Source organism: Leptosomus discolor, unplaced genomic scaffold (assembly GCF_034619465.1).
Source record: "Leptosomus discolor isolate bLepDis1 unplaced genomic scaffold, bLepDis1.hap2 HAP2_SCAFFOLD_81, whole genome shotgun sequence".
NCBI classification, from domain to species: domain Eukaryota; kingdom Metazoa; phylum Chordata; class Aves; order Leptosomiformes; family Leptosomidae; genus Leptosomus; species Leptosomus discolor.
This window is the reverse complement of record NW_028237808.1, coordinates 425258-496297: the sequence shown is the minus strand read 5'-3', so window position 1 is coordinate 496297 and position 71040 is coordinate 425258. Positions and strand designations below refer to the sequence as shown.

Sequence of the window (71040 nt, the reverse complement as noted above, 5' to 3'; positions counted from 1 at the left end):
TTGCCGTGGAATGCCATGGAACACTGCGGAACTCCTCGTTGCCATCAAAATGCCATAGAAATGCTCTGGAAATACTAGTTGGCATGGAATGCCATGGAACACTGCGGATCTTCTAGTTGCCATGGAATGTCATGGAAACACATTGCAAATAATAGTTGCCATGGAATGCCATAGAAATGCTCTGGAACTACTAGTTGCCATGGAATGCATGGGACACTGCGGAATTCCTAGTTGCCATGGAATGCCATAGAAACGCTCTGGAAATGCTAGTTGCCATGGAACCCCATAGAAATGCTCTGGAAATACTAGTTGCCATGGAATGCCAAATAAATCCTCTGAAAATATTAGTTGCCATGGAATGTCATAAAAATGCTCTGGAAATACTGGTTGCCATGGAATGACAAATAAATCCTCTGAAAATATTAGTTGCCATGGAATGTCATAAAAATGCTCTGGAAATACTGGTTGCCATGGAATGACAAATAAACCCTCTGAAAATATTAGTTGCCATGAACTGCCATAGAAATGCTCTGGAACTACCACTTGCCATGGAATGCTATCGAATGCTATAAAACTTCTAATTGCCATGGAATACCAAATAAAGGCTCTGGAACAACTAGTTGCCATGGAATTCTATAAAACGCTCTGGAACTTCTAATTGCCATGGAATGCCATGGAACGCTTCGGAACTTCTAGATGCTACGGAATGTCATGGAAACACATCGCAAACAATACCTGCTGTTAAACGCCATAGAAAGGCTCTCAAAATTCTAGTTGCCACAAAATACCATGGAACCCTCCAGAACTCATAGTTGAAATGGAATGACGTAGAAACACTCTGGAAATCCTATTTGCCAGGAATGCCATAGAAACGCTCTGTAAGTACTAGTTGCCATGGAATGGCATGGAACACTCTGGAACTTCTAGTTGCCATGGAATGCCATAGAAACGCTCTGGAACTACTAGTTGTCATGGAATGCCATGGAACGCTCTGGAAGTCCTAGTTTCCACGGAATGCCATAAAAACACTTTGGAACTACTAGTTTCCAGGTAGTGCCATAGAAACGCTTTGGCACTACTGGTTGATATGGAATGGAATGGAACGCTCTTGAACTTTTAGTTGCCATGGAATGCCAAATAAACCCTCTGAAACTATTAGTTCCCATGGAATGCCATAGAAACGCTCTAGATATACTAGTTGCCATGGAATGCCATGGAACACTCTGCAAATTCTAGTACCTATTGAATGCCAAATAAACCCTCTGAAAATACTAGTTTCCATGGAATGCCATGGAACGCTCTGGAACTTCTAATTGTCATGGAATGCCATTGAAACGCCCCTTAAATACTAGTTGTCATGGAATGCTGCGGAACGCTCCGGAACTAGTTACCATGGAATGCCATAGAAAGGCTCTGGAACTACTAGTTGCCATGGAATGGCTATGGAAACACATCACAAATAATAGTTGCCGATGAATGCCACAGAAACCCTCTCGAAATTGTAGTTGTCATGGAATGCCATGTAATGCTTTTGAAATTCTACTTACCATGGAATACAATGGAACGATCCAGAACTTCTAATTCTAATGGAATGTCATGGAAACACATTGCAAATAAGAGTTGCCATGGAATGCCATAGAAACTCCCTGGAACTACTAGTTGCCATGGAATGCCATGAAATGCTGCAGAAATTCTAGTTCCATGGAATGCCATAGAAACGCTCTGGAACTACTAGTTGCCATGGAATGGCTATGGAACGCTCTGGAACTTCTAGTTGATATGGAATGCAATCGAAAATTTCTGGAACTTCAAATTGCCACCTAATACCATAAAAACCTCTGGAACTACTACTTGCCATTGAATGGAATGGAACGCTTGGAATTTCTAGTTGCCATGGAACTCAATGGAACGCTCCGGAACTTCTAGTTGCCATGGTATGCAATAGAAATGCACTGGAACTCCTAGTAGCCATGGAATGCCATAGAAACTCCCTGGAACTACTAGTTGCCATGGAATGCCATCGGATGCTGCAGAAATTCTAGTTGCCATGGAATGCCATAGAAACACTCTGGAACTACAAGTTTGCACGGAACGCTATGGAAGACACTGGAACTTCTAGTTGCCATGGAAAGCAATGAAACGGTCCGAAAATTCTAGTTGCCATGGAAAGCCATAGAAATTCTCTGGAACTTCTAGTGGCCACCTAATACCATAAAAAACTCTGGAACTACTACTTGCCCTTGATTGGTATGAAACGCTCTGGAATTTCTAGTTGCCATGGAATGTAATGGAACGCTCCGGAACTTCTAGTTGCCATGGAATGCCATGGAACGCTCTGAAACTCCTAGTTGCCATGGAATGTCACGGAAACACATCCCAAATAATAGTGTCCATGGAATGGTATGGAACGCTCCAGTACTTATAATTGCCATGGTATACAATAGAAACGCACTGGAACTCCCGATTGCCATGGAATGCCATAGAAAAGCTCTGGAACTACTAGTTGCCATGGAATGCAATGGAACGCTCTGAGACTCCTAGTTGTCATGGAATGCCATGGAACCACATCCCAAATAAGAATTTCGATGGAATGCTATGGAATGCTATGGAAATGTTAGTTGCCATGGAATGCCATGGAAGGCTGTGGAACTCCTCGTTTCCATGTAATGTGATAGAAAAGAACTGGAACTTCTAGTTGCCATGGAATGCCATAGAAATGCTCTGGAAATATTAGTTGCCACCTAATACCATCAAAAGCTCTGGAACTACTACTTGCCCTTGATTGGTATGGAACGCTCTGGAATTTCTAGTTGCCATGGAAGGCAATGGAACGCTCTGGAACTTCTAGTTGCCATGGTATGCGATAGAAACACACTGGAACTCCCAGTTGCCATGGAATGTCATGGAAACACATCACAAATAATGGTTGCCATGGAAAGCCATAGAAACTCCCTGGAACTACTAGTTGCCATGGACTGCTATGGAATGTCTGAATCTCCTAGTTGCCATTGAATGTCATGAAAACACATCGCAAATAACAGTTGCCATGGAATGCATTAGAAACTCCCTGGAACTACTAGTTGCCAAGGAATGCTGTGGAACGCTCTCGAACTTCTAGTTGCCATGGAATGTCGTGGGAACACATCGCAAATAATACTTGCCATGATATGCCACAGAAACGCTCTGGAACTTCTAGGAATGCCATGGAACGCTGCAGAACTTCTAGTTGCCATGCAATGCCGTGGAACGCTCTGGAACTACTAGTTTCCACGGAAGGCCATTGAACACTCTGGAACTTCTAGTTGCCATGGAATGCTCCAGTACTTCTAGTTGCTACGGAATGCCAAATAAACCCTCTGGAACTACCAGTTGCCATTGAATGCAATAGAAAGGCTCTGGAACTTCTAGTAGCCACGGAATGCCATGAAAACACATCGCAAATAATAGTTGCCGATGAATGCCACAGAAACTTTCTCAAAATTCTATTTGCCATGGAATGCCATGTAATTCTTTGGAACTCCTACTTACCATGGAATGCAATGGAAGTATCCAGATCTTCTAATTCTAATGGAATGTCATGGAAACACATCGCAAATAAGAGTTGCCATGGAATGCCATAGAAACCCTCTCCAAATGGTAGTTGCCATGGAATGCCATGTAATGCTTTGGAACTCCTACTTACCATGGAATGCACTGGAACGATCCAGAACTTCTAATTATAATGGAATGTCATGGAAACACATAGCAAATAAGAGTTGCCATGGAATGCCATAGAAACGCTCTGGAACTCCTGGTTGCCATGGAATGCCATGGAACGCTCTGGAACTCCTGGTTGCCATGGAGTGCTATAGAAATGCTCTGGAACTATTAGTTTCCATCAAATGCCATGGTAACGCTCTGGAACTACAAGTTGCCATGAAACGCTATGGAATGCTCTGAACTTCTAGTTGCCATAAATGCCATAGGAATGCTCTGGAACTACTAGTTGCCATGGAATGCAATGGAACACTCCAGAACTACTAGTTGCCATGGAATGCCATGAAACGCTGTGGAATTCCTCATTGCCATCAAAATGCCACAGAAATGGTCTGGAATCACTCATCGGCATGGAATGTCAAGGAACTCTGCAGGTCTTCTAGTTGCCATGGAATGTCATGGAAACACATCGCAAATAAAAGTTGCCATGTAATGCAGTAGAAACGCTCTGTAATTACTAGTTGCCATGGAATGCCATGGAACGCTCTGGAACACCTGGTTTCCATGGAGTGCCATAGAAACTCTCTGGAACTTCTAGTTGCCACGTAATGCCATCACAAGCTCTGGAACTACTGCTTGCCCTGGATTGGTATGGAACGCTCTGGAATTTCTAGTTGCCATGGAATGCAATGGAACGCTCCAAAACTTCTACTTCCCATAGTATGCGATAGAAGTGCACTGGAACTCCTAGTTGCCATGGAATGCCATAGAAAGTCTCCGAACTACTATTTGCCATGGAATCAATGGAATGCTCCAGAACTTCTAGTTGTCATGGAATGCCATGGAACGCTCTGGAGCTCCTGGTTGCCATTGAGTGCCATAGAAACGCTCTGGAACTACTAGTTGCCAAGGAATGCTATGCAACACACTAGAACTTCTACTTGCCACGGAACCCTCTGGCATTTCTAGTAGCCATGGAATGCCATATAAACTGTCCAGAATTACTAGTTGCCATCCAATGCCATGGAACGCACCGAAACTTCTAGTTGCCATGAAATGCCATGGAACGCTCTGGAACTCCTGGTTGCCATTGAGTGCCATAGAAATGCACAGGAAATTCTAGTTGCCATGGAATGCTATGGAATACACTGGAACTTCTACTTGCCGCGGAACCCTCTGGAAATTCTAGTAGCCATGGAATGCCATATAAATTCTCTAGAACTACTAGTTACCATGGAATGCCACAAAAAGCATCGAAAATAATAGTTGCCGATGAATGACACAGAAACCCTCTCAAAATGGTAGTTGCCATGGAATGCCATGTAATGCTTTGGAACTCCTACTTACCATGGAATGCAAAGGAATGATCCAGAACTTCTAATTCTAATGGAATGTCATGGAAACACATCGCAAATAAGAGTTGCCACGGAATGCCATAGAAACGCTCTGGAACTACAAGTTGCCAGGAAACGCTGTGGAATTCTCTGCAAATTCTATTTACCATGGAATACTATAGAAACGCTCTGGAAATACAAGTTGCCATGGAACGCTATGGAAGACACTAGAACTTCTAGGTGCCATGGAATGCATTGGAACGCTCCGGAACTTCTAGTTGCCATGGAATGCCATAGAAACTCTCTGGAACTTCTAGTTGCCACCTAATATTATAAAAGGCTCTGGAACTACTACTTGCCCTTGATTGTTATTGAACGCTCTGGAATTTATAGTTGCCATGGAATGCAACGGAACGCTCTGAAATTCTAGTTACCATGGTATGCGTTAGAAACGCATTGAAAGTCCTACTTGCCATGGAATGCCATAGAAACGCTCTGGTACTACAAGTTGCCATGGAATGCAATGGAACGCTCCGGAACGTCTAGTTGCCATGAAATGCCATGGAATGCTGCAGAACTTCTAGTTGCCATGGAATGCCATAGAAATACTCTGGGTCTACTAGTTCCCATGGAATGCCATGGAAACACATCGCAGATAACAGTTGCCATGGAATGCCATAGAAACGCTCTGGAACTACTAATTGCCACGGAACGCTATGGAAGACACTGGAACTTCTACTTGCCATGGAATGCCATAGAAACGCTCAGGAACTAATATTTGCCATGAAATGCAATGGAACGCTCCAGAAATTCTAATGGCCATAGAATGCCATGGAACGCTCTGGAACTACTAGATGCCATGGAATGCTATGGAACACATTGGAACTTCTAATTGCCACGGAACCCTCTGGCATTTCTAGAAGCCATGGAATGCCATATAAATTGTCCATAACTACTAGTTGCCATGCAATGTCATGGAACGCTCTGGAACTTCTATTTCCCATGGAATGCCATAGAAACTCTCTGGAACTACTAGGTTCCATGGAAGGCTATCGAACTCTCTGGAAATTCTACTTGCCATGGAATGACATGAAACGCTGCGGAACTCCTCGTTGCCATCAAAATGCCATAGGAATGCTCTGGAAAACTAGTTGGCATGGAATGCCAAGGAACGCTGCGGATCTTCTAGTTCCCATAGTATGTCATGGAAACACTTCGCAAATAATAGTTGCCATGTAATGCCATAGAATCGCTCTGTAATTAGTAGTTCCTATGGAATGCTATGGAACGCTCCGGAACTCCTAGTTGCAATGGAATTCCATAGCAAGGCTCTGGAACTACTAGTTGCCACCTAATACCATAAAAAGCTCTGGAACTACTACTTGCCCTTGATTGGTATGGAACACTCTGGAATATCTAGTTGCCATGGAATGCAATGGAACGCTCCGGAAATTCTAGTTGCCATGGAATGCGATAGAAACACACTGGAACTCCTATTTGCCATGGAATGCTATAGAAACTCTCTGGAACTTCTAGTTCTGTGGAATGCAATGGAACGCTCTCGAATGTATGGTTGCCATCAAATGCCATAGAAAAGCTCTGGAGTTACAAGTTGCCACAAAACGCTATGAAATGCTCTGGAACGTCTAGTTGCCATGGAATGCCATAGAAACTCTCTGGAATATCTAGTTGCCACCTAATACCATAAAAAGCTCTTTAACTACTACTTGCTCTTGATTGGTATGGAACGCTCTGGAATTTCTAGTTTCCATGGAATGCCATGAAACGCTGCAGAACGCCTCGTTGCCATCAAAATGCCATAGAAATGGTCTAGATACACTAGTTTGCATGGAATGCCAAGGAACGCTGCGGATCTTCTAGTTCCCATGGAATGTCATGGAAACACATCGCAAATAAGAGGTGCCATGGAGTGCTATAGAAACACTCTGGAACTACTATTTCCCATGGAATGCCATGGAACGCTCTGGAACTGCAAGTTGCCACGGAAGGCTATGGAATGCTCCAGAACTTCTAGTTGCCATCAAATGCCATAGAAACGCTTTGGAACTACAAGTTGCCTTGAAACGCTATGGAATGCTTTGGAACTTCTACTTGCCATAGAACGCCATAGAAACTCTCTGGAACTTCTAGTTGCCACCTAATACCATCAAAAGCTCTGGAAATACTTCTTGCCCTTGATTGGTATGGAACACTCTGGAATTTCTGGTTGCCATGGAATACAATGGAACGCTCCAGAACTACTAGTTGCCATGGAATGCAATGGAATGCTCTGGAAATTTAAGTTGCCATGGAATGTCATAGAAACCCTTTGGAACTTGAAGTTGCCACCTAATACCATAAAAAGATCTGGAGTTACTCCTTGCCCTTGATTGGTATGGAACGCTCTGGAATTTCTAGTTGCCATGGAATGCAATGGAACGCTCCGGAAACTCTCGTTTCCGATGCTATTCGATAGAAGTGCACTGTAACTCCTAGTTGCCATGGAATGCCATAGAAATGCTCTGGAACTACTAGTTGCCATGGAATGCATGGAACACACTGGAACTTCTACTTGCCACGGAACCCTCTGGCATTTCTAGAAGCCATGGAATGCCATATAAACTGTCCAGAACTACTAGTTTCAATGGAAGACTATGGAACGCTCTGGAAATTCTCGTTGCCATAGAATGCCATGAAACGCTGCGGAACTCCTCGTTACCATAAAAATTCCATAGAAATGGTCTAGAAACACTAGTTGGCATGGAATGCCATGGAACGCTGCGGATCTTCTAAATGCCTTGGAATGTAATGGAAACACATCGCAAATAATAGTTACCATGTAATACCGTAGAAACGTTCTGTAACTACTAGTTGCCATTGAATGTCATAGAAAGTCTCTGGAACTACTAGTTGCCATGGAGTGCCATGAAACACATCGCAAATAATAGTTGCCGATGAATGACACAGAAACCCTCTCAAAATGGTAGTTGCCATGGTATGCCATGTAATGCTTTGGAACTCCTACTTACCATAGAATGCAAAGGAATGATCCAGAACTTCTAATTCTAATGGAATGTCATGGAAACACATCGCAAATAAGAGTTGCCACGGAATGCCATAGAAACGCTCTGGAACTACAAGTTGCCAGGAAACGCTGTGGAATTCTCTGCAAATTCTATTTACCATGGAATGCCATAGAAACGCTCTGGAAATACAAGTTGCCATGGAACGCTATGGAAGACACTAGAACTTCTAGGTGCCATGGAATGCATTGGAACGCTCCGGAACTTCTAGTTGCCATGGAATGCCATAGAAACTCTCTGGAACTTCTAGTTGCCACCTAATATTATAAAAGGCTCTGGAACTACTACTTGCCCTTGATTGTTATTGAACGCTCTGGAATTTATAGTTGCCATGGAATGCAATGGAACGCTCCAAAACTTCTACTTCCCATAGTATGCGATAGAAGTGCACTTTAACTCCTAGTTGCCATGGAATGCCATAGAAAGTCTCCGAACTACTATTTGCCATGGAATCAATGGAACGCTCCAGAACTTCTAGTTGTCATGGAATGCCATGGAACGCTCTGGAGCTCCTGGTTGCCATGGAGTGCCATAGAAACGCTCTGGAACTACTAGTTGCCAAGGAATGCTATGCAACACACTAGAACTTCTACTTGCCACGGAACCCTCTGGCATTTCTAGTAGCCATGGAATGCCATATAAACTGTCCAGAATTACTAGTTGCCATGCAATGCCGCGGAATGCACCGAAACTTCTAGTTGCCATGGAATGCCATAGAAACGCTCTGGAACTACTAGTTTCCATGGGAAGCTATGCAACGCTCTGGAACTTTTAGTTGCCAAGGAATGCCATGAAACGCTGCAGAACATTTCTTTACCATGAAAATGCCATAGAAATGCTCTGGAAATACTGGTTGGCATGGGATGCCACGGAACACTACAGATCTTGTAGTTGCTATGGAATGTCATGGAAACACATCGCAAATAAAAGTTGCCATGTAATGCAGTAGAAACGCTCTGTAATTACTAGTTGCCATGGAATGCCATAGAAAGGCTCTGGAACTACTAGTTGCCATGGAATGCCATGGGATGCTGCAGAAATTCCAGTTGCCATGGAATGCCATAGAAATGCTCTGAAACTAGAAATTGCCACGGAACGCTCTGGAAGACACTGGAACTTCTAGTTGCCATGGAATGCCATAGAAACGCTCTGGAACTTCTAGTTGCCGTGAAATGCCATGGAACGCTCTGGAACTCCTGGTTGCCATGGAGTGCCATAGAAACGCACTGAAACTTCTACTTGCCATGGAATGCTATGGAATGCTCAGGAACTCCTCGTTGCCATGGAATGCAATGGAACGCTCCGCAACTTCTACTTGCCATGAAATGCCATGGAACACTGCAAAACTTCTAGTTGCCATGGAATGTCATCGAAACACATCAGAAACAATCGTTGCCGATGAATGCCACAGAAATCCTCTCAAAATTCTACTTGCCATGTAATGCCATGTAATGTTTTGGAACTCCTACTTACCATGGAATGCAATGGAACGATCCAGAACTTCTAATTTTAACGGAATGTTATGGAAACACATCGGAAATAAGAGTTGCCATGGTATGCCACAGAAACGCTCTGGAATTTCTACTTGCCATGGAATGCCATGGAACGCTCTGGAAATACTGGTTGCCATGGAGTACCATAGAAACGCTCTGGAACTACAAGTTACCATGGAATTCTATGGAACACACTAGAACTTCTACTTGCCTCGGAACCCTCTGGAATTTCTAGTAGCCATGGAATGCCATATAAACTGTCTAGAACTAATAGTTGCCATGGAATGCTATGGAACACAATGGAACTTCTACTTGCCACGGAACACTCTGGCATTTCTAGAAGCCAAGGAATGCCATAAAAACTCTCCAGAACTACTAGTTGCCATAGAACGCCGTGGAACGCTCTGGAAATACTAGTTTCCGTGGAAGTCTATGGAACGCTCTGGAAATTCTAGTTGTCATGGAATGCCATGGAATGCTCTGGAACTCCTGGTTCCCATGGAGTGCCATAGGAACGCTCTGGAACTACAGGTTGCCACGAAACGATATGGAATGCTCTGGAATTTCTAGTTGCCATGGAATGCCATATAAACTCTCTGGAACTTCTAGTTGCCCACTTATACCATCAAAAGCTCTGGAACTACTACTTGCCCTTGATTGGTATGGAACACTCTGGAATTTCTAGTTGCCGTGGAATGCCATTGAACGCTCTGGAACTCCTGGTTGCCATGGAGTGCCATAGAAACTCTCCAGAACTACTAGTTGCCATGGATTGCTATGGAAAACATTGGAACTTTTACTTGCCACGGAAACCTCTGGAATTTCTAGTAGCCATGGAATGCCATATAGACTCTCCAGAACTATTAGTTGCCATGGAATGCCATGGAAACACATCGCAAAAAATAGTTGCCATGTAATGGCATAGAAACGCTCTGTAATACTAGTTGCCATGGAATGCCATGGAACGCTCTGGAACTTCTAGTTGCCATGGAATGCCATAAAAACGCTCTGGAACTACTAGTTTCCATGGAAGGCCATGCAACGCTCTGAAACTTTTAGATGCCATGGAATGCCGTGAAATGCTGCGGAACTCCTCGTTGCCATCAAAATGCCATAGAAATGCTCTGGAACGACTAGTTGCCATGGATTGCCATAGAAACGCTCTAGAACTTCTTGTAACCATGGAATGCCATGGAACGCTCTGGAACTCTTGGTTGCCATGGAGTGCCATAGAAACCCTCTGGAACGACTAGTTGCCATGGAATGCTATGGAACACACTGGAACTTCTACTTGCCATGGAACCCTCTGGATTTTCAAGTAGCCATGGAATGCAATATAAACTGTCTAGAACTAGTAGTTGCCATGGAATGCCATGAAACTCTGCGGAACAGCTCGTTGCCATCAAAATGCCATAGAAATGCCCTGGAAACACTAGATGGCATGGAATGGCACGGAACGCTGCGGATATTCTAGTTGCCATGGAATATCATGGAAGCACATGGCAAGTAATAGTTGCTGTGGAATGCCATAAAAACGCTCTGTAATTTCTAGTTACCATGCAATGTCATAGTAAGGCTCTGGAACTACTCGTTGCCATGTAATGCCATGAAGCACATCGAAAATAATAGTTGTCGATGAATGACACAGAAACGCTCTCAAAATTGTAGTTGCCATGGAATGACATGTAATTCTTTGAAACTCCTACTTACCATGGAATGCAATGGAACGATCCAGAACTTCTACTTCTAATGGAATGTCATGGAAACACATCACAAATAAGAGCTGACATGGAATGCCATAGGAACTCCCTCGAACTACTAGTTGCCATGGAATGCCATAGAAACGCTCTGGAACTACTATTTTCCATGGAAAGATATGCAATGTCTGGAACTACTATTTGCCATGGAATGCCATGGAACGCTCTGGAACTCCTGGTTTCCATGGAGTGCCATAAAAACGCTCTGGAACTAGTAGTTGCCATCAAATACCATAGAAACACTCTGGAACTACAAGTTTCCACGAAACAATATGGAATGCTCTGGAACTTCTAGTTGCCATGGAATGCCATAGAAACTCTCTGGAACTTCAAGTTGCTATCTAATTCCATCAAAAGCTCTGGAACTACTAGTTGCCCTTGATTGGTATGGAATGGTCTGGAATTTCTAGTTGCCATGGAATGCAATGGAACGCACCGGAAGTTCCAGTTCCCATGGTATGCGATCGAAATGCACTGGAACTCCTAGTTGCCATGGAGTGCCATAGAAACGCTCTGGAACTACTAGTTGCTATGGAATGCTGTGGAACACACTGAAACTTCTACTTGTCATAGAACCCTCTGGCATTTCTAGATGCCATGGAATGCCATATAAACTGTCCAGAACTACTAGTTACCATGGAATGCCATGGAACGCTCTGGAAATTCTAGTTGCCACGGAAGGCCATAGAAACTCTCTGGAACTCCTAGGTGCCATGGAATGCCATCAAACCCATCACAAATAATAATTGCCGATGAATGCCACAGAAACCCTCTCAAAATTGTAGTTGCCATGGAATGCCATGTAATGCTTTGGAACTCCTACTTACCATGGAATGCAATGGAACGATCCAGAACTTCTAATTCTAATGGAATGTCATGGAAACACAACGCAAATAAGTGTTGCCATGGAATGCCGTAGAAACTCTCTGGAACTTCTAGTTGCCATGGAATGCCATGGAATGCTCTGGAACTTCTGACTGCCGTCAAATGACATAGAAACTCTCTGGAAATTCTAGTTGCCATGGAATACCATAAAAAGCTCTGGAACTACTGCTTGCCATTGATTGGTATAGAACGGTCTGGAATTTCTAGTTGCTGTGCAATGCAACGGAACGCTCTGGAAATTCTAGATCCCATGGTATACGATAGAAATGCTCTGGAAATCCTAGTTGCCATGGAATGCAATTGAAAGCTCCAGAATTTCTGGATTCCATGGTATGCAATAGAAATGCTCTTGAAATACTAGTTGCCATGGAATGCCATAGAAATGCGCTCGAACTCCTAGTTGCCATTGAATGCAATGGAACACTCCAGAACTTCTAGTTGCCATGGAATGCCATGGAACACTCTGGAACTCCTAGTTGCCATGGAGTGTCATAGAAACCCTCTGGAACTACTAGTTGCCATGGTATGTTATGGAATACACTTGAACTTCTACTTGCCACGGAACCCTCTGGAATTTCAAGTAGCCATGGAATGCGATATAATCTGTCTAGAACTACTAGTTACCATGGAATGACATGAAACGCTGTGGAACTCCTCATTGCCATCAAAATGACATAGAAATGCTCTGGAAATACTCGTTGGCATGGAATCCCACGGAACGCTGTGGATCTTCTGGTTGCCATGGAATGTCATGGAAACGCTCTGTGATTACTAGTTGCCATGGAATGCTATGGAACGCTCCGGAACACCTAATTTCCATGGAATGCCATAAAAAGGTTCTGGAACTCTCTGGAACTTCTAGTTCCATGGAATGCCATGGAACACTCTGGAACTTCTGGTTGCCATCAAATGCCGTAGGAACGCTCTGTAACTACATGTTGCCACGAATCGCTGTGGAATGCTCTGGAATTTCTAGTAGCCATGGAATGCGATATAATCTGTCTAGAACTACTAGTTCCCATGGTATGACATGAAACGCTGCGGAACTCCTCGTTGCCATCAAAATGCCATAGAAATGCTCTGGAAATACTAGTTGGCATGGAATGCCACGGAACGCTGCGGATCTTCTGGTTGCCACGGAATGTCATGGAAACTCTCTGTAATTACTAGTTGCCATGGAATGCGATGGAACGCTCCGGAAGTCCTAATTTCCAGGGAATGCCATAGAAAGGTTCTGGAACTACTAGTTGCCATGGAATGCCATGGAAACACATCACAAATACAAGTTACCATGAAATGCCATAGAAACGCTCTGGAAATACAAGTTGCCACGGAACACTATGGAAGACACTGGAACTTCTAGTTGCCACGGAATGCCATAGAAACTCTCTGGAACTTCCAGTTGCCACCTAATACCATAAAAAGCTGTGTAACTACTACTTGCCCTTGATTGGTATGGAACGCTCTGGAATTTCTAGTTGTCATGGAAGGCAATGGGATGCTCTGGAATTCTAGTTACCATGGTATGCGTTAGATAAGCCTTGGAAGTCCTAGTTGCCATGGAATGCCATAGAAACGCTCTGGAACTACTAGTTGCTATAGAATGTCATGGAACGCTGCAGAAATCCTAGTTTCCAGGGAATTCCATTGAAACACATCACAAATAATAGTTGCCGAAGAATGCCACATAAACCCTCTCAAAATTGTTGTTGCCATGGAATGCCATGAAATGCTTTGGAACTCCTACTTCCCGTGGATTGCAATGGAACGATCCAGAACTTCTAATTCTAATGGAATGTCATGGAAACTTCAGAAATAACAGTTGTCATGGAATGCCATAGGAACTCCCTCGAACTACGATTTGCCATGGAATGCCAAAGAAATGCTCTGGAACTTCCAGTTGCCATGGAATGCCATGGAACACTCTGGAACTCTTGGTCGCCATCAAATGCCATAGAAACTTTCTGGAACTACAAGTTGTCACGAAACGCTATGGAATGCTCTGGAACTTCTAGTTGCCATGGAATGCAATGGAATGATCCGGAACTTCTAGTTGCCATCGAAAGCCATCGAAACTCTCTGGAAGTTCTAGTTGCCACCTAACACCATAAAAAGCTACGGAACTACTACTTGCCCTTGATTGGTATGGAGCGCTGTGGAATTTCTAGTTCCCGTGGAATGCAATGGAACGCTCTGGAACCTCTAATTGCCATGGTATGCGATAGAAATGCACTGGAACTCCTAGTTGCCATGGAATGCCATAGAAACACTCTGGAACTATTTGCTTCCATAGAATGCAATGGAACTCTCCGGAACTTCTAGTGCCATGATATGCCATGGAACGCTGCAAAACTATGAGTTGCCATGGAATGCCACGGAAACACATCGCAAACAATAGATGCCGATGAATGCCACAGAAAGCCTCTCAAAATTCTAGGTGCCATGGAATGCCACGTAATGCTTTGGTACTCCTACTTACCATGGAATGCAATGGAACGATCCAGAACTTCTAATTCTAACGGATTGTCAGGGAAACACATCGCAAATAACAGTTGCCATGAAATGCCATAGAAACGCTCTGGATCTTCTAGTTGCCATGGAATGCCATAGAAACGCTCTGGAACGACGAGTTGCCATGGAATGCTATGGAACGCTCAGGACCTTCTAGTTGACATGGAATGCCATGGAACGCTGCGGACCTCTTCATTGCCATCAAAATGCTATAGAAATACTCTGGAAATACTAGTTGGCATGGAATGCCACGGAACGCTGAGGACTTCCTCGTTTCCATCAAAATGCCAAAGAAATGATCTGGAAATACTAGTTGGCATGGAATGCCATGGAACGCTGCGGATCTTCTAGTTTGCATGGAATGTCATGGAAACACATTGCAAATAACAGTTGCCGATGAATGCCACAGAAACCCTCTCAAAATTGTAGTTGCCATGGAATGCAATGGAACGATCCAGAACTTCTAATTCTAATGGAATGCCATGGAGATACATCGCAAATAATATTTGTCATGGAATGCCATTAGATGCTGCAGAAAGTCTAGTTGACATGGAATGCCATACAAACGCTCTGCAACTTCTAGTTGCCATGGAATGCCATGGAACACTCTGGAACTCCTGGTTGCCATGGAGTGTCATAGAAACACTCTGGAACTACTAGTTGCCATGGAATGTTATGTTACACACTGAAACTTCTACTTGCCACGGAACCCTCTGGAATTTCTAGTAGCCATAGAATGCCATATAAACTGTATAGTACTACTAATTGCCATGGAATGCCATGAAACGCTGCGGAACTCCTCGTTGACATCAAAATGCCATAGAAATGCTCTGGAAATACTAGTTGGTATGGAATGCCACGGAACGCTGCGAATCTTCTGGTTGCAATGGAATGTCATGGAAACACATATCAAATAATAGTTGCCATGTAATGGCATAGAAACGCTCTGGAAATACAAGTTGCCACGGAACGCTATGAAAGACTTCTAATTGCCATGGAATGCATTGGAATGCTCCGGAAATTCTAATTGCCATGCAATGCCATAAAACTCTCTGGAACTTCTAGTTGCTATCTAATACCATAAAAAGCTCTGGAACTACGACTTGCCCTTGATTGGTATTAAACGCTCTGGAATTTCTAGTTGCCATGGAATGCAATGGAACGCCCTGGATCGTCTAGCTGTCATGAAATGCCAGGGAATGCGGCAGAACTTCCAGTAGCCATGGAATGCCATAGAAACTCCCTGGAACTTCTAGTTTACCACCTAATACTGTATAAAGATTAGGAACTACTACTTGCCATTCAATGGTGTGGAACGCTCTGGAATTTCTAGTTGCCATGGAATGCAATGGAATGCTCCGAAACTTCTAGTTACCATGGTATGCGATAGAAACGGTCTGGAACTCTTAGTTGCCATGGAACGCCATAGAAACTCTCTGGAACTACTAGTTGCCATGGAATACCATGGAATGCTCTGCTACTTCTAGTTGCAATGCAATGCCAAATAAACCCTCTGGAACTACCAGAGGCCATCGAATGCCGTAGAAACGCTCTGGAACTTCTAGTTGCCACGGAATGAAATGGAACACTCTTGAACTTCGTGTTTTCATGGAATGCATTGCAAGGCTGCAGAAATTCTAGTTGCCATGGAATGCCATAGAAACACATCACAAATAATAGTTGCTGATGAGTGCCAGAGAAACCCTCTCACAATTCTAGCTGCCATGGAATGACATAGAAATGCTCTGGCACTACTAGTTGCCATGGAATGCCATGGGATGCTGAAGAAATTCTGTTTACCATTTAATGCCATAGAAATGCTCTGGAACTACAAGTTGCCACGGAATGCTATGGAAGACACTGGAACTTCTAGTTGCCATGGAATGCCATAGAAACTCTCTGGAACTTCTAGTTGCAACCTAATACTATAAAAAGCTCTGTAACTACTACTTTCCATTGAATGGTACGGAACGGTCTGGAATTTCTAGTTGCCATGGAATTGAAAGGAACACTTCGGAACTTCTAGTTGCCATGGTATGTGATAGAAATGCACTGGAACTCCTAGGTTCCATGGAATGCCATAGAAACCCTGTGGAACTACTAGTTGCCATGGAATGCTGCAGAAATTCTACTTGCCTTAGAATGCCATGGAAACACATCAAAAACAACAGTTGCCGATGAATGCCACAGAAACTCTCTCAAAATTCTAGTTGCCATGGAATGCCATGTAATGCTTTGGAACTCCTCATTGCCACGGAATGCAATGGAATGATCCAGAACTTCTAATTCTAATGGAATGTCATGGAAACACATTGCAAATGAGAGTTGCGGGAGCTGCGTGAGGACACTGACACGATCAATGTGATCTAACAAGTGAACCTTTATTTCCGTGTTTCCAGTGCAATTTATAACCCTCGACCACACCCAATAAATACTGATTGGCTTCATCGCAAATAACAGCCCATAGTCCAACCTGATTGGCCACATTGCGAGTCATGTTCAAGTCATGTTCACAAATGTTCACACCCATCTTCTTCAGGAATTAAAACTGCGTCATTAATGGCGGCTGTCTCTTCTCCTGCACCTGTAAGATGTTCATGCCCCCTGCACCGGAAGTTGTTTATGCTTTCCGCAGTTCTGGTACGTCCCAGCTCGGATTCTCTGGAAAGGCTGGATTGTTCACATGTCCCTTATTTCATAAATGTCCTCCCACACATCCCCCTTCTTTTTTTTTTGCACAATCCAGACTTGTTTTACAGCCTGCTCGATCATTGAGCTTATGTACTGTAGGATACAAGGTAGCATCAGCAGTACAATTCATATCATGATAACAATAAGGATACCATACTTTACCCAGTGTAGTAACCATTCACTTATACCCCAAGAACTCAACCCCACGTCCAGGGGAGAATGATCAATGCCAATCTTTTTAATATTCTTTTGCAGATTTTGTATATGCTTGTGAAATGATCAGAAAGAATCATGTAACACAATCCCTCAAAATCTTCACACCCATGACCTAATACCAATAACAAAAAAACTATAGCAGCTCTATTCTGTAATACTGCACGTCTAACACTATCTACATCTTCCAGCAATTCTGTTAGTATGCTTGAAGTCAGATTAATTTTCTTAGCAGTCCAGCATGCTAAATGCGATAGTTCACGCAAGGCATTGCCCCCAACAGCTCCTGGCAAAAATAATGATAAAGCAATTCTAGAAGCCCTTCCCAGAATGAACCCATTCCTTTGCTGTGTATTAAAATTGGTGGCTCCTCACTGTTACCTGCTAGACTTAAAAAATTCAAAACATACAATGCTTTCATCAGTTGATCATTAGGCAACCAACCCTGGGTTCCCCCTTTTTATTTTAACAATGTTGCTTTCAGTGTCTGGTGAGAGCGCTCAACAATTGCCTGACAGTAGGAGAGTGAGGTGTACCTGTACGATGGTTAATACCCCAAAGATTGCAAAAACGTGCAAAGCAAAGCGAAGCATAAGCAGGTGCGTTGTTTGTCTTAATTTCAAGTGGAATGCCTAAAACAGCAAAGCATGCATAAAGCTGTCGCTCAACATGTCGTGTAGTTTCACCAGTCTGTGCGGTACCTGTCCCACGTGTCTTTTTTTTTTTTTTTTTTTTTTTTTTGTGAAAAGCGGCAAAGTGCGGTTAACAAAATATCTTCTATATAATGATAACAATAACACTGTGTCTCACTCACTCACACATTCAAATATTGATAACCAGTTTTACACTATCACACAAGGAGCTCCTTTACACCATTCACACAAAAGACATCAGAAGACGCTTGCAAATATGATTACTACAATAGCAACTATAGCATTAAGCAGACTAACCCCATTCACGTAGTTAAATATCAGTGCGAGGGGTGAAAATACACGTTGACATCAATGCTGATCAGTGCACAGTGTGAACATTTAGCAAATTACAGAAACAGACCAGAAAGAATACCTTTTTCCGTAGATGGACCGTGTCTGCCCCTGCAGCGAGCCAGATGAGTCAGGGAGCCCCTCCGAGAAAGGGTCCCGGGGCGCGCCTAGGGAGTCCCGGTCCTCAGCGGCTCCTGCAGCCGGACAGAGATTGTCACCTCTGGGTTGTCAACTGAATCTGAGAAAACTCAATAACAACTACGTGTTATCAAGCAGGTATTTTCCATTCTCCATTGCACTTCAAGAAATCTGTCAAAGGCTTTTATATGTTTTATGCAGATCCCCCTTTTTCCATCATCTTTTTTAATTAGATTATCTTTACAAGCAACTTGAGCTCTTTCATAATGAACACTGCTTTTCAAATTACACAACTTTATAGGCAACCTGTAAATGAATCCTGAATTTCTTTGCCTGCTTTAGATAAAATGTCTCATATTTTACAGCCAGTTAACATCATGAATAAAAATAGCATTATGAAGCTTTCTCTTTGACCAGACACATACAGATCATAAGACAGTTCAAAAAAAATAGTTTTAAAACAAGGACCTGCTTTGACCCTATCGCAATGACTGAAAAATTAAGCACTTTTTAAACCTGCCTGGCAAGCACAAACCTACAGTGCGATTAGAATTTGGTACGCCGTGTAACTGCGGAAGTTTGATTTACAGAGGGACTGAAATGAGTTTACATTGGCTCATAAGGTGACCCATTGTCCCGTAATTGAAGCATCTCTTTTGCTTGCCTCCCTGCTTTCTATCTATGAGGGGTCGAACAGCACTGTATAAGCAGCAGCAAGTAAGGACGCGGTACCATTGGTGCGTTCTATAACTTTAAGCATATCAGCTACATGTGCATCTCTGGGTAGGGTACTTAAAGCTCTTTTTGTTGTATCATTAGCATTCTCAAAGGCAAACATTTTAAAAACCTTTTTCTTCATTCCCTCATCCAAATCTGGATGACTTTTAATAACCTGATCTAAATGATCAATAAAAGAAGGAAAACTTTCTTGTGGACCCTGCTTAATATTGGCAAAGGAACATATCTTTCCTGGTTCCCTGATTGAAATCATTGCTTGGTAAGCTAACTGCTGTGACAATTGTAATACCTCTCCTATAAAACCGTGTTGTAAGCCTGTATTTGCAAAAGGACCTTGGCCCATTAACATTTGGGCTTGTATACCATACAATGGATCTCCCTGCTGCCGAGGTCGTGCAGCTTCGCGGTCACAGAGCTGTTGCCATGCCTTGGTAAACATAAGCTGTTGAGAAGGGGACAAAAGAATGTTAGCAACCTGTTGTGAATCATATGGTAACAGAACACCTGCTGTAAAAATAAATTGTAATAATTGTTGAGTATAACTAGATTGAAGCCCATATTGTGATACTGCTGAATGTTTCAAGGATTTTCCAATCAAACGGTTCCCATTTTCCACCTCCTGCCTGATCTGTAACGATAGGAAAGGCAGAAGGAAGAAAATTTCCTTCAATTAGGGCATCACGAATAACTCCTTTCCATCTTCGTCCTGCTTCTTGTTCACTTAATAGCGTATTTGACAATGAAGTAGTTGGCACAGGCATTTGCGACAAAGGCACTGGTAGTGATGACGGTACAGCAAAAGGATTATGAGTCGCAGCGTTTTCTGGAGTCTTCTTGTTGCTGTCCGCTGCCGTATTGAGTGCCGATAGTTTGTTTATGAGTTGCTGTAGGACTTCATCAAGCAGTTCCTTTTTCTGCTTTTGTTTCAACATGATCCCTGGAGAAAGAGAGTCTTCCTGTAGGCGGGTCGTTGTGACGTTGCCATAAGGGCGGGATGTTGGGTGGGTCGCTGTGTATTCAGGATAGGGGTGGGATTTGGGTGGGTCTGCTGGTTCACGTACTTCCCCCTTTTCTTTGCCCACACCCCCTTGTAGTTTTTCCGCATTCTCTTCCGAGTCCCTTCTTACTGCGATCGGGTCGGCACCATTATGGCGCACCTCCTCCTCCGAGGGTGCGGTCCCCGCGGTGGCCCCACCAGCCCCCGAACTCGTGGTCTGTGTCTGATTAGAAGGGGTAAAGGGAGGTGGAACAGGAACAGAAATTTACGTAGAAAAAATAGAAGTAGTAGTTGTTGGCGAGGAATCGCCAGAGGAGGGGGTAAAGGCAGCAAAGGCAGAAGCTGCAGCAGCTCTTTCAGCATTCATACTATGCAACATCTCCATAAGCAATTTCCATAACGTGGCGTACTTGCCTGCTTCTTTTGCTCTCGCTCCCCCCGAGCTTATATCTTCCAATAACTCTTTATCTATGGCCTCCCACGTAGCGAGTTCAAAAGCAACTCCCACGGAAGAGATTAAACTTCTATTCCATGCCCATAATAACAGCCCTTTAAGAGCCGAGGATTCATACTTGAGTCCTCTCACTGAGAGTATGTGTTGGAGCAGATTTAGGACAGCCTCCTGTTGCTTGTCCAACCCCATCTGTCTCCCCGACCGCTCACCTGATCAGGGTGAGATTCCGTAATCGTTTCACGATGAGGTGCGCACCTTCCTTTTCTCTCCTCCTTCCTGGTAACTATGTGAGTCACCGCTTAGCGACTGGGTGGATCGCTGATACTCTTTTTATCTCTTTTTTCTTTATTACTCCGCCGGGGCAGCGGATCTCTTTCGGTCGGCCTTCCACCCTCTTCCTCTCCAAGTCTTGCAACTTTGTTCTGAGGAATCTGAGGGTCCCTGTTCGGGCGCCACTTGCGGGAGCTGCGTGAGGACACTGACACGATCAATGTGATCTAACAAGTGAACCTTTATTTCCGTGTTTCCAGTGCAATTTATAAACCTCGACCACACCCAATAAATACTGATTGGCTTCATCACAAATAACAGCCCATAGTCCAACCTGATTGGCTACATTGTGAGTCATGTTCAAGTCACGTTCACAGATGTTCACACCCATCTTCTTCAAGAATTAAAACTGCGTCATTAATGGCGGTTGTCTCTTCTCCTGCACCTGTAAGATGTTCATGCTCCCTGCACCGGAAGTTGTTTATGCTTTCAGCAGTTCCGGTACGTCCCAGCCCAGGCTCTCTGAAAAGGCTGGATTGTTCACATGTCCCTTATTTCATAAATGTCCTCCCACAAATTTGGTTTACAGTTTTAGAAGTAAAAGATGCCTTCTTTTGCCTTCCTCTCTATGAAGCCAGTCAGAAAAGTTTTGCATTCAAGTGGGAAATCCTTAAGAGTGGTTTGAAGACCCAGCTCACAGGGACGGTGTTGCCACAAGGTTTCAAGAACAGCCCTACCATCTTTGGGAACCAACTAGCGAAAGATTTGGAATTACGGGAACCACCATTGGAAGAAGGAAAAATACTACAATACGTGGATGACATCCTCATTGCAACTAAACCCAGAGAAGCCTGTGTCACCTGGACTGTAAGTTTATTAACTTTTCTTGGGCTTCAGGCGTACTGAGTGTCCCGAAACAAGGCACAAGTGACTTTGCAGCAGGTTACATACTTAGGGTATGAGATCAGTGCAGGGCAACGGTCCTTGGGGCAAGCCCGGAAAGAAGCCCTATGCCAGACCCCTCGGCCACAGACTGTAAAAGAACTGCGGACCTTCCTGGGAATGACGGCGTGGTGCCGGCTCTGGATACATGACTATGGCCTGCTGGCCAAACCACTGTATTCCCTGATAAAATCCAGTCAAAGTCACCTCCAATGGGATGCTGAGTCAGATCGGGCATTCCATCAGCTGAAGAAGGCCCTGATGTCAGCACCAGCACTGGGACTCCCTGATGTGAGTAGACCATTTCTCCTATTTTTCCCATGAAAAGCAGGGAATAGCGTTAGGAGTACTGGCACAAGACCTGGGACCATACAGACAAGCTGTGGCGTACTTCTCCAAACAATTGGACGCTGCTGCCAAAGGGTGGCCTGGCTGCCTAAGGGCGGTAGCAGCAGTCATCCTGAATGTTCAGGAACCTCAGAAGTCTACCCTGGGTCAGAAAATGACTGGTTTCCTATCTCACACAGTGTCTACAGTCCTTGAAGTGAAAGGGGGACATTGGCTCTCCCCACAGAGATTTCTGAAATATCAAGCTATCATGGTCGAGCAGGATGATGTTGAGATTGTGACCACTAACATTGTCAACCCAGCTTCATTTCTTAGTGGGAAGGCTGGAGAACCAGTGGACCAAGACAGCTTCACGACAATTGAGGCCAGGTACTCTAGCCGCATGGACCTAAAGGATACCCCCATGGATGGGGCAGAGCACTGGTTCACAGATGGGAGCAGCTATATCCTGGGCGGAAAACGACATTCTGGGTACGCCATCACCACTGCTGAAAAGGTAATAGAATCTGGACCACTACCGGCTGACACCTCAGCACAAAAGACTGAGATCATAGCCCTCACTTGAGCCCTGGAGAGGGCCGAAGGAAAGGCTGTGAATATTTGGACTGATTCTAAATATGCCTTTGGAGTGGTACATGCCCACGGAGCAATTTGGAAGGAGTGAGGACTGTTGAACTCCCAAGGAAAGACTATCAAGCATGCAAAGGAAATTTTAAGACTTTTGAATGCAATCCAACTTCCTGAAAAAGTGGCAATTATGCACATCAGGGCACACCAGAAAGCGAGCACTGAATTGGAAAGAGGAAACGAACTGGCGGACAGAGCGGCAGAACAGGCAGCTAAAGAAACAGTAAAGGTAGAGGGAGCACTAGTCCCAGACGGACAGATAACCCTAGAAGGTAAGCCAGAATACACTAAGGAGGATCAAAAGTTAATCACAGATTTGGAAGGAACAGACAATGAGGATGGGTGGGCTGTAACATCACATGGGAAACTCATAGTCCCCTCTTATACGGTTTGGCCATTGGTCCGGGAGGAACACAAGAAGGGACACTGGGGGGCGGAGGCATTACACAAATACCTTATCAGACACGGGACAGCTCGATATTTATACATCACTCTCAGACAAGTGACTCAGCAATGTGACCTTTGCCTCCAGACTAATCCAAAAATTGTCCCCAAACCAGAAATGGGCCAAATTGGGAAAGGGAATTGTCCGGGACAACATTGGCAAATTGATTTCTCAGAACTTCCTAGAAAAGGGGGGTATAAATACTTGCTTGTACCAACTGATACCTTTTCAGGCTGGCCAGAAGCCTTCCCATGCAGAACAGCCAAAGCTCGAGAGGTGACCAAGGTGTTGCTACAAGAAATCATACCCAGGTTTGGAGTCCTAGCGGTGATGTCCTCAGATAGAGGGCCGCACTTCATCTCCAAAGTTGTGCCAAAAATAAACCACCATCTAGGGACAGATTGGCAACTACACATTCCATACCGGCCACAATCCAGTGGCCAGGTGGAGAAAATGAATCACTTGATTAAACAACAGATTGTTACATTAGGACAAGAAACCAATTGGGCCTGGCCACAATCTCTACCCCTAGCAATGCTATGGATACGAACTAGACCCCGAGCTAAGGAAGGGCTAAGCCCATTTGAAATCCTATATGGGCGACCCTATGGGGTACAAAAGGGAACCTCTTCACAAATTGGTGAAGAATTGATGACTTCCTATATGGTGCCATTAGGGAAACAGCTTCGTAAATTTGAAAAACAGGTGTTTGGAACCCGATGCAGGGGTTTGGATGGGCCAGTGCATAACATACAACCTGGAGACTAGGTGTATGTTAAGTTTCTTACAGAGAAAACTGTGGAGCCACAGTGGGAAGGACCATACCAAGTGCTTCTTACCTCTTTCACGGCAATCAAGATCAGGGAACAAAGCGCCTGGATTCACCACTCCTGAGTGAAGAAAGCTCCGAAAACTCCTTGGAAAGTAACACAGGGTGAGGATGAACTGAAACTAAAGCTTTGCCGAGCGAAATGAGTATATTGCACCCAGAAGTGTTTAGTAACTCGTCCTGCCAAGATTTAGTCAGGAAAATTGTTGTATTTGTAGTTATCGTAACCCAAGGGTTGAACAGTAACACCCCAGAATGGCCATGGACCCAAGCTCATATTGAATATACTGGGGATATGGGACCGCTCTCTGATAGAAAAAGCTTAAGCCTTGCCGCCGTGGTTGTGCATAAAAATGAAGTGTAGCCCAAAAATTATTGGAGCACAGACCTTCAGAGAATGATGCCTCAACTGCAGGGAATGCTGGGTCAAAACATAAGCGTAGGATGCCGAGGAATTAACGGAACTTCCTACAAAAGGGCAAACAAGATAGCTGTATCCAATATAATAACAAACACAACAAATAGAAAGCCATGCAGTATCTTGGATTGTTGGCATAATTTTACTCTAACACAACCTGTCTTTGTAACCTGGGTCTGGGCACGTGGTGAAATAGGATTACCATTGAAATTGAAGATAGATGCTGTACCGTCTACGACAGCGGGGCCCCGCACAACCTATACAGCTGATACTAGCACTCAATCAGTCCGAACCCAAACTAAACTTGAATCTAAGATTTATGAGATTGGTCCGTATGTCATCAGAAATACAGGTCAGCTACAAGTATTATTTAACCCAGAGTGGTCTCTGAAAAGGGTGGAACTGATGACGCAAATTAAGGTTTCAGAAATACAACCATTGTGTTCCCCTTTCTTACGGACTTCCTATGAAGGGTGGACCACTTGGCTATGCAGGAGAACGGGTATTTTTCAAAGGCGAATACCGAGGGATGTAACTGGGGTGTTAGGGACAGGACTTGGGGTTCTATATACCACAGATTCAGAAGTGATAATGAACAAATTAGCTGCCTCTACCGCTGATCTGTCCAAATTACAACAGCCATCACAATCCTCCCTATTAGCTCTAGGAGCTCACCAATGGTTGGTGTCGGAAGTTCTACCCGACTGGGAACGGACAAACATAAGGGATCATAATATCATTATAGCTGCAATTGGAGGGCTCCAAAGGAATATCTCATTGGCCCTGAGCTGTATCCAGGCCCAGCTGTGGATGCAATCAATAACTGCACCTATTGTAAGGGAAGGAGAGGAAGGGGTCTTCCCCACGGAGATACGGAAGATAGTTTGGGATAGTGCCACTGATAGGGAAAGAGAGCTCCAGTCCTGGTGGGAAATGGTAAACTTTACCTATAACCCCACCACACACACAGTCACTGCCCTCGTGTTAACTATCCACAATGCATCAGTGACTGTAATACATCCCATAATAGCCATGGGAATAAATCACGGTCAAAATTTGCTTTATCCTTTGGAACATAGGACATGGGCCCGAAAGAGAGAGAACAAACGGCAAACAGTTGACTTAGAATCCTGCGTTGTACGAGAGCAACAGGGATTTCTCTGCGAAAGCAATACCATGAGTGCACAAGACATTTGCTGGATACTGACCAAAAGGTCTGTCACCTTGAAACTCGCCCGAATGCCAGTCCAAAACCGGTTGTCATCTATGCAGGAAAAGGTTGTGCTTGTTTAAGAACAACATGTCGCTTTGTGTCTGTAGGAGGAGTAGAAACAGACACCAGGAATCACTCAAATTTCTGTATTTGTAATTTTACCACCATCACAGGATGTGACTTTAGCTACTTTGCTCCTGTGGTTTCTCATCAAATCCTGAGATCAAACTATACGTTGATTTCTGAACTAGAACCCACAACTACAGGGACAGACTTAGCAGTGAGAAAAAGGTTGTTGAAACACCCAGACTTAATACGGATATTAGAGGAAGCCAAGAATAATGGACAGGAAACTCTAATAACTGTTCATCATGAGGCAAATGAGGTAAGTAGGGTCTTGAAAAGGGTCAAAAAGGACGGAGAACACAAATGGTGGGATACACTTTTGGGGTGGTCACCTTCAGACACCGGACTTTTTCAACGTCCTAATGCATCCAATAGTAGTGTTGTTGATAGCTACCGCTATTTTATTATTTCTAGTAGGGACCCTATATATGTGGCTTTGGTGTATAGTTAGAAGAATAACTTCAATGTACGAAGCATTGTACCGATCAGATAGAACAGCCAAGTAAAAGAATTCACTTAACTCAATAGAAAAGGGGGGAATTGATAGAGGGACATATGGAAAATATATTTTATAAGCGAAGATATATAGCAAATATTAATAGGGAGCTACATAGAAAAACAAAGCTAAAACTATTAAAACTTGCTTCCCAGACCTAACATGCATGCAAGTAGGCAATTAGTCACTAACCCCCGCAAATTGCTTGAGAAAGAAGCTGATAAGGGAAACAGAAAAGACAGAAACAAGGACATAATTCATGACTCAAAGGCGTCAAAGGCAGGAGGAGATAAGAGCTAAGGAGGGCTCGCTAACATCCATCTCTAACCAAGAACAAAGAGGAGATAGCCAGGTGTGCACACAGGGACAGACCAGGCTGAAACCGGTCTGGGACTGCAAGCTCAGCCAAATTAGAGATTCCAGGGGAGAGGGGAGGAGTACAGAGCGAGGAAGACCTACGGCCTTCATCCCTGAAGACCCCTGCCCAGGACCACCAGGAGGAACTGCGCAAGCGCCCCGAGGAGGAGCCCGAGGCGGAGATTATGGAAATGGAGTGACAGGAAGGAATGGCCTTTTTGGGGACAGATCATGAATATGTCTAGGCATTTCGAAATAGGTGATGTTTTAACTGGGTAAATCCTGGACAAGCGGCCACGGTGGGGATGCACGTTTGTGGTGGAGCGATCCCCCGTGCATCTGCGCGCAATAAACACACCTACTGTGTAACCTTTCGGGTTGTAAAGTCTTTTCCGCACGTCAGGGTGTCACAGGCCTGGGGGACACAGGATCACCCCGGGGGTGGGGGTGGTGGTGTGTGTGACAGGGCCTGGGGACACAGGATCACCCTGGGGGGGGGCAGCAGGTGGCAGGGCGAGCATGAGGGGCACAACAACCGAGCTGGGGGTGCCCCCCCACCACACACCACTGTCCCAGTTGTGGGACCCCACGGTCACCCCACCATCCCCACCCCTCCTCCTGCCCCACACACAGCCCTGAGGGGGTCGGTCCAGCTGTGACCCCAGCCCCACAGGGCAGCCATCACCCCTTTAAACAGCTCTCCTCTTCCCCCAAGCGCCCCAACCCCACCCTCAAAGCAGGGGGTGACCCCCCGACCCCCCTCAGATTCGCAGCGCAGTCACAGACCAGAGCCAAGGCTTTCCCTCCTCACAGAGTTATCAAACAGAAATGTTTAAAAAAACAATAAAAACAGACAAGACATGGGGGCACAGGGGCCATTCCCCCCTCCCCAGCACGTGGTGCTTTGGCAGCAGCCACTCTGGGGTGGGGGTGAAGCCCCTCCTGCCCCCCCAAAGTTAACCAACGGGGTGGCAAAACACCACAACAACAAGGAACTCCCCAAATAGTGACCGGTACAAGGGGCACCCCCCAGCCCCACCCCCTGCAGCACCCCCTGGCTGCAAAGGAGGTTTAAGCGCTTTTCTGTAACAGTTCTGCCAATTAAGCTTTGCTGACAGGGGGGTCGCAGCCCTCAGGGACGGGGGTCCCCACCTTCCCTGTGGACACCCAGCCTCCCAGAGAGGGTCTGCCCAGCTCCATGGCACCCCCCAGGGCTCGGGGGGGTGGTGGGGGGGACGTGCTGCAGCCCCGTGGCTTGCCCAAAGCTGGCAAAGCCACCCCCCACCCAGCCCAGGGTGCAAGGGGAAGGGGGGCACTGGCTTGGGGGGCTGCCCCACAGCCCCCGAGCCCCATCCCTGATGCTGGGGAGGGGAGGTAGCCTGACCCCCACTCCCAGAGGAAGATTCAACCTGGCAGGGATTGAGCCCCCCTAGGCATTCCCCACCCACATGCTACAGCCCCCAGCCACCATTTGGGGTAAAACCTAAACACCTTTTAGGGTAAAAAAGGGGTAAAACCCCACAACCATGGCCCCCTGCCCCGCGCTGCTGAGGGGGGCGATGCTGGGCAGGGCACCCAGCACAGAGCTGGGAGGGCTGGGGGGTGGGGGGGGGGTGGGGCGGGGTGGTGACCAGGTTTTGGGCTGGGCAACCGTGAGCGCCGGCAGCCCTGGGTAGGGGGTGGGCAGGGGGCTGCGGGGGTCCCTCAGAAGTTCTTGAGGCGGCTGTAGAGCTCCCGCTTGCTGCGCTCGCCCACCCAGCTGCGGCTCTTCTGGCGGAACTTGCGCAGGTCCTCCTTGAAGTCCTCGTGGTCCATCGGCCGGTAGTCCTGGGGCTCGCAGTGCATCTGGGCACCCACAGCTCTGTCAGCACCCGCAGGCCCCCCTCCCCACCCCCTGGGGCAAACCCAGCACCCCCCAGGACCCCCAGCACAACCCCCTTCCCCTGGAGGTACCAACCTCATGGAGGATGCTCAGAGCCAGACCCTTTCCCCTCACAGGGCAGGGTTTTGGGGAGCGGAGAGGGGGATTTCCCCCCACCCAGCACTCTCACCCTCCTGCCAGGGACCGCCCCCCCTCCCACACAGGGGGTGAAAGGTAGGGGGGCTTACCTGGTACTGGGGGAAGAACTCCCGGTACCCCCCCTTCAGGACATAGAGCTCGGGGTAGTGGAGGTGGGGGTACTCGTTACAGGCTCGGTCCTTCTCCCTGATGAACCGGCACCTGCGGAACAGGGGACAGGATTGGCATCCAGATAGGATCCTGCCATGTCCAGGGGGTCCAGCAGAACCCAGCGCCCACCCCACCCCCCCCAAACCCCCAAACTCACATCCTGGGCCCCCTCTCGGAGGAGAACTCGCAGTGGAAGATGACGATCACCCTCTTGCTGGCGTCGAAGGGCACGATGGGCTTCTTCAGCAGGAACTCCTCCACGTCCTGCTCCAGCGGCAGGTTGACGGCGCCCTGGCGAGGGAGAGGGGCCCCTTTCAGCCCCCCCATCCTCCCATTTCATCTCGGTGGGGGGGGGGGGGTGGGGTGGCCCTCCATACCCTGCCCCCCTTCTGCCCCATCTGTTGGGAATGCCTTCACCCCCCTCCTCCTTCCAGCTGGGGCTCAGCACCTCCGGGGGTGCTCAGCACCTTTGGGGAGGCTCTCAACCCCTCCAGGGGGTTCAGCACCTTTTGGGGGGGGGCATCAGTCCCTCTGAGGTTTGACAGGTTTGTGTCTCCCCCACCCATGACCACCCTGTCCCCAGCCCCGAGGGGCGCAGCGGCGGTTCTGACCTTGATGTGGCCTCCCTCGTACTCGTAGGGGTACCTGCAGTCCACGATCACGCAGCTCTCGATGAGGCTGCTGAACTGCCCCGTCAGCACTGCCACCATCTGTGGGGGGAGCCCGTCATCGAGGGGGGGGGGGGGGGGGGGAGGGGTGTGGAGCAGGGAGGCAGCCCTGTGGGGGTGTTTTTTTTGGGGAAGAGGTCACTGCTCCCTTACCATTTCGGGAGAAATGTACTTCAGGTCTGGGTGCTTCCCCTCTACCGTCTGCAGAAGGTAAGGCTGGAGGAGAGGCGGGTGCTGGGTCAGGATCTGTCCCTGGGGAGACGTCCTGGCTGCCACCCGCTCCCCCCAGCCCAGAAGACCCCCCGCCTGCGAGGTTTGCTCCCTCCCAAGAGGGACGGCGCTGCGGCACTGGAAGAGCAGCGGGTCAGGCTCTTCAGGCTGGAAAGTCTCAGCCCCAAGTCCCCTTGGTCCCAAACAAGGGCCACCAGCTGTATTGGGGCTCTGGCACCAGCGCAGGGCTCCACTGATGGTCCCCCTTTGTTTCAGGAGAGGGGGGCAGGCGGCACCCCCAAGCCTGCAGCACCCCCAGCAGCCCTACCTTGGAGAAGTCCCCGATGAGCTCCTGATGGTCGTTAGCCAGCAGGTTCTCCATCTCCTCGTGGCAGAAAGACCTGGAGCACAGCAGCCGCGCTTTCTGCGGGGACATGAACCAGAGACACCCCCCTCGGCGTTAGCGAGGGCGCCGGCAGAGCCGTGGCACTGGGCAGTCCCACCCGGGATGGGCAAGGACGCCTCACCCCGAGGATTCCCCATCACCCACCGGCTCCGCCGCTGCCGCCTCCTCGCCAGGGCTACCGGCCACGCTCCTCCGTCGCTTGGTCTTGACGGGGGTGTCCCGGTCCTGGGGTTGGTCTGTCCGCTTCAGGATGGGCCTGATGACGCTGCTGGGCATCGAGGGCGAGCGGAAGAGCTGCCGGCACTTGCCGCGCTTCACCGGACACTGTGTGGGGAGAGAGCCCGTGTCGCTGCCCAAGGGTCCGGCATTCCCCCCACATACCCCCCCCCCCCAGCACCACGAGAACAAAGGCAAAAGGGTCCCTCTCTAGTGCCTGCACACCACCCAGGACAAGCCCAAAGCCCTGGGGGGTGTGTGCTGCTCGCCAACCAGTGACCCTCACCCCCAGACCCCACCTTGGAGACCCAAGGAAGGGGGAGCCTGAGGCCCCATCCACCCCCCAAGACACCCAACGTACCGGCTCGGCCTCCTCCTTCCTCACCAGGGGCGCAGTCAGTAGGTTCTCCATCCCCTGTGGCCCGTCGGTATTGCTCTTCTGGGGGGGCACCTGGGGGGGCCACAGGGGAGAGACAGAGGAGAGCATGAAGGGAACGAGACCCACTGCTGCTTCGCACCCCCCTGGGCAGGGACGGAGCCCCTGCCCAGGGTCCATCCAGCTGCGCAGATGGAGAAGCCCTCCCTACTTTCATCTCCTCCTCATCCAGGATCTCCACGAAGTCATCATCTTCCTCTTCAGACATGGAGGAGGTCAAGGAGCACCGGCGCAGGATGATGGGGCTCTCGCCCTGGGCGGCGTTTTCCTTCTCGGGGGTGTCGAACTGGGGAGGGGACACGACACAGCCCATGGCTCAGGAGTGGGGCCAGCCCCACACCAGCCCTGTTTGCAGACACAGTGACCCCAATCCCCCCAGCTCCCACACCCACAGGTCTCCAGTGCAAACAGGGAGGCTGGAGCAGCAGGTCCCGGCTCAGCAGCCCCTGCAGCAGGACCACCCACCCCCGGTGCCCCCCTCTCAGCGCCCCCAGCCCCTCTCACCAGCAGGCCGGGTGCAGAGCCGAGTCTCTGGCTGAGGGGGTCCCTCCCCGCAGCCCCATCGCCGGCGGGCAGCCGGCTGCGCTGACTTGGCCTCTGCAGCTTCTTGAAGACAAACCCCTCCTGCAGCAGTGGGGGAGGGGGGGGTGGGCATGGCATCCCCCTGCCCCTTCCCCGGTCCTGCCTCCCTCTCCCCAGCCTTGCTGCCCCCCCTCACCTTGTCCTCAGGCTTCCTTGGGCCCCTCTGCTCCCTGGCCCCGTGGCTGTTGAACTCCCGGCAGTGGGTGATGTTCTTCAGGACCGGGCTGACCCCCAGGAGCTGTGGCTGCGGGGCGGGTTGGGAGGGGTGAGAGGTGCTGCACAGCCCCTGCGCTCCCCAGCTCCATCCTCCTCCTTCTCCTCCTCCTCCTCCCAGCTCAGCCAGGCGCACAGCAGGATCCAGCCGCCCTCAGCTCAGCCCTGCAGAGCCCCCGGGACTTACCGGCAGTGAGTGGATCCTCCGGATAAGGAGCTTATTGCTGCAAAAAGAAAAGGATTGAATGAGGAGAGAAGATGCCCTGGACCAGCAGCATCCCACCCCCCCCACCGCCCCGAAGCTGGCATGGACCCCCTTGTCCCCTGGGTCCCCACAGTGGGGTGAGACCTCCCCGGACAGGACCCCAGGGCAGCAATTCCTCCAGCCACTGAGCAACACCGACAGCTTGATCCAAACCCCAGGGAAGGGCAGACGCACAGCCTGGCTTTCGGGTCTGGGCACAGGGACAGAGCCCCTTCACTTACTCTTTGAGAGCTCTCCTGGACTCTAGGATCGCTGTCTCAAAGCTGCGGGAAGAGAGGAGCCAGGGTTAGGGGGGATGGCACCCCGTGCCCCAGCCTGAGCAGCCCAGGAGCCCCGGGGATGGGCAGCCGCAGCCCTTACAGGGACCCCACCCCACGCAGGAGTCATCAGCCCCCCCAAGGGGAGAGCAGCTGAGCGGCTTTCAGCCCCACAAAGGGTTAAAACCCCATCTGGAAATCACTGGTTTCAGACGGGGGGACCCCAATCTGGGCTGGGGGGTTAAGCAGCACGCTGAGGTGGTCCAGGGCACCCCGCTGACCCCACTCGGGGCCCAGATGTAGCTGGTGGCAGTGGCGCCCGCTCTCCACCTGTATGTAAATCCGGCAGCGGGGATGCTGGGGATGCTGGCCGTCGGCCATATGGCCATGCAGCTGCACACTGCGACAGGACGAAGGGGGCACTGGTGTGTCCCCTGCAGCCCAGCCCACCCAGCCCCAAGGCTGCCCCAGCATCACCATCTGCCCCCAGTTACTCAGTCACCCGACATCTGCCAGAGAGGGGCTCTGCCAACGGCCCCGGGAGTGGGCGAAGCTACCGGCGTGGCACAGGCGTGGCACCCAGAGCCCCTCAGCCCCGCAGAGCTCGGCTCTCAGCTGATCCCTGAACCCCAAATCTGCGAGGCCTGGGCAGCAGCACCCCAAGGAGGCTGAGGCGGGGGTGCTGGGAGCCCAGGGAGGTGCTCAGCACCCTCACCCCGCTGCGTGGTGAGGCAGCGAGCCGTCTGCCGGCCGTCCCTGCCAGAGGAGGACTTGGCACGGCAGCACCGCAGAGGCTTCCTGCCTGCACCCGCTGCCAGACCCCTGCCTGCAGCAGGGCTGGGCCGAGCACCAGCACTGACACCCCCACTAGAGGTGGTTTCTCACACCACCCCCCACCAAAAATTAATTTTGGGGTGGAGGGCACAGCTGGAAGCACAGCCCCCCAGCAAGGCTGGGACAGGTTGAGCGTGGGCACTGCAGGCAGCCTGGGGAGGGTGAGCAGGGGGGACACAGTGGGCAAGGGTGGAGACCTCCTGGAGTGGGGGGACGCGGGGCGAGGGACACTCACACTTCCTCCAGTGCCGCGGGGTCCTCCTGCGTGGGGGAGTCCAGCCCCACTCCTGCGGGAACAAGGGGCAGGGGTAGCATCGGGGGGGGCGGGTGGGAGGCACGCCGTGCCCCCGGGACCCTGCTCCAGCACAGGTCCCCCCCCGCTCCTGTGGGGTGCTGGCAGGGTGCAGGGGAGCCCCCCCACCCCAGCTGTGTTCCCTTCTAGTGCTGGGGAGGGGGCCACAGGGTGGGATCTGCTGTGTGCTCAGGTGGGACCCTCACCCAAAGCTTCTCCCGTCCCCCAGCATGGCAAAGGGACAACCCTGGGACCACCCATCCTGGCCAACATGTCCCACATCACCCTGCCCAGGGACCCCCACTGGGGTGGTCCACAGCCGAGCCCCCCCCGGGGTGCAGGCCTGGGTGGGTGGGTGGGTGGGGGGGCTCCCACCCATCATCCAGCACAGGGAAGGAAGCGGTGGGGAGGAAATCCCCGTTTAAAATCCCAGTTTGATTCAGAGCATGGCCAGGAGCTGAGACAGAGCGGGGGCCCCGGCTCTCACGTGCACCCCCAGAAAGACCCTTCCCCACCCTCAAACCCCTCCCCTGCCTTCCCAGCCCCTTCCCTGCATGCAGTGACCCCCTGCCCAACGCCCACCCCCTCGGCACAGCTCCCCCTGCACACCCCCAGCCCCGGGGAGGAGGGGGGTCGGGGCAGGGGCGGGTGTGGCAACAGCACCCATCGCTCACCCGCGTCCGAGGACTCGGAGGAGACGGAGCTGCGGGGGGAGCCCAAGGCTGCCGACCCCCGGCACGGGCTGGCCCGGCGCCTCTGCAAGGACAGCCCCGCCACCCGCCGCTTCGGGGTGTCCCAGTGGCTGCGGGCAGGGCGGGGGCGGCGATCAGCCCGTGGGGACCCACCGGTACCCCTCGGGGTGCCCCCCTCGGGTGGGGCGGTGGGGGGTGTCCCCCCCCTCCGCGCTCAGCACTGCCCTGAGCCGGCAGCATTCACGCGTGGGGGGGAGGGGGGTGCGGTGCGGTGCGGGGCAGCCCCCCCGTCTCCACTCACCTTCCCAGTCCCACCAGCTTGTCCATATCCAGCGTCAGCGGGGTGACCGGCGACATGCCCGCTCGCCTCCTGGCTACTCCGGCTAGCCCACGGCCACCGGGGCCGCCCTGCGCCGCCATGGCGAGTGCAGGAAAGGAAGGGAGGCGTTAATTACACCCGTTGGAGCGACCGTTCCCGGCCCCGGCGGAGCGGAGCGGGGCCGCGCCGATGCTCCGCCGTCCGGTGCGCGAGGGGGGGGGGGCGCGCGCCCGCGGCCGCCCCTATTTATATTCGAAAACTAACAGGGGAGCGGCGCGGCGGGAGCCAATGGGGAGGGGCGGGGGGCGGGGCCACGGCCGGGTCGGGGGCGCGCGGGCAGGGGAGCGGAGCCCGGGGGTGCGGGCAAAGCACGGGGGGAGGGGCCAGCAGGGGTGCAGGGGCATGGCTGGAGGGGCTCAGGGGGCATCGCCCAAAATGGGGGGGGGCATGGCTGGGTGGGGGGACATGGCTGGGGAGCACAGGAGAGCTCGGCCCAAAGTGGCTGAAGGGCATGGGGGGGGCACGGCTGAGGGGGTAAATGGGAATGGAGGGGTGCGTAGTTGGGGTCTTGGGGGGCATACGGCTGGGGGGGCACGGAATGGTGCGTGGGTGGGGAGACATCGCTGGGGGGCTGCACGTCGGGCGTGCGGCTGGGCAGGATGAGGGGTGGGTGTCCGTCAGTGATTGTGCAGCCCAGGGGGGAGCCCAGTGTTCGGACACTGCCCCCACCCCCAGCCACAAGCCCCCAGCCATGTGGAAGTCTTTGCAGTAAAGATCTCCTGGCGATCCGAAAGCCCATCCGCTGTTCGCACCAGGGGGGAAAGCGCTGAACCCCTGCCAAATCTGCTGGGGCTGCTGACACCTACCTCTTGTCCCGTGCTGATGTCGAGTGCTGTATAGACAGTTCCAGATGCCCTAGAAACAAAAGAGCAGCAAAGACATGAGAAGTGGTTTAGACCCTGGAAGTGAAAGCCCTGACAGGAGCTCTCTGCTGCCTGTAGTGTTTCTAAAACACCTTGGTTCCTCCACTCCTTCAGCCAGCAGCGCACAGCGCAGCAGCCCAGAAGCCCCCTGCCATGCAGGCTATCCAAGTGAAAACTTAGGTCCAAGAGGAAGAAAAAGGGCTGGTGCAAATCTCCAGAGTTCATACTAAATTCTTTCAGTCCAAAACTGAAGGGCAGGGTGCCTACAGAGACTGGAAAATAATAGATTTCATTCTTTTCCCCTTTTCTCCAGTTTTGCTCTGTTGGGGTTTAGTTTTTTCCTTTTTTTTTTTTTTTTTTTTTTTCCTTGCAGGGGGTGTGTGTGGATTTTTTTCCAGAGAATGTAACACACGCACAGTCTAGCTGTGCCTTCTTAGACCTCTTCTTTGGATCTATCTGCAAAACTCCGGCAACACCATGCAGTCATTCTGAGAGCCCTGAACACACGTGCCAGACAACTGAGGAAAGGACAGTGCATTGACACTGCATGTATTACTGAATGGTTGGTTTTCACTACCTCTGCCAGAAAAGAAAGCTGAATATTTAACCTCTGGTTGCAGTTTCTAAACTATACCATTATAATCCTGATCACTAAATACTTTTTTAAAGCAAAAGAGTGGAAAGAAGTGTTCTTGAGAAGTGTTATTTATCTGACAGCTATCAGGTTCTAAGTTGCTCTTTCAGGCAATAAAGATTTTTCTCCTTTCTTTAGCGTGGCCGTATTATTTTGAGACACACAAAAATGATTTCCCCTAAGAAAACAAGCAAACGGGTGCCACAAACTTGAGGGACAGTAGATCTTCCAGGTCCTGCCCCTCGCTGCAGACAAGACGTTGCCAGCATCAAGTGCTCTTTGACGATGCCTTCTGACCACAGGCACCAATTCTGATCAGTACTGAGAGACAGCAGAATCTAAGCCCAGGGTCTGAACACGTTTGGAGCTTGCCCGACTTCACGCTTGATATCACACCAGCAAAATACCTGGCCCGTGATTTTGTGTAAGTAGCTGTGACTGGACTTACCCTTGCCCGACTTGTTCAAATCGAGTGTATTTCTGCTTAGGATCTGCCACGCTCACAGTGCTCCCTGAAAGAAACAACATTAAAAATGGAGACACCCCCTTCCAGCAGATCAGAAATGCCGCCCCACTGTCTGGGGTTGGGAGCCGTTTGTAGGCAGCTGGGTGACAACAACGATACAGGCAGCTCCGCAGCACAGAGAGTCTCCACAAAGACTGATTTTTACAGTCCTCTGGAGAGTCACCCGGACAGGAAACCAAGAACTTGGAGAAACATTCACAGGAGCCGCAGATCAGAAAAGAACAAGTACCAGTGCAAGTGCTTGTTGTCTCGAAACACTAAGGACAGCTGGAACAACAGAGCCTTCATCTTCTTAGCAAGAAATAGTCCGTGCGATTCCACAGAAGGTTTAAGACTTCTGGAGGTTAACTGCCCCTTGGGTTCTGGAATCCATTCTGATGAACAGGTGCCACTTGCAGACAGGAAGAATATTGCAGAGTGTTCCCAGGAGGGGATCTTCTCAATGTTTCAGCGGCTTGCCAAAAGAATGCCGTTATGTTTTTAGAGAACAGCGTCTCCTGTTACAAACAAGAGAGAAAAAGCATCTCAGGCAAGAAGCCAGAGAGATTGGGAACATCAAGGAGGAATGCAGATTGGGACAAAGAGGCAGTGAATGAAAAACCAGCCATGCGCTGCAGGACAGAGACAGAGGAAGGAAAAAAGAGGGGCAGGGAGCAGGACAGAGGGAGAGCAAGGAAAACCAAAGGGGCAGGTAGAATAGCAGAACAAGAGAGGGGCTTGGAAACCAGAGAGGGACGAAGAGGGAGCAGGGTATGAGAACAGACAGAAGAAAGGGACAGGGAAGCAAAAGAGTGACGCCAGTGATGGAAGGTGGGAGGGCACAGGCACAGGGAGGCACCCGGAGCACAAGAGGGGTGACACGGCCCCAAGTGTGGACGGAGGGTCGCAATCACGACAAATTTATCTACACACTTGCAGATAAGCTGGCACGTCTTTATTGCAGCGCTGGGAAGCACAGGGACAGCTCCACCCGATGGGCTTCAAAGTTACATCAAAAATTCAACATCTTATACCCTTTTTCTGCAAAGTCAGGATCTTTAACAGATTTTAACATAAGCATGCATCTTATGCCCGCTATTAATTTTGACAGTTACAATGATTGGTCCACCCTATTCTATAACTTTCTTAATAGTCCTATCCTAATCTAATAATTGGTTATTTTACTGATCAAAATCTCTGATATACAAATTAGGATGGGGAGGACGGGAGAGTCTTCACAGCAACATTCCTTTGTTTCGATGGATTCATCACATAAGAGAACTAGCTGAGAACGTACAATTTCACCCCTTGTACCTGCCTCCCTCCCTCCTCGTTCTGTGTTCTGTACAGTTTCCCAATCCACAGCAGCTTCAGCTTTGGCCATCTTCCTAAGGCCTGCATCTGCTGTCTCTTAGCATAAGTGAGGTTTTGTCTACTCCTTACCATAATGTAAATTAATTGAATCAGGAAATAATTAACTATAAGAAATTAGTTGTTTATTCAAAACAATTAATTATCAATGAAATTCAAAATTCAGATCTGATTATAACACAAGGGCCCAGGACTCACTGCCGCTCCTGCTCTTGGTGCTGCTGGGAGCATTTTATTGTTGAGACACTTCTGTCTCTGCCTCTCTCAGCTCTTACAATCTGAGGCTTCCTACATACACAGCCTCACGTGCGCACACACACACACACACTACATGGCTGTACCGTGCTTTGGTTACGCACACAGGCCCCGCGGTGCATGTTGGTGACCAGCTCTGCTGAGGACTACTCACAGGGACCCTTCCTCACGCGGAGAGGCCGGCTGTCTCTTGTCTGCAGCTGGGGGCAGCTCGCAGCCGGATCCCCTTCGTGTCCTTCTCCAGCCACTTTTCCTTTTGCCCATCTCCTCAGCTTCAGCCTGAGCTGGATGCAGCTGACGACATCCCCAGGGCAGGAACAGACCACCGAGCCCCTGGCACGGCCTCTGGCAGAGGGAAAGAACCCTGACTGTCACAGCCAGCCCCAGGCCGGAGCCCCTCCTGCTGCAGCCGCTCCTGCAGACCCCGCTCCTTCCCCGCACTGCTGCTGAAGGCCCCTGGGTTAACAGAGCCCTGGGCCTGCCCGAGGCCCCGCTCGCCGCTGCCAGGACAGGCCGTGGGGCAGCCTGGGGCTGCGGGACAGGCCTCAGGGGAGGGGCTGGGGACGGGGCAGCTGCAGGGGGGGAGCGGGGCTGGGGGGGATCAGGGGGGCTCTGGAAGTCGGGGTGCCCAGTGCCTGTGATGGGGGGTCTGTCTCCTTCTCCTTCCCCTGCCCAGCCCTCAGGTCACCCCCGGGGATGCCCCAGCCGGCCCGGCTCCGGCTTGGAGCTCCCACCCACCACCCCCGGGCAGCCAGCAGGCAGAAGACACCCCGTCACCCACCCAAGGGCCTCGCTCACCTCAGGGGCAGCCCCAGCCCTCACCTCAGACGGGCCACGCAGCATCCCGGCAGAGCCATCCCAGGAGCACCCGTGCCCCCCGCCCGCGGCTCGGCCCTACCGATGACGTCCAGGTACTGCCGCACCACGCTCTTGGGGTCAGGGCCCAGGAAGACGTAGAAGTCCAGGATCCCGCCCGTCGTGCGCCAGGTCAGGGCCGGGCTGGGCTGCAGGAGCACATCTGGCGAAGCACGAGCGCCGGAGGAACAAGCTGAGGATGGGGACGTGGGCCAAGCCCATGCCCAGCACCTCCATGGGACTCACCCATCGCGTTGCTGTTCAGCAGAAAGACGCCGTGAGCCGAACCGCTGTCCTCCATCACCAGGTAGAAAGGGTGGGAGCCGTAGAGGTTGACCTGGGGCTGGAGTAGAGCACAGCGCAGTGCGGGTGAGGCTCCGTTGGAGGCCCCAGCACAGCACCCACCCACCCACCTGCCTGCCACTGGCCAGAAGCACCGTCACGGCTCGGGGTGCAAAGCCAGGGCTTGCAGCCCCAGACACTGCCTGAGTCAGCAGAGCTCTGCCCCAAACAAGAGCCCTGGACCGTGTCAGGGAAAGCGGCTTCTGAGCCAAACAAGAGCCCCAGGGGGGACAAAGCCTGACTTGGGGACAACGGTCCCACGGGCTTGCCCAGGGCTGAGGCCAGGTCCCAGAGCTCCACAGCCACCGATGCCTTTCCCCAGCCCCAAACAAGATGTCAGAGGTTGCAGGGCCACCCCCACAGGCGCAGATGAGCCACCTCCCTCTCCCTCAGCCCCGCTCCGTACCACAGGCGCCATATCCCGATTCCAGAGGGTGACCCTGGTCCATGCCGTGTCGAGGACCAGCGGCGTCTGGTGCTCCCCCAGCCCAGAAATGAAATGGGAGGGCAAAGAGGTGGAGATCTGCAGGAACTGGTCTGCGAAGAAGAGGGGCGCGACGGTGGTGTTCGGCCTGTTGGAGAGAAAGGGAGACTCCGGCAAACAGCCCCAGCGGTGCCCAGCAGCCCGGTTTCGACTGATCTCTGGGACTCCTGCTTCCCTTCCCAGGCACCGAACCGCAGAGGGGCTCAAAGCAAAGCCCCCGCAGCCGCTGACCGCCACCCCACTGCTGTCACCGCCATCCCCTGCCGCATCCCTGCTCCGTCCCACGCACCGCTGGGGTTGGGGCCAGGACCCGCTTCCAGACCGAATCCCTTCGGGAAGGCTCGGGGCAGGACGGGCACTTACAGGACCTGCCCGTCGCGCTGCCGGCAGACGACGAGGCCGAAGGGATCCTGGTTGATCTGCAGCCCGTAGAGCGGGGAGGCGGCTCGGCCGCTCGCCCGCGGTGTGGCCAGGGGCACCTCGTACCGCTGCCGGGCCGGGTCCCGCAGCTGCGGGGACAGAAGGGAGGGGGGGGGTGTCAGCGGGGGGGTCCGGAGCACCGGGGCACCGGGCCCGGGGCCGGCTCGCACCGTGAAGCGGAGGCGGGTGGGGGTCTCCAGCGCCACGTCCAGCCGCAAGCTGCCCACGGCCCCCGGCAGGAAGCTGGCGGCGACGCGGCGGAGCCGGGTGGCGGAGCCGGTGGCGGTGGCCGTCAGGTTCTCCGCCCGGTAGCTCCGGTAGCCGCTGGGGAAGAAGCACCAGGGCGGGCCGGGGCTGGAGCCGGGGCTGGAGCCGGAGCCGGCGGGTGCGTAGCAGCAGCCCCGCTCCTCGCAGTCCGCCCGCGACAGCAGCCGCTCGGGGCCGCAGTCGAAGCGTTCGCCCGGGGGCACCTGGCAGCCGGCGGCCCCGGGGCTGCCCGCCGCGGCGGAGCCCAGCAGCGCCAGCAGCAGCAGCGCGGCCGGGAGCCCCGGCCCCGCCATGGCCCCGCCGGCCCGGCCCGGCCTCCCAGCAGGCGCGGCGGGACCGGCCCCACGGCACGGAGGCGTCTGCGGGGCGGGACCGGCCCCGGGAGCGGGCGGGCGCCTTCTCCCGCCGGGGCCGGGGCCTTCCGCCTCCCGGAGCTGCAGGGAAAGGCGGTGAGAGAGGGGGGGCCCGGAGGGGAAGGGGGCGGCTGCCCCCAGCGCCCCAGGCCAGGGGGAGGGATGAAGCCACCCTTGTGCAGCCAAGGAAACAAAAATCAGTTGCACTGCTACAGCTTTGGTGACCACTACCTGCTACACAGACTTAGTTTTTAGATATTTGTTTATTTACAAAGCCTGCAGGCTCCAGCAGAACAAGAGCTGAGGGTTACATGGACGGGGTTGGTGGCAGTCAGGCTTCCTGCGAGCCCAGCCTGGAGCCCAAGCACTGTCTGAGCCACTGGAGAGTCCGGTAGTGCTGGGGATGGTCCTGCTGGATCTGCTGGACGATGGCATCGATGGTCTGGAGCCGGTGGCGCAGTTTCTGGTGCTCATTTCTCCAGGCTTGCTCCGTGCGGCACAGGGGAGTGTACGTCCCTTCCTTCAGCGCCTGCAGGTGCTTCCGGCGAGTCTGGTAGGACACGATCTCCAAAAGGTTCTGAGGAAAGCAACAACAGAAATTGCTTTGACAGCAGGCCGCAGAGAGAAAAGCACTAAGAAAGGCAGGTGACTTTTGTCACCGGTACTGGAACCATCACATTCTGAAAGGGAAGGGCTTCTGAAGAGGGACAGGGCTATGAAGTCCCCCTTGTACCGGCAGAACAGCTGCTAACGGGTACAGCCAGAGAAGTGGTTAGGTTGGAAGAGACCTTTAAGATCATTGAGTCCAACCATGAACCTAACGCTGCCAAGTCCACCATTAAACCGTGTCCCTAAGCACCACATCTACACGTCAGCTAATAGAAAAAAAAAAAAAAAATTAAATGTTCATCACAGAATTCCATAAACCAGAGAAATACCTGCATGCACAGGGCAACCCTCGCCAGGACAGAGTTTGACCAACTTACAACCTTTGCAGGAGGGCATTCAAGACCTTCAGCTGGCTCTCAAATCTGTGACATATGAGCAGCCAGAAAGCACTCACAGAGGAGAGCTGTGACCGGGTATTTTCAAGACACAAACCATGTCCTTCAGGCTGATGTCTCCAGGTGAATGCTGCCTCGCTAAGAGTACAACTGCAGCCCAAATTCAGGACCCCCATGAGCCCTCAAGGTGTGCTCAGTTAACTTAAAGTGCCGCTAAAATGCCAAGCACACTCAGTTCAGGATGGTGGCGAGACAGGGAGATGGGGAGCTGGCACCAGGAGAAAGCAGCCGGTCCCGTCGGGCTCGCGAGCTCCAGGGAGCGGAGCCGCTCACCCGTCGCTTCCTGTTCCGACGAGCTTCTGCGTCTGCATCGAGGCCGTCGCACTCAGGCTCCAGCCTGCGCAGTTCTCGCTGCTTTTCCAAGAAGGCGGCACCGAGGGACGCCTGGGCGCTCTCCAGCTCCAGGAGGGTTGCGTTGCAGTCCTGAATGTTCTGGCAAACGGAAGAGAAGGAAAGGGCAGAGTGTGGTTCTTCGTCCAGCTGCACTCCCAGCCATCTCCCCAGAACTCTCCTGTGGGGTTTTTTAAGGAGCCTCCAAAGCCTGTCCCGTCTGTGTCCCGACACCCCGCGTGTCTGCGCTCAGCCCACCCTGGTGCTCCTTACAGCCCCGGTGAACTCCTGCAGCCCTGCTCTGCTCGCTCACCTTCTGGGCTTTGCTGATCTTCTTTCTCAGCTCCTGTTTCTTGCAGTGGAAGACGCTCTTGGGGACAAGCTTCTTGTCTCTTTTGTTCTGACCCTCTCCACGAAGCGCTATCACCTCTCTGCGAGAAACAGATGCCTCCATATCACGAATCATCTTCTCCTGCTGCTTCATCAGCTGGCCATAGCGGACCTGCCGTGTGTCAAGATATGAAATAGGCTGAAAGTAACCAATGTTCACAAACGGCACCGAACCGATTCTGTGCGGCACATCCCCTCCACATAAACCAGACATACGTGACACGTGAGCGTTGGCAAGCCAAATTTGCTCTAAACCCAAACCCGGTTTGCCCTGTGTGGATCTAGAAAGCAAAGGGCTGGATTATCAACTCGTCTAAAGTAATCTTCAAAAGGTTTCACTGGAACTCCTTAGCAATAGGAAAAGCAGAAGAGTAAAGTAACCTGGGAACAAAAGGGAAGAGTTGCTTTGCCAGAAGACAGAAGGCTTCCCTAACCAGTGATTAAGATGATGCAATATTTAGTCATCAACATTCCTTTGCTTATAAATTGGGGTCACGGCATAAGGTGGCAAACATATTATGTTTTAAATAGATTTCTCAGGTGTCTCTAGACTCTGCTGCAGCCCATTACACGGCAGGCGCAAGGAAGGCACGAAGAGCACGCACGCTGGATGTATTTCATTCAGCCCAGCTGGAGGGTGTACGATTTCCAACATTGCTGTGGCCTGGCAATGCTGCTTCCCCAGCCCGTTTCTCATCTCCTGCCTTCAGCAACGCCGAAGCTGAATCCATCGTGTGCAGCTTCCCCTCCCCAGTGCTCCTCCCCCGGGGCTCACCTGCATCCTGTGAATCTCTGTTCTCATGGCGTGGAGCTCGCCGTGCCCTGACTCAGACTCCACCGCCGCACGCATCTCTCTCGTCAGCTGGATCCTCTTCTCCCACAGCAGGATTTGATGCCTTCAGTGACAGAAAGGGAAAGCGGCACCTTTGTCAGCGCCCGAGAGGACGCTCGCTCCCTGTGCACGCGTGGCAGCACGCTCCCGAGCTCAGTCCTGAACATGGAGCTGAAGGTTCAGCAGAACCTGAGGGTTTGCATGTGGGACACGTAAAAGGGCAGCCAGGAGCAGCGTGGAACCAGACAGGGAGCTCCGCCATCCACAACGTGGCACGGTGGTGGCACGGTGACTAACAACAAGCGTGCCCAGGCTGCCGGGGGCTGGTGGACCCCAGTGAGCTGCCCAGCGCAGCACGCTCGCTCCGAGTTACTGGCGGAGGAGAGCGCAGGCAGAGTCACCCCATACAGATCTCAGCAACGTCCAGCACGAGCCTGCTGGAACTGTTAAAGCCGACATCCTCACGGCTCTCGCTGCTTGCAGAGACAGCTAAAGCACCTTTCAGCTTCTGCGCCCCAAAATCCATGAAACTCCTTTCATCTTCTCCGAGAAGGACAGAAGCACATTTGCTGTTGCTGGTTCAGTTCGACGAGCAGAGAGGAAAGGTGACATGGACACCTACATTCAAAGAGGGTGGCACAAAGCAAGAACCTCTCTGGTACCTACTCTGCTTCCACCAGGCTGTTTAGGAGTCTTTCCTTCTCCTCAGTCAGCTGACTGTGCTTCTCCTGCATCTCAACCGACTCTTTTTCTGCTGCCTAGGTTTGGGAAGCATAACATTGTCAGACAACACAACGTGGTCAGACTAAGAAAGATTTACACGGTCACTGTCTGCCTCCGATCTGCACGGGAGGCTGAGACCTGGAAATGAGATGTCTGTACCTTGAGAGAGCGCACAAACTCGTTCTCGGTGATCGTGTTGCCATATTGCAGCTCCTCGAAGCTGCTGCTGTTCTTGTTGATCAACACATTCAGCTTTATCAAGTCATTGGACATGTTCCTCATGTGACGTTCGATGTCTTTCTGCTCTTTTGTTTCCTGCTGAATTTCATCTACAGGTGAACAGAAAAAAAAAAAAAAAAAAAGTCTTAAAATTCCCACAAGCAGCAGGTGGAACACAGGCAAGGCGTGACAGACTGCCATCAGACCAGACAACGCTGCCTGCAGAGCCACCTGCGTCCCACGTACCCAGCCAAACCGTTTTTCCACAAGCCCAAAACCCAAATACGGTTTTGAAGGAGACTGCTGTGGAAAAGAGCTGGTTTGAGCCAAGGGAAGCGCCATCGTGGTGGGGACATTTACCCACCAACTACTTGCAAACGTTATTTAAGAAGTGTAGCACGTGACACGGCCACTTCGGTTCGGTTGTGCCCGTTAAGGCAGCGGGATCAGTCGGGACAGGGAATAACGCCAGGCAGAGCAGCAGAGGTGCCTGGCTCGTAGCCCCAGAGCAGCACTGGGGCCGCCTGCGTTACTGCTCACATGGACGTAGGAGCACGGCGCATTCTCTGGTGAAGGTCTGGCTCACCCGTCCGTAAGCCCTCGCTCCCTTTTTCCTCCATTCACAGCTGAACGTTTTAAAAAGAGTTGGGGAATGACCTACTTTCCCTGCGCACTTTCTTCTGCTGCATTACTGTGATCCGTTTCTTTAACGTATCCAGGGAGGCTACTTGTTCCTCCCGTTGGTGTGTTAACTTGACCAGCTCTTGCTGCTGATTGAGCCAGTGCTTTTGTAGCGTCATCACCTCAGAGTGATATTCTTCTATCTGCTTGGACAGCTTGTTGATCTCCATTTCCAGTGGCCCCAGTTCTTGACCCTGGATGAGGGCAAGGTTGGGGATTAATCAGGCAGAAGCTGCTGAAGCACTTTTTGCAGAAGGCCGGTCCAGCTGCTGAGATGCCTACCGAATACTTCCGCTATACTATTACTTCCTTTGTGCCTCTATTTCCCAGGAGCTGGATGGGACCAATCATTCCTGACCTCACGGGAACAAATGCAAGGGAAGCCCGAACAGCTCTCAGGCTCTGGGGCGAGAGGGGCCTCCTAAGCTCCTACAACAGGCACACCTGGGTGTCCAAGAGTCTGCCACAGCACTCATTCTTGCATTGGGCTCTATAAAGGTCTTGCAGCTCACGGTGCCAGGGGCAGACCTGGGTATCTATCAGCTGAATGGGGCCAAGCACCAAGTGATCTACATCACCCCGCCTGCTCCATTCGCCCCTTGTCAGGATTTGCAGGTTTTCTGATGAGACCCTAGTTACTCCCAGAGTATTGATGTCATTCAACGTTTTCATCGGGCGCAGACAACTCCCTGCAGAAATCTGTGCTGGGCACACCCTCATTTCACAATTCCCTCATGCCAGCTCCTCCCCCCCGTGCACTAAGAGCTGTTTGACAGACGTAAACATTTACATTAACTAGTGCAGCTTTTAAACCTCTATACTGATGCCTGAAAGTTTTAACTACTCAGCACTTACACAGTTACATTTATCAGGGGCACCTGTGGTCACCACAAAGAATAAAATCAAGCCTGGGACTGAAATGGGAATGTACATACCCCCTGCCGCGCAAGAATCTTCTCCAACCTCTTGTTGTACTGGCTGAGCACCGCTTGCCTGTTCTCGGTCAGGAGACTGCACCTTGCAATCTCGCTTTCCCTGCAGCTGATCAGGTCACAGGTATTTTTTACTTCCTTGTCCAGCTGACAAAGTGTGTTTTGGAGAACTGTCAGCCTGCAGCTGGTATGAGTTGCATTCAGAATAACCTGGGCCACATCATTCTCAACCTTGGAAAAATGCAGCTCCTAGGAACGCCAACAGACAGAAAACAAATTACTGTCACCAGCAGCAGCCCACTGATTTGGAACGCCCGCTTCCCGAGGCACAGGAGTCAGGGGATTTAGATTCTCCTCCCAGGTCTGTGCCACAAGCTGCGAGCCAGCCACTTACCCGCTCTGTACCTTTGTTTCTCCATCTCCTGACGGAGATACCAACATTTACCTCTGCCATAAGGCTGCTGAAGAGCATGAAGGAGCCCAAACATCCCAAAGCCTTTAAGAGGCCGCGCTCATCACCTCTGCAGTTACCTGCCCTGCCTGGGTGTCTCCAGCTGCCCGGCTCACCGGAGCAGGACATTCTCCACCACACCCGACAAACACGTCCCTCACCGAACCACCACCGCAGCAGCCAGAAAGGCGGGTGCCTGTTGAGCGCAGCGCGAATGCAGCCGGGTGACTTCTGCTGCCCCCGCGCCGCCAGCAGCCACGACTCTCTGGCTACATCCAGCCGTGCACCGCAGGTGCTGATGGGAGACAACGCGAGTGTCCGCTTGTTGGTGTGCCTGTGGGAAGGGGGCGGGGGGCCCCTCTCTCACAACGGAAGCCAGCCCTGGAACTCTTCCTCTTGCTCAAGATAATGCCCCCGATTTAAAAATCCCAGGGCCAGGCTGAAGTAACCCGCAGAAATACAGAGGTGTGGGTGCCTTGTTAGTGCCAGCCCACACAACTCAACACCACAAACACTACGCTGAATCTTCTAGTTTTTCTATCTGTTCCAGTTACACACTCCCAAAGAGAGCAACTGATCGTGCCACAAAGAACTGTGGGTCTGGTTCGATTGCTCCTTGGGCTGTAATCCTCACTCAGGAACGAGAGCAGGCCTGTATCGCATTCCATGATGCCGGACAGAGATACAGGTTAGTTCAATGTGGAGTACAGCAGTACTACATATCCACTGTCTTCCTCCAATACATAAGAACTGGTACTACTTTATGGTAAAAACTCCCAGAATTCATCGTTCTGTCCCGTTTTTTAAGTAAAGAAAGAACAGTACATTATGTGTCAAGGCCTTTTTGGCCAAACCCTCTCGCGTACACCAGAATCCCGCAATAAGAGCACTGGAAGAACCAAACTGAAGTCACAAACTCAGCAGACCTTCAACTGCAGATCTGAAAAGCAGAACGAAGGCGCGGACGAAACACACTTGAGAAACACCGCTCAGGGCGGTTTCCTTCCCCCGCCCTCCCAAACGGAAGAGATAACACACCAGGTCTGTTTTTCTCCTACGGAGCTTTGCAGCCAGCTGCGAGAAGTGCTTTGTGGCTTTGCTGGACACCATCTGGTCCTGAAGCTTTGCCATGATTTCGTTCTCCATCTGCACTTTGGCATCAGTTCCTTTCTCTATGTCCTTACTGATGGACAGCAACTGATTCAGACAAGCAGCTTGATCCTAAACGCAGGAAAGACAGGAGACAGGGTCACTACAACTGTTTGGGGAAGGGGATTAAACATCTGTGTCTGATTTGAAAGGTTCTTCTTCCAAGTAACTCTCCTCACCATCCTGGTCCTGTTGAGGGCCTGCTCTGTCTCGTGGAGAACGCGAGCGTAGGTGCCAGATTCCACCTTCAAGGCCTCCTGCCTGGAAAGGCACCGGGCAATCAGCTTCTTTGTCATGTTGGCATCGTTCTGTGAACGGCTCAGGATGGCGACAAGCAACTCATTCTTCTCCTCCTCCTTCCTGATTGACTTCCTACAGCCATGGATGTCCGTTTCTAGGGACTTGAGGTCATGTCTGTACTTGCTGGAGAGGCAAAGAGGATGGAAAATCACCACAGGGGTAGACTCACGCGCTGAACAGTCATCTACAAATTCCTCTTTTCAAACACGCTACTGCAGCGACAACAGACCAAGGAGGAAGATCTTTACAAAGGCCACCCTGCTGTGACAGTGCAGAGTCATCAGAAGATGGATGGAGACAGAAGACTGAAAAGCAAACGTACGTAGGAAAATTAATTCCCGCTTTCAGTCCTGTCCCCACCCCCCACTCTTACCAGGATGCCACCATCAAAGCACATTGCAGGCAATCAGCCAGGCTGACTCCAGAGCAAATAAGCGCTTCCTTTGGCAACAACAGGACGGTTTTCCTGATGATTTCTGAAGGCATCACAAAACCCTAACTGAGAGCGACAGGTAAAATCCCTCTTGAAGTCTAGCTCTTTGGATTGAGAGATGTTGCAAAGGTGAAGGAACTCTTCTAAAGGACTAAAATATGAACAGAAAAACTCTAAACAGCTTTAAAAACCCCACACATTTTGGGGGAGAGTTGTGTTTTGGATACAGAATAGTGACGAAGAACTGTGCTTCCTATCCTTTAACCTTACTACGTGCTTCAGAGCAGCAAACTTGTTCTGCTTGACATATCCTACATGCGCAGCAATAAACTGGAGACGCACTGCCCCTTTCAGCATCCCTCCCGTCCAACCCGTGTGAGGTCTCTCCTGGGACTGTTCTCAGATACCGTACCTCAGCAGCGCTTGGGTGGCGATATAGGCCTCATCTCTCTGCTTCATTCCCGCCAAGCTGCTATTCCAGTGGTTCATCAGTCGCTTTTTCTCCATGTTAATAGCCTGAACCTCCATACAAGCCTGGGGGAGAGAGGATTTGTAGACAGGATAAATCTATACTAGGCTGGGAAACCAAATTCACGTTACAATGCCTTTTTTTTGGTGTGTGTTCATAATACGCTGGGCAGGAACAGCTTCAGCTAACGTGCCTCTGGTTTATGGTCACCCCCGACCACAGAGCATAGGTCTGCAAGGAAAAAAATGCAGAGAGGGTGGGGGAGGAAGTGATTTATAGGCAATTCTTGAGGACAAAGGGAAAGACAAAACAAACCAAAACAAAAAAGTCTTCATTCCTCCAAACAGGAACTGATCATACAACTCTGTCCTACACTGTAGCTACCACGTGAGCATGAGCCAACGGGGTCGGTCCTTCCAGAGGGAAATATTAACCAGAAGCAAAAAAAAAGCATTCTCCTACCTCATTTGCTGCTTGCCGAGTTACTTTTGTGTCCTCTGCCTGAGCCACAAATTGAGCTTCGAACAGAGCAATCTGTTCCTGCAGCTCGTAGGCTTTCCGGGTCAAGCGGTCTACCAGAAGATCCTAGAGAGGCAGAGCCAAACAGCTCAGGATGAGTAACATAATCTCAGGCTTAACCAACTAAATTCTACAGCAATAACTTGGGCTGAAAATGAATTCAGTTAGCTTTGATTCCTACTGAAACTCTTCCATTCCTATCCAAACGACTCCTGAATGCAGCAGTGACAATTTTCAAGAGAACAAAACCTTCTTTGCTGGTTTTTATCGTTCCACCCACAGTAGGAAATTGGTCCTTCAGATCTGAAGCAGCATTCATCCCTGCCAGCATGGGTTACATTGCGCCACCTCTCCAGCAGCTGGGAATCTTGATAATTTATGGTTTAAAATCCTTTGTTAAAAACCATCTAAACCCATTCCATCTCAACCGTTTGCCCGCAATTCTGCATCAACAGTAATTAGTTGGTGTCCTGCTGCAAGCAGGAGGCAGCAGAGGGAGCTCCAGCACACCGACCGCTCAGTTCACCTTCCAAGTTCGCTCTTCCTTGGGACTCAGAGCAATTCTCCAGACTTCAACATACGATACTTCTTTGCTAAATATCTTTCTGCCCCCACACCCCCGTTGCCTGCGTGAAGAGTGATCACTACTGATTACTACTTCCTATTATAAGGCTCATAAAAAAATTCTGTTCAGTACATGCCACTATCTTGGTGGTGGGGATTCTTCTCATTTTCAATTATTTGGGGAAAATATCCCCACGCACCTTCCATGGTGTCTGTATATTCACTACAGCCTTCCTTCTGCCAAGGCAGCACGTCCTCCGAGACTCGCCGCTAGCTGTCACCTGAATTCATTTATTTATTTGAAAGAAGAGAGTTTTACTTGATACCTGTTTTTTCTTTTCCACGTCAGCTTGGGCCTTCTCCAGCTCAGCCCTCTTTGTCGACCGTTTCGTTAGTAAAATATTATGGTGCATATGGGCCGTGTTCTGCACGTAGAAGAGGTGCAAGGCCAAGTTTTCAACCTGGGTCTGCATTGCAGAGACTGGGGAGGCAGGGGGAAAAATATTTACAGAAAAGTATGTTTGTAAGACACACTTTAAACAGAGGTAAAAGGGAAAGAAACACAGAAACACCCAAAGCCAAATTCGCACACTGACCAGCCAAATCAGCCCCCCTGAAATGTGAATTTGCATCGGCTTTGGAGTACAGCTCCACAAGCACAGCTAATATCTTGGTAAGCAATTCATTGCTTCCCAGCACTCAGAAGCCCAGGAGATCAAAGAAGGGGCGGCCTCAGGAGGCTGTGACTCCACTCCTCTGCCCCAAAACAGAACTGTCTCTTTCTCAGTCTGTTGAACGCTTCTCTATTTTTTTCAGCAACCTGCCAAACCTTTCTAGGCAGTTTATCCTACGCTGAGCTACCCTCGCCATCACAGTTGTTTTCCTGTCCCCTACCCACAGGCCTGCAGCACAACCAGCATGAGTCAAGTCCATTTCTTTGGCTGGGACGGGTTCCCACACGGATGGCACTCTCAGGCTCCCGCGTGCCCCTCACGACCCACGACCTTTGCGATCTCGTCACACCCTTACAGAGACACAGGCAAACGTAACAGAGCGACAGGATCTTCCTCCTTCTAAGTCACAGAGCAGCCCATCTGCCCGGAACAGTTTTAGTCCTAAAGACCTTCTCAGAAGTACAAGGTAGCCACACGGTCTTAGAAACAACCAGGAATACCTGTGAAAGGTTTCAGCGAGTGCCTGATTCCTGATCAATGTTACTGTATTTTTCAATCCAATGCTTGACTTGGATTCAAATAAATCCCTTTCTCCACACAGTACTAGAGCCAGGAAACCTGGCAAGGGCTGCCTCGGTCACCTTTCTGGCGTTCATCGTGTGTGTTCTGACACATTTGCTTGTAAGTAAGCCTGAGGCCCTCCAGCTCCTCCTCCAGCTGCTGACGTGCTGCGGCCACCTGAGAACGGCGGTCGTGGCTCTTCTCCAGTTCCAGCTGCAGGCGGGCCAGCTGCTGCTGCGCTCCGTAAAGAACCAGCCCAAGCTCTTCCCTCTCTGCTTGCCCCTTCTTCGCTGCTGCCCTCTGCAAACACAAGAGGAAACCAGTTACCTGGCTTCAGCTCGGGCAGGGGTGGGCTGCTGCGGGAAGGCAAAGTAAGAATGCCACGTACCAGTTCCTGAAGCTCTAGGCTCACTTTTTCCATCTGCTTAGTGAGGTGACTCTTCAGGGCAGCCTGGAATCTTCTCATCAGAGGCTGTCAAGAAGTATGACATTGATACAAGTCAACGTACTTGTGTAAAGAAATTATGAAGAAACCTTACTGCTGCCCCCGCTGTTAAATAACACAGCGTATTTTCTGCCACAGACCCTTGCATTCTTCCTTTAGCTACGCTCACTGTAACGAGTGAGAGGAGTTACATAGTGGGTATTTGTTGACAGCAGAAAGCCACTACTGAGGATATCTGAAAGTCAGAAACACATCAGAAGAGCTGCCTCTGAGAGCCCATCCCCTCGCTCTTGCTGACAGTACTTCTCTTTCAGGAGCACTGAGGAGTATCAGATTTACCCACTACACGGCTCCCTCCTGAGCCTCCCGTTTGGGGTTAACCCTGAGGGAGCAGACACGCTCAGAAGTCAGTACTTCTGCAAAAGCCTGTTTTAAACACGTGGTTTCAGCCTATGGCTGAGCCGCTGCTGACAATCTACCTTGTGTATTTCATACAAATAAAAACAGCAGGTCTGCGAAGAAGAACGACAAGATTGGAGGACTTCTCACATGTTCTAGATCCAAGACAACCAGCTCTGTTTCTTCTACGGTTTCTTCACTTCTTCCACTCATTTCGTGCCCCTCAGCTCCACGCTGCTGGCATGTCTGTTCCCGCCTTTGGTCACCATGCTCACTGGTGAGCTGATCCAACTGCTCAAAGGCAGTCTCTGAGCAGAGAGAAATGGGTTCTCCAATGTCACCTGGACCCCACCCCCCAAGGAAAAAAAAAAAAAAAAGAGAAGAAAAAGACAAAGAAAATGCTTAGATTTCAAAGCGTTGTGCCTCCAGTTGGACTAACAATGACGAGAAAGGGAGAAAACTAGAAACTGTGCTTGACGGGTGGTATGGAGTGTTGTACTGTTAGCAAGGGACTGAAGGATACCTGACTCTGTGCAGCTGTTCCGCTCCGCTGACCACGCAGACACCTGCTGAGGAGCTCCTGAAGGAAGGGGAGGGTTTTCTCTCTCGGTTACTGGCTGCTCCATGTCACCCAACGCAGGAGGACAACTGTCTAATTCGACTTTGTCCAAGAAAGTCTCAGGGGATTTTTTCTGAAACGTAAAATCCACCACCTGAAACAGCTTTTCAGTCTGCCCTGACAATCTGCTTGTTTCTGTCACCACGAGACAAGAACGATGCAGACACAGAATCGGCAAGAGGGCCTTGTTCTAAACTCAGCCCACAGATACACTGGCAAAGCTGTGCCTCTGCCAATTCAAAAACCACCTTTACCCACATGCAGCACGACAGAGGAACCTCTCCAGCTCTGTCACAGCTTTTGTAGACTTTGTGCCTGACCAGTTAGCTTCTCTCTGTTCAGTTCTGGTCGGGTTTGTGTTGGCAGCAACAAAACCGCCCCAGGAGAATTTGAAGTTACAAATACCGGCCATGCCTTCTGTGAATAAGATTGTGTGTGTTGTTAGTGTCTCACCTCTGCAGAACTAACAAACAGCTCTGTAGCTCCTCTTTCTGCTGGTGGAAATGTCTCTTTTTGGTCCTGCAGAGGAACGGACCCTTCTTCTTCACTGTCGCTCCCATTCTCCGCCTCTACTGCCTAGCACACACACAGGCAAAAAGCAGAACAGCAGCGTTACAGCAGGTTGTGCATTTGGTTTAATGCTCATGCTACGGTGCTGTAACAACTGCTTTTTGTCATGGGAGTTTAATTTTGAAGTTTAATCTCGTTCACAAGAACAGTCACCCAGGCAGCATGAAGACAGTAAAGATCCTGACAAAAATTCTACACACCACTTTTAATTTCAGATGTGTCTCTGGCTCACGTCTATTTTTTAAAAAAATGCCCTTAGGGATTTTAGTCCTCCAGCTGGTGCTACATGTAGCCAAACTATTATCTTCTTTTTAAAGAGACACCGTTTTATCCCGTACCATCATTTGCCAAATTCAAGTATCGTGCAGTACCAACAGACAAAAAAAACTTAGCACCACCAACCTCGAACACAGCCCCCGTACGTGTGTCTGTGAGATGGGGGCAACCTCCCGTTTAACATGCCTACAGCCATCTGGGAGCTGAGTGAGAAGCACATGCTTCAGGACGCTGCTGACACACAGAACTACAACTACATTTAACTTGGTTTTTTTAATAGGCAGGGCAAGACTTCAACAACCGCTCCCTTGTTTTACTTCTCCCTATTGAAACTGCTTCCACGAAGCCATCACTCTGCAAGGAGAGCGTAGGAACATCATGCTGCCCCGCGAACGTTCTGAAGGAAATCACCTCCATAGCAAGAGGCAACGGAACTCGGACGATATTCCGCGCAGCGGAGCCGGATTCCACCCCAGAGCCCTCTGCTGCGCCACCGGCGGCCTCCTCCATATTGCTGGGCTGGGGATGGCCTGTGCCTGCAACCAGAGCGGAGGGAAGAGTGAGAACCAGCCCGGCTCCCCGGGGCCCGCCAGCTGCAGGCCGCCGCGGGGCTGGGCACGGGCACCCGCGGGGCCGGGGAGGCCGGGCGGCCGAGGGCCGGGCGGTTCAAGGCCCGGCCGCGGCCCAGCCCCGCACTCACCCGCCGCCGTCTGCGCCATGTTCCCGTGTTCCCGTTGCCAGGCGACGCAGCAACACCCGGTCACGTGAGCGCTCCGGGCCGCACCACCTCAGCCCGTGGAGGGGGGGGTGGGGGGGGGGACGCGGGCCGCACCACCTCGGCTCGTGGAGATGGGGGGGGCTGTGGGGGGGGCGCTTGGCCCGCACTACCTCAGCCCGCCGGGCCCGGGGGGGGGCCGCGGCGTCCCGGCCGCCCTGGCGGCGCCAGCCCCGGTGCGGGGCAGCAGGTAACGGCGCCGAGGGCTGGAGTCCGGGCGGGGGGAGCTGCGGGGACGAGGCACCCGGGACGCTGCCCAGCACCCCGGGGATGCATCCATTTTCTTTTATCCCGCTCTTTGTCTTCCCTTCCCACCGGAGCCCCGAGGCGCTCGGTGTGCTGCCGGCTGGGGGCTGGCGGAATGCGAAAGAGTTCATTTTAACTTTATTTTCTGCTGTTCTGGGCTGGCTCCCTAAAGCTTGGGGTGGATTTAGGATTGCCTTCCTTTTGGGGAGGGGGTCCTCTCTCAAATTGCCCCAGTATCTACCTCTTCCTTTGCTGTTATCAGCAGAGACATGAAGGTGGATGGTCGGTGTAATAAGTAACATATTGTGCTTTGTTCATTAAACCTGTATGGGAAGGTATGGAGGGAAGATTTATGTGCCCCCAAGGCTTGATAGCCCAACCGAAGGACATCTGGCAAAGTAAACAGGACCCGCAGCTGAGGGGGTTGAGTAATCACATTCTTGCATAAGTCCACCCACAGGGCAACGAGGAAGACCTTCAGCCTTCATCCTTACGACCACCAGGAGGCAGAGAAAGACCCCCCAGCAACAGAAGGAACATGCGCAGAGTATCGACCTGATTGCGACATCACGAATGCAGGAAATGAGACTGTATATAATGTGCTTACACGAGGCGGGAAGGCGCGAGCCGTTGGCGGAGCGCAGACTCCCCGGCCGCCCAGCGCTGCCTTTGCTCTTGTTCGCTTGCTAATATAATAAAATTCGCATTGGATTTTGACACTTTAAATTGTCCGTGTCTCTACCTATCACAATTTGGTGCCGTGACTCGGATCGCGACTAGATTGTGGCCTGCGGCTGCATTGGGGAGGCGCCCCGCCAGCCGGCGGCCCCTGCAGCCCTCAGGTCGCTTCTGTCTCGACCGACGAACCTAAATTGAACACTGAGCAAAGGAGAACCGGTAACCCTGTAATCTTTGTGCACGAAGCTCCGAACGAAGACGCAGGACGCGTGAGTATAGGCCGGGAATCCGTTCGATTTGGGTTGGGTATCCTGGGGCATGGTGTATGAGACGTCCTGCCAGGGCGAAGTGAGTGCGGACCCTCTAGTAGTGCGTTTCTCGTAGCCCGCGAGGGAGCGAGCCCCAAACGAGGGGAGCGGTTGGGGTGTGTGTGTGAGTGCCTCAGAAGATGGGACAAAGGAAAAGCAAGCCCTTTGAGCCCATGGGAGAGGGGCCCCATGTGAAATTGCCCCAAATACCGCCCGATAGTCCCCTAGGGCTGATGTTGAAACACTGGGATAACTTTCCCTCTAGGCAGGGAAAGGATAAGGTAAAAATGATCCATTATTGCATAGAGGTCTGGGGCGGAAAACAGATTCGAGGAGACCATCTGTATTGGCCTGTTTTTGGATCATATGAGGACTGGATATGTCAGGCGCTAAACATTCATGTTAACTCAAAGTAACCATTTAATTTGGAAGAAAGTGAATATGCCAGTCTGTGGATGGTGGCCGACACTAGGGTAAATTTATACCCTTTAAAAGAAAAGGGGGGTGGCTACCGAGGGAGGAAGAATAGAGAGGAAGAATTAATAAAGCTTTCAAGGAATATCAAGAAGCAGATGAGTCGCCCACTAAATGGTTAGAGAGACTACGAAAGAGTCTCCAAATGTATTCCAGTCTGAATGTAGACACTCAGGAGGGGCAGGCCCTGCTGAAAATGCAATTTGTAGCAAACGCATGGGAAGATATTAAAAGAAAAATTGAGAAGATAGACGATTGGCAGAACAGAGGTTTGGACGGGCTATTGAGGGAGGCACAGAAGGTGTTTGTCAGAAGGAAAGACGAGAGGTTTAAGAAGCAGGCAAAGGTGATGGTAGCAGTGGCTCGGGAAGGACAACGTGGAGGTGGGATTAGATCGACTCACAAAACGGACCCAGGACCCGGGGTGGAAGGAACAAGGAGAAAGGACGTAGGGTGTTATTATTGTGGGAGGAAGGGTCATATGAGAAGGGAATGCAGAAAGCGGCTGCAGGATGAGAAAATATTCAAGGAGGATTAGGGGTGTCAGGGGCTCTATTTGCTGGGGGCTAGACATAAAACTGAGTCCTTGATAAAAATTAAAGTAAGTCCCCAGCAACAGGAAATCGAGTTCCTTGTGGACTCCGGGGCCGAAAGGTCCACAGTACAAGAATTACCCCGGGGATGTCACTTGTCCCCGGAGACAATGCAAGTAATTGGAGCAAAAGGAGAGCCTTTCGGGGTTCCAGTAATAAAAGACGTTCTTTTTGAAATGGAATCTAAATTTGGGGTGGGATCCCTATTGTTGGTCCCAGAAGCAGATTATAACCTATTGGGACGAGATATGATCATCACACTGGGCATTAATTTGGAAGTTAAAAATAATGAGTTGCAAGTAAAATTATGTCCCCTTAGGAGTGAGGATGAAGTAAAAATTAACCCCGAGGTTTGGTACACTCCGGAGACAGTGGGCAAATTAGATATCCCACCCTTCACTGTAACTATCAAGGATCCGGAAATTCCAATAAAAATAAAACAATACCCAGTCTCACGAGAAGGCAGGATGGGGTTGAAACCAGAGATTGAAAGATTAATTAAACCAAGGCTACTGGAACCATGCATGTCTCCCTTCAATACACCCATCTTACCCATAAAGAAAACTGATGGGTCCTATAGATTAGTCCATGACCTATGGGAAATTAACAAAAGAACACTTGCAAGGTTCCCAGTTGTGGCAAATCCGTATATTTTACTCAGCCAGCTGGGACCTGAAAGTAAAGAGACCTTACTAACCCCATAGTGGGATATCCTGTTTTACTTACTACAGAAACCTCCATACGAACAGCTGAAAGAGGGTGGACTCACGCCAGCCGAATCAAAGGACCCGTAAAGAATCAACAGTGGCAAGTGACCACTGTACCCGGGGACCTAAAAATAAAATTTCAAAGGACCTGAATGAACACCTTTAAAATTGAATATAGTGAGAATCCAATTCTGACTGAAGATGGGCATGTAGATGCTGAAATCAAGTGTGGTATATTAACTGTTACCCATTCGTGTGCTTTGTGTGTAAGGTGTGTCGGGAACGGTGGTGGGCCCATTGCCGAAACGGAAGACCCCAAAGAGTGTCTGCCGGATCTGCTGGGAGTGGGAAAGGGAACTCACAGAATTGGCATTAAAATTAAAAGAATCACAGGGAGAAATTATTCTTGAATCAGAGGAATGGTGGGAGATATTTGCTAAAGGAATTCGGCCCAAAAATTATTGTTACCATTCGAATGAACCAATTCCTTTTGTCGCTGAAATAGTAAGAGGGCAGTGCCGGAAGTTCCTGAAAGGGGTGAAGTGCAACGCACCCCAAGTTAAAGATACCAACTGGAGTTCATACATCCTGAGGCAAGTGGCTAAAGTAAGCACGAGTCCTCCTGAAGAATACCCCTGCTGCCGAGAAGATGGTACCCCTCGTGGCTCGAAGCAACCGAGTCGACGAGCGAGGCAGAGGAGTAAAAAACTGTGGAGGAATGAACCCAACGATTGGGACCGTAAAGCAGTGCTTGAGATCCTGCCTCAAGGATGGTAGCGAAAAGGCAAAGCCCTGGAGTGCAAACGACAAAAATCGGGGACGGGTATCAAATCGGGGTAGGAATAAGCAATTGGTATATTACAAAAACCACCACTTTTCCCGATACGTATTTATAGGGGCAATCTGGGTAGTATTATGCATCCCTGTTTGTGAGCCGTACGCGCGTGAACCTTTTAAATGGACCCTGTTTAGATGGGAAGACCAAGCTGTAGTACAGACAAAAATAGTCTCTGGACCTCCCAGTTTTACTCCCACATTGTGCCAACTCGTGCCAATACAACCATGCTTAAACCTGAAAGGGTTTTATTTTTGCCCTAGTTCAAATCCAGGAAGGACCTATTGTAATTCACCAGGACATTATTATTGCACATACTGGGGTTGTGAAACCATAGCATCGGACTGGGCTCCCGGGGGAGGGAATGACAAGTTTATTACAGTAACATGGGGACCAGTGGGATGTGCACCCCCTCAGCGTGATAGTTCTGGTGGTATACTATTGTCTGGAAATTGCCAGTTTGTATACATGAATATTTCTCAAGACCAGAACCCTACATGGTTTGTGGGAAAAACTTGGGGAATGTGTTATTGGGAACCGGGAACTGATAGAGGAGGACTGATACTAATAAAAAAAGAGACCATTCCAAATGATCCGGAACCACTTGGACCAAATCCCGTGCTAACACATGAACAAACTCTGGGACCCGCGAATGATACTGAAACTAGCAATGATACCCAGTTTACTGGTAATAGTACTCACTCTGGTATAAGCAATGATACTTAGTTTACTGGTAATAATACTCACTCTGGTATAACTATCTCAGAAGAAGAAAACTTAGAAGGAAATACCCTATGGAAAGTGATGCAAGCTAGCTACCGAATACTAAATAAGACTAACCCGCAAATAACCAGCTCCTGCTGGCTATGTTATAGCATTAAACCGCCCTTTTACGAGGCTGTAGGAATTACATCCAAGGCTAGGCAGGTAAATGGGACAAACCCTGCACAATGTTTATGGAGAAAAAGGAAAGGATCAGGTCCAAGGTCTCACCTTGGAACAAGTAACGGGAAAAGGACGGTGCGTTGGGACAATTCCACCCACAAAACAACATTTGTGTAATGTAAGTATTTCACTCACAAAGGAAGCTCCTGCGGATTGGTTAATACCAGCGGCAAACACAAAATGGGTGTGCTCAAGCATCGGAGTAACACCTTGCTTGAGCCTCCGAAATGTTAATAAAAGCAAAGATTATTGCATACAAGTAGCAATAATTCCAAAAATTGTATATCACTCAAATGAGTTTGTCTACAATTATCAAACCACCCCCGAGCACCATCTTGCTAGGAGGGAACCGTTTACAGCTCTGACCATAGCCGCCCTCCTTACAATTGGAGGAACCGGAGCGACCACAGGGATGACCTCTCTATTAATCAACAAGCTGAATTTAAGTCACTTAGAGTAGCAGTGGATGAGGATTTGAGCAGAATAGAAAAATCGATAGACGCATTGGAAAAATCACTAAGATCACTATCAGAAGTGGTGCTTCAGAATAGACGCGGCTGGGATTTATTATTCTTGCAGCAAGGGGGATTGTGTGCAACTTTAAAGGAAGAGTGCTGTGTGTATGCAGATCATACCGGAATAGTACGGGACACAATGGCAGAGCTAAGAAAGGGGTTGGAACAACGAAGGAGAGAGCGAGAATCCCAACAAAGTTGGTACGAATCATGGTTTAACCATTCTCCTTGGCCTACTACTTTATTGTCAACATTGGCGGGACCATTAATACTGCTCACTTTAATGCTTGCATTTGGACCTTGTATTTTTAATAAAGTTATCGCGACAGCTAAGAACCGTTTAGAAGCCGCTCACCTGATGCGTGTTCGAGCGAAGTACGAATCGGTATCCGATGAGCCCGATTTGGCAGAAACCCTTATTTTGAGTGCTCAAGAGCTACAACGGTTCAATGAACAAAATAACAGACAAAATAAAAAGGGGGGATTGTAATAGGTAGCATATTGTGTTTTGTTCATTAAACCTGTATGGGAAGGTATGGATGGAAGATTTATGTGCCCGCAAGGCTTGATAGCTCAACCGAAGGACATCCGGCAAAGTAAACAGAACCCGCAGCTGAGGGGGTTGAGTAATCACATTCTTGCATAAGTTCACCCACAGGGCAACGAGGAAGACCTTCAGCCTTCATCCTTACGACCACCAGGAGGCAGAGAAAGACCCCCCAGCAACAGAAGGAACATGCGCAGAGTATCGACCTGATTGCGACATCGCGAATGCAGGAAATGAGACTGTATATAATGTGCTTACACGAGACGGGAAGGCGCGAGCCGTTGGCGGAGCGCAGACTCCCCGGCCGCCCAGCGCTGCCTTTGCTCTTGTTCGCTTGCTAATATAATAAAATTCGCATTGGATTTTGACACTTTAAATTGTCCGTGTCTCTACTTATCACAAACAGAATGAGTTAAAAAATTTCAACAAAACAAGGAACAAAGTCTGAAATACAAATTACTGGGATAAACCTATGTTAAGGCAGGTTTATTAAATGCAGTTATTCTGTCACAGAACAGATTGACAGAACAGTCGAGGTTGGAAGGAACTTCTGGAGACCATCTAGTCCAACCTCCCTGCTCAAAGCCTATGACCTCGTCTAGTCTTTCAGTTGGCTTTGGATTTTTTTATTTGACTCCAGTTTCTACACAAAGGTATTCTGACAAGTGTTCAAGCCATCCAATCACAGTTAACCTTAAGCCCAACAACAAAGAAGCAAAAGAAAAGGTAAGTGAAGGTAGTTTTTCTTCAAGGCAATAAATATTATTAAATATCACCAATTAACATGTGTATGCCCTGCAACTGAAGCATCCTGAATTGACAATAATTATAGCAGTAAGTCTAAAGTTTTACAATACTTACTTCACAAAAAGCAATTCCAAACCTAAGACTTTGCAGCTGTTTAGTTTAATATCCACCTACACCTGTTCTTTTACTCATTTTATTGACTCTATCAGCCTGTCAGGGCTCTACATTTTTCAGAATGCAAGATGTATATAGATATGGTCCTACTTTCTATCTCAATGAACAGTGACACAGTAAAGTACTCGGACATTTCCGATCATCACTCCAAGCTGGGCTAAAAACTGGCTGGATGGCCAAGCACAGAGAGTGGTGGTGAAGGGAGTTCAATCCAGCTGGCGGCCGGTCACAAGGGGTGTCCCCCAGGGCTCAGCATTGGGACCGCTCTGGTGTCACATCTTGATGGATGAGCTGGATGAGGGGATCGAGTGCTCCTGCAGGGAGCTTGCAGATGACACCACGTTGGGTGGGAGTGTCGATCTGCTGGAGGGCAGGGAAGCTCTACAGAGGGATCCGGACAGGCTGGATCGCTGGGACAAGGCCAGTTCCACGAGTTGCAACAAGGTCAAGTGCCGGGTCCTGCACTTCGGCCACCACAACCCCCAGCAGCGCTACAGGCTGGGGAGGAGTGGCTGGGAAGCTGCCCGGCAGAGAGGGACCTGGGGGTGCTGGTCGACAGGCGGCTGAACGTGAGCCGGCAGTGTGCCCAGGTGGGCAAGGCGGCCAACAGCATCCTGGCCTGTGTCAGCCATGGGGTGGCCAGCAGGAGCAGGGAGGTGATCGTGCCCCTGTACTGGGCACTGGTGAGGCCGCCCCTCGAATGCTGGGTGCAGTTTTGGGCCCCTCAGGACAAGATAGACACGGAGGTGCTGGAGCGTGTCCAGAGAAGGGCAGTGAAGCTGGTGAGGGCTCTGGAGAGCAGGTCTGATGGGGAGCAGCTGAGGGAGCTGGGGTGGTTTAGTCTGGAGAAGAGGAGGCTGAGGGGAGACCTTACTGCTCTCTGCAACTGCCTGAAAGGAGGCTGGAGTGAGGTGGGGTCGGTCTCTTGTCCCAAGTGACAAGCCATAGGACAAGAGGAAATGTCCTCAAGTTGTGCCAGGGGAGGTTTAGGTTGGACATGAGGAAAATTTTCTTTACTGAAAGAGTGGTCAGACATTGGAACAGGCTGCCCAGGGAGGTGGTGGAGTCACCATCCCTGGAGGTGTTCAAAGACGTACCCACGTGGTGCTCAGGGTCCTGGTTTAGTGGCGGGCTTGGTAGTGTTAGGATAACGGTTGGACCTGATGATCTTAAAGGTCTTTTCCAACCAAAATGATTCTTCTATGTTGCGCCAGGGAGGTTTAGATTGGACATCAGGATAAATTTCTTTACCGAAAGGGTTATCCAGCATTGGGACAGGCTGCCGAGGGAAGTGGTGGAGTCACCAGCCTTGGAGGTGTTCAAAAAACGTGTTGATGTAGTGCTTCTAGACATGGTTTAGTGCGCATGGTGGTGTTAGGTCAACGGTTGGACTTGATGATCTTAGAGGTCTACTCCAGCCTAATGATTCCATGATTCTATGATCACTACTGGCACAGTTTTAAGAATGGGTCAGTTCATACCTCAGAGCTACTGTTTTAAGCTCTCTGACAGCTCAAGCAGACAGTGTGTTACTGGATTGACTTGGTTTTGGTGTTGAATGTTTCCTGGCAACTACAACTACAGAACTGGTTCTCATTTGAAAACAAAATCAAAAACACAGGTCTACCTCTGTTCCCAAGACACTTTCTTTTATGTCCCCTGGGATTGCTGCTATTATTCTAAGAAGTTTGGCTTTACACAAAATCCTGCTTAAATTGAAGATGGCAAGGAACAGCATGTATTACACAAATCTGCACACAAAGTTCCACCAACAGAACTTCATTGATTCAGGTTGTGAAAATTTATGGCTACTGATCACCATGTTCAGAAAAAGGAATCAAATAGCTACACAAGTTCACTACAAATATTTCAAATCTTACTGTATTAAGCCTTTGAGTGGAATGGATCATCAAAAGCAACAGGACTGCTTAAAGAATGGAAGAGAACTTGCATTTCCAATGCACTGAGAAAAAAAATAATAACCACCATCATCATCATTTAGTCGGATCAAAGTAAGTCCTCGCTTTTTATCTGTTATCTGTTTAAAGGCTCCATATTTAATAACAGAGCTTTAATAAAGAACAGAGGACTTCCCACATTTAAGATACCCACAGGACTTCCTTAAGCTCCTCAGTACAACCTGACACCTGAAATAACAACATCCAAACAAAACACAGACATCTCACTGCGTTACTCAAAGGTCCATGGGGACTAAGGGTTTCTGTACAAAAGCCGGGGTAGTACAGATCTGGAAAAAACCAAAACCCATAAAGCACACTGGAGACTTTTTGGACTAAATAGTCGCCAAAGGAAGGTGCAATGGAGAGGGGATAAAACTAAACAAAATACAATCCGTTTAACTCCCAGGACACTGTACACTTTGTAAGTGAACAGGACAAAGTCTCCTTATCACAGTAACAGGTAAAACTTGGGGATAACACTATAGATTAGCCATGAGAGGTAGTTTTATGCATTTTATGCATATGAATATAACTTTTGATGAAGCTATTACAAAGTAAACATTTGAAGCCAGTTTATTCCCTACTAGTTGGTTTTCTGTAGTGGTTTTATTGCTTTTTACCCAAGGGCTTACAGAAATAAGCATTAATTAGGTCTTTTTTTTTCCGCTGATGGCAGAATACACACATGGTAATCTGCCCAAACCATTGTTTTCCCATGCTACAGCTACTGGCATAGTAGAAGCTAGCCCTAAAAGAAAAAAAGAGAGGACTAGAAGCTACTGAATATATTTTCCTGTTCATTGTCAGAGAAGTGATTGTCTCGATCTCTTTCAAAACAGACTTTGCTTTATGCCCGTGTGTTTAGATACCCTTGCAGCTGGTTACCCTATGGAGAACTCCAAAGATTAACAACCAAATCTGAAGACCCAGGTGAACCTTGTAAAACACCATTCAGTGATTCTGCACCTTCCACACTGGTTTTGTTCAGCCATGTGCCTCTAGTGGTATATTCTACTTTTTGTAGTGAGATGCTCTAAGAGCTTTTACCGGCACATTATGTCAGCTTACGTGCCCCGTCATGACAAGCTTGAGTAAGGAATGCACTTGAACGCCAAGCTATGACTTTTCCTAAAGTCACTGGACGTGACCAGATCCGAAAGCACGCAGGGTGTTAACGTCTACGGTGTGATACACTTTGCAACAGCCCTACTGCTCATTGCTTAGTGAAGACACACCTCAAAAGAGCACTTAAGTCTTCCTCAGAAACTATCACTGACATTTCCAAGAACTGAAAAGACAGGCTGTCTTTCTGAAGCCGTGCAACAACTTCATGCTAATCATCCAGTGTCAGGAGACAGATCAAGAAGTTGTACAAGTTCAGAAGTACACTGACAAATCATACCTCCAAGTTTTTTGTCCCCGAGGTCGGTTGGAGAGTTATCGCTGCAGTGAACTCACAGTCCACAAAGATCACTAACTAGTAAAATGTTTTGGGGCTGTTGAACTATAAAGTTGCAACTGTCTCTCACTCAAAATAAAAAGGTTGTCAGGACGCACTCAGTTTTGTAAAGCAGTCAGAGTACTACTTAACTAGAGGCTCTAGTTTGAGACTGGAAAACTCTCTGTGAACACCAGTATCACAGAACACAACTATTCCCGTTCTCGTGTTTCAGATTTGGAAGTATTTGCATTTTATTTCCAGTACTAATGGCATCACTTTTGTTCTAGCCAATTTTATTATTTTGCTGTCCTGGCTCCCGGTCCTTTTGAGAGAAAGGTTTCATTCAATCCTTTGAACAATAACGATGAGGTTACTAACAATGAGTTTAAGAAAGAACTGACACACACAAACTTGTTCAGGCATCCAGAACAAAAGAACCTGGAAGTGTTGAGAGCAAAGTTCAGGATGATGAAGAAAAGGATCTATTTTTCATTTGTAATTAGACCAAGAAGGGAAAATGCTATAAAGTAGATTCAAATCATTCAGATCAGATTACCAGTGCAGCACTGTGCCAAATTATAAATTAGGACTTTACTTCATTTGACATTTTTATTGATATTAGAAGCATTTTCCAAAGCCTCAGTAGAAATTGATGGAAAAACCAAAATCTGAACTCTCACACCCTAACCATCAGACTGCTCTTCAGTCAACACTTACTCTTCCAGTGGTCATTCCAACACTTGGGACAACTGAAATAAACAGACTGTAACCAGGAATAAAAATCTGTGCTTTAAAAGTATTTTGCATAGTTAAGGCCAACACTTGACTGATTATTGCAAGTCCTGGCCAATTAACTTGAGTATATCAAAAGTAAAATAAACACAAAGTGCATTGAGAGCAAAGCACAAACCAACAGGAACTTCTCACACAGATGACCGCCACAGCATAGTATTAATAGCGATGGCTGGGGCTGGGACAACCACCTGAAAACCTCCTATTGACGGAAAGTAAGACTAAGGCTTGTGCAACTCTACAGAGAAGCTGGCCATTCAAATCCCTGGGGCTCTAGCCCTTTAAGAGACAAAGAATTCCTTTATTTCTAGGAAAAGCAGAAAAGAATTGCCATCGAAACCACCAGAAGACCTTGAGATCTAAAACCACAGGTCAGGCTATTTATTTTGTCGTGGCTTTGGTCAGAAACTCATTCAGCAGTGTCACCGGGGTGTTTCTGCACTGTCCTGTTCTAAAATGAATGCTCCAGCAAACTTCATATTCATTTCTTCAGAAAAAAAACCAAAACAAAAACCACCTTTAAGAGAAAAACCCACTATATTTCTAGCTCTTTGATGACAAAGGCAGACTTCCAAATAAGAATCATTTCAACCCTGTGCCTGTAGAAAAATTGTTCCTCTGCCTCCTCTGTTGCTATTCAGAGACTTCTAAGCAGCTACGAGTCCCGACCAGACAAACGTAACAACTTCAAACACTCCTGGCAGAGGCCTGTTTATTATTTTCCAGTATGACTGTCTGCCAAGTTTCCCTGTCCAGGGTTTGGCTTGGCTTTGTTTGGCTTTTTTTTTTTAAAAAAAAAAAAAAGAAAGGAACTGTGTGAGCTAAGCTGTGTCAGGGACTCTCCTTCCAACAGTTCTTGCAGAAAGTGGAAGTGCACCAGCACGTATGCAGACTTGTATCTGAATATGGTTCAAAACCATTACAAGACACAGCACAGTCAAAACTTTAGTCTTCAAAAACCAAAATGCTATGCTGTGAGTCTTGGAAATCATTTATCAGTACAGAATACTCAAAGTTGTTTTTAACACATGATGAAAAAAGCATAAACTTTAATGAAATCAAGCTGAAATTGATGAACACAGACATCTTTGGCTCCCCTCAAAATACAACCTTTTAATAACACCTTTGGTTTGATGACTTTTCAATGCAATTCTACAGCGCCTGTTTCCAGTCTATTGCCCATCAGTTTAGCTGTACAAATCTGCACACGGCATTACAGCACAAAGGCACAGATCCGCTGAGGGTTTCTTAGAAGCACTGCTGCACACTGTTATCTTAAATGATGGTCTTGTGATTAAGGCACCTAAAGGCAAGAAAAGGAGGACGAACCCCCCTTCAAATCCCTCGCGACCCTGTACAGGTCATCCAATCCCTCGCTCTATATTCCACATCTAAAATACCAAATTAAGAATTGCTCAAATATTTTAAATTTTTTAAAATCATTTGCTAACTGCATACGTGGCACTCAGACACAAATGCAGTCAGGCAGTCTGTATGTGCGATAAACACTGAAAACAATTTCTTTGCAGGAGTAGAATTAAAAGCAAGAAAATAATCAAGAGCCTTTGCAAAGGTTCTGCACACAATTCTCAGCTTTCAATCTGAACACAGTCTGGAAAGGCCAACGTGAAGGAATCATCCTCTGGCGAGAGTTTAATCCAATTTCAAATAACTCCAGTAAAAGCACCCAACAACAGAGATATTGCTTAAAAGGGCAGGGGTTTGACACAGCAAGCCTTTTGATTACTCTTGCTATTAGGAGGTTTTCAGGTCTTGAGGTACAAAACTCTGTTCAGGACATGAACTGGGGAGTTGTGGGGGAGACAAAACCCTGAAGTTATGACTGCATGAACAACAGCAATCACTTCAAAGTTACCATCCTGAAGAACTAAAAACTTAAGCCCATACACAACTCACAAATGAGACCGTGGGTTCTGCTGCTTCTCTCCTACAAATAAGTAACTCTCCTTGACAGTTATGCATTAGAAAAATGCAGGGCTCCAATTATTGTTTCTAACTAAAAACATTTGTAGCGTATTTCTAGGAAAAAAGGATTAAGGGTGGAACTCCTGGAGGCAGCCAGACATACACTGACTTTATAGGAATTGTGATCATTCTATACTTTTGAAAAACCACGTTCTCGATGTTATGGAGCCAGACCAGGCAGATCATCTCCTGACAAACTTCCTTGCACCCAACGGAAGGATTGCCCCTTGAAATTTTAATCATGTCTCAACTATTAAGAAACTGTCTTAAAACAAAAAGATAGATCTAATACATCATTTCCTACAACAACGGCAAGCTAACAAAAATATTTAAAGGTGACATTTTGGACACATTCATCCTGTTATTGTGGCTGCTACTGGTCAATAGCCAGGGATCAAGGTCTCTGTTAACACAGACAACTCCAGAACATAATCCTCACATGAATACACTACCTCTAGTGCTAGCAGTACCCTGGTTTGAGGAGCTGAAACAGCAGAATTCCTCTGCAGAGCTTCAGTGTGTGCAGCATTTCAGGACACACAACTGGTAGAAAATCCCCTGCCCTTCTTTAGTTACTCATCGCAGCATCCACAGGCAGCTCACAAAATGCTCTGAAACAGTAAACTACTTTCAGCTCCAGAACAGCTCAAACCTCCATTAGTGCTAACAAAGAACTCAGTCATTTGAGGACAACAGACTGAGTCGACCTCCCGAAGAAAAAACCCGAACCAAAACACCCCCCAGCCCTCCTCAGCTCAGCAAATAAATTGCATCAGGCTTTCCCCTCTGCTTCCCCCTGCCCCACAATTCTAAGTGACTTTCTAGTCTAAAGGCACTCACAAATAGCCACACCGTGCCTTTGTCCAAACAAGCCCAATGAAATCAGACGGCTTCAGAAAGCAACATTTACGCCGTGTGACGGCTGCTGCATCAAACCCTCGCACTAGGAAACTCCTGTTCACTATTGCACACCACGAAACATCTAGGATTATTAACGAAACATAAAAGAAAAATAATGCAAGCTACTGGATTTGAAAACTCAGCCATCCACCTTCGAGGAAGGTGCAGATTCAACTGCATGACCAAGCTTCCAGTTTCAACTGATGGCTGCTGCAAAGCAGCTGTAAAAACGGCCAAAGTTTTGTACTACTCAGTTTGAAGCATTACTTGTGCTTCTCCTGACCCTTCTACACCAAATTATCTATCTTAAGATAAATAAAAGCATTACGCTGCAATCTTAGTCGCCAAGGTTTCTCCTAAACCAACTTCTTACTAAAGGGTCTTTGGCCAACGCCACTCTGATCTACTGTTACTTTTCCATCACCATTTTATCTCCACAACTTTATTGTCAAATGTATAAGCTTCGGCCTCTCGCCGTCAATGTTCTGCTATCAAAATACCAAGTCCCTGGTCATGAGGGTACTACAAGTAAAAAAATGGAACCGCTCAACCTTTAGAAACTACAGAATTCAAACATCCAGTGAAATTAAATGGTTTACTATGAGACAGATGACTATTGACAGAAACCAGATTATTAATAAAATTAAAATATCGCATTGCTAGTGGTTTCCACAAGAGAATGACATTCTGAAAAAGCCGAAGACTATCTTGGAAAGAATCAGATGTTGCTAAGGTTTTCTTTCAACAACTCAAGCTCCCACAAAACAAGTAAGGTATTTATGGAAGCAACTGAAGAACATGACAAACAAACAGGCTACAGAAAGCCTCCTGAGCCTAAAGAAGAGATGATCAGTTGAAGAAGTGACCTGTTTCTCACTGTGTTTGTGTTTTGTTCTGTTTTTTAAGTCTGCCACATAGGCACCTAGATTAGGCAGCTCCACCAAGCTTTCTCCACCAGCAAAAGTACTTTCTTGTGCACGCATCACCCTGCAGTCAGGCTTGAAGTCTGGCTGGTTTTAGTTTATTTCTGCTGATAGACGGGCAAGATGAACACTAGATATTTGGAATCCATTTTATTTACATTTTCACGTCCCCTAACCTAAAAATAACCGCCCAAATTTTCACGAAAGCAGGCAACACAAAACGTGCTCACAAACTGCACAGTGCTCACGAGAACACTGTAGTTCTCCACTATGTTCAACACCTCTTGGACACTTCTCAGCCAGGGGGACTTTGTTCTCCTTCTCTCCTCTCCGACTGCACAGAGCAATCAACCTCACCTAACACTTCATCTACTTCCACAAGTCTGGAGATAAGAAATTCCAGGGGATGAGTCAGCCCCGTGAACCAAAGCAAGCGAAACCAAAAGGGAGCACCTTGGATCACTGGTCCCTGTTGTTGCAACTCCCACGTCAGCATTTTCTGCAGCCCTGGCTCTCAGCACTCTCTTCCTCCAGCCACCCCCACCCTCCCCCCCACCTCACCTCACATGCTCTGCATCTCCCTTTCCGCTCCCAGCCTTCCTTTCAACACATCCTCCCCTCCTCCTGTTTGTCCACTCGGGCAATCCCTCCTACAAAATCCCACTTCAAAATGACGACTAACAATATTGCCATGCCATCTGTTTTCGTAACATATCACTCTTCCTACACCTTTTAACTCCTCCTTTTATAGAGAACAGAATTCTTTCGGAGTGAGGACTATCCACCATTACACTGTCTAAAACAACTGGTTTCTGTTCTTAAGTCTTTCATCTTTAATATAGCCGTGGTTAAAAACGACTATGTATTTCCTTGATTAGGTTTCCAACTGCTGGCATAAGAACACAAGCTCACCAAAACCTGACATGCTGGCACAACCTCTAAATGCTTAGCAGAGCTTTAGTCTGTTCTTCCCACCTATCCTATGGTGGGCGGTTTTGTTGGTGGGTTTTGGGGGTGTTTCAGGCATCAGACTCAAACCAGAAATCTAGACTGTAAAGGTACTAAATCCATCTCTGCATGGGCATTGCAGGTTCACAAACATACATGTGAATGCACAAATTCCTTAAGAACCATCCATTAAAAAAGAACATAATAAAGAATGACCTGAATTACCATGGCAAGTTAAATTACTTTATGCACAACATATGCCACTCTTCTGAAGTAAAGAAAACATGGGACAATTTAAAACTGTATTTCTGGTACAGAACACCTTCTTAGTCAAATGACGACTTATATTCAGTTATTTTAGATCATTCCTGTGTTTTCTGTTCAGGTAATACATACCATCAAAAATCAGAAAATACAGACCCAGGATTTATCACTTTTACTTTAGTCATACCCAAGATATCTGCATAGACGTTTTCTAAAAGCTACAGAACAAGCCTTGCTGTAATCAGAAATGAAATGCAGCGCGTACACGTTCACCCCAGAGGACGGCATGTTAAAAAAAGGAAGAGGTAACAACAAAACACACCCTGGAGAGCTCTAAACCAGATTTGGCTGTTATGCAGCGGAGAGAGAAATGAAACTGAAGTGAGGAGAAGCAGCCTTGCGGTAATGCAACACAGAGGCCAGTCACTAGTGGTGCTCCAGAGGTCAACACTGAGGCCAATATTGCTGAACACCTTCATTAACGGCCTGGACAGCGAACAGGTGTACCCTCAGCAGGTCTGCAGATGATAACATTTGGAGGAGTGCCTTACACACCAGAGGGCTGTGCTGACATTCAGCAGGACCTCGGCAGGCCGGAGAAACGGGCAGAGAGGAATCTCCTGAAGCCCTACAAGGGGAAATGCAAAGTCCTCACCCGGGGAGGAATA

At 49.3% G+C, this 71040-nt stretch overlaps 3 protein-coding genes across 3 annotated transcripts; 1 reads left to right on the top strand and 2 right to left on the bottom strand.

Moving 5' to 3' along the window:
- Window positions 1-28748: 28748 nt before the first annotated feature.
- On the bottom strand, window positions 28749-34705 carry LOC147412737 (M-phase inducer phosphatase 2-like). The gene is made up of 16 exons (XM_086481072.1): window positions 34587-34705; window positions 34268-34395; window positions 33537-33588; window positions 32432-32473; window positions 32133-32169; window positions 31869-31976; window positions 31655-31774; window positions 31302-31436; window positions 31076-31150; window positions 30643-30822; window positions 30421-30516; window positions 30036-30098; window positions 29826-29924; window positions 29372-29505; window positions 29154-29265; window positions 28749-28889 (listed from the first exon to the last, which is right to left on the bottom strand). The coding sequence occupies exons 1-16, from the start codon at window positions 34703-34705 to the stop codon at window positions 28749-28751; spliced, it is 1641 nt and encodes a 546-aa protein (XP_086337198.1).
- Window positions 34706-41339: 6634 nt separating this feature from the next.
- Window positions 41340-52384, bottom strand: LOC147412736 (coiled-coil domain-containing protein 40-like). The gene is made up of 16 exons (XM_086481073.1): window positions 52299-52384; window positions 51693-51776; window positions 51385-51604; window positions 50396-50550; window positions 49449-49571; window positions 48930-49051; window positions 47964-48207; window positions 47674-47856; window positions 46188-46433; window positions 45233-45446; window positions 44512-44681; window positions 44296-44387; window positions 43573-43693; window positions 42721-42909; window positions 42351-42509; window positions 41340-41590 (listed from the first exon to the last, which is right to left on the bottom strand). The coding sequence occupies exons 1-16, from the start codon at window positions 52359-52361 to the stop codon at window positions 41345-41347; spliced, it is 2631 nt and encodes an 876-aa protein (XP_086337199.1). The 5' UTR covers window positions 52362-52384; the 3' UTR covers window positions 41340-41344.
- A 1946-nt stretch (window positions 52385-54330) lies between these two features.
- LOC147412735 (uncharacterized) lies at window positions 54331-58955 on the top strand. Its single transcript, XM_086481071.1, has 3 exons — window positions 54331-54377; window positions 57666-57738; window positions 58329-58955. The coding sequence occupies exons 1-3, from the start codon at window positions 54331-54333 to the stop codon at window positions 58953-58955; spliced, it is 747 nt and encodes a 248-aa protein (XP_086337197.1).
- Window positions 58956-71040: the final 12085 nt, after the last annotated feature.

Excerpts from the sequence above, each read along its gene's own strand:
- LOC147412737 (XM_086481072.1), bottom strand. The coding sequence starts at position 34,705 with ATGGCGGCGCAGGGCGGCCCCGGTGGCCGTGGGCTAGCCGGAGTAGCC. Across the intron at positions 32,170-32,431 it reads TCCAGGAGAGCTCTCAAAGA|CAATAAGCTCCTTATCCGGA; the intron begins GTAAGTGAAGGG and ends TTCTTTTTGCAG. Across the intron at positions 28,890-29,153 it reads AGTTCTTCCCCCAGTACCAG|ATGCACTGCGAGCCCCAGGA; the intron begins GTAAGCCCCCCT and ends GTGGGTGCCCAG.
- LOC147412736 (XM_086481073.1), bottom strand. The coding sequence starts at position 52,361 with ATGAGTGGAAGAAGTGAAGAAACCGTAGAAGAAACAGAGCTGGTTGTC. Across the intron at positions 49,052-49,448 it reads CTCGGCAAGCAGCAAATGAG|GCTTGTATGGAGGTTCAGGC; the intron begins GTAGGAGAATGC and ends TCTCTCCCCCAG. Across the intron at positions 42,510-42,720 it reads AGATCAGCAAAGCCCAGAAG|AACATTCAGGACTGCAACGC; the intron begins GTGAGCGAGCAG and ends TCCGTTTGCCAG.
- LOC147412735 (XM_086481071.1), top strand. The coding sequence starts at position 54,331 with ATGTTCCCGTGTTCCCGTTGCCAGGCGACGCAGCAACACCCGGTCAC. Across the intron at positions 54,378-57,665 it reads ACGCAGCAACACCCGGTCAC|GTGTGTCGGGAACGGTGGTG; the intron begins GTGAGCGCTCCG and ends TTTGTGTGTAAG. Across the intron at positions 57,739-58,328 it reads GTCTGCCGGATCTGCTGGGA|CCGTACGCGCGTGAACCTTT; the intron begins GTGGGAAAGGGA and ends CCTGTTTGTGAG.